The sequence below is a fragment of the Aedes albopictus genome, chromosome 3 (genome assembly GCF_035046485.1).
Source record: "Aedes albopictus strain Foshan chromosome 3, AalbF5, whole genome shotgun sequence".
Lineage (NCBI taxonomy): Eukaryota > Metazoa > Arthropoda > Insecta > Diptera > Culicidae > Aedes > Aedes albopictus.
The window spans coordinates 428,594,895-428,666,983 of record NC_085138.1 but is presented as its reverse complement, the minus strand read 5'-3'; the positions used below and the strand labels follow the sequence as shown (position 1 = coordinate 428,666,983).

General features: G+C 40.7%; 3 protein-coding genes across 4 annotated transcripts in view; 2 read left to right on the top strand and 1 right to left on the bottom strand.

The window, feature by feature from the left end:
* Positions 1-40,419: 40,419 nt before the first annotated feature.
* On the top strand, positions 40,420-41,032 carry LOC109407693 (TCF3 fusion partner homolog). The gene is made up of 2 exons (XM_019680841.3): positions 40,420-40,718; positions 40,775-41,032. Exons 1-2 carry the CDS (start codon positions 40,552-40,554, stop codon positions 40,917-40,919), a joined length of 312 nt encoding a protein of 103 aa, XP_019536386.1. The 5' UTR covers positions 40,420-40,551; the 3' UTR covers positions 40,920-41,032.
* Positions 41,033-51,097: 10,065 nt separating this feature from the next.
* On the bottom strand, positions 51,098-52,770 carry LOC109407646 (ragulator complex protein LAMTOR1). Of its 2 annotated transcripts, XM_019680799.4 has the most exons (6): positions 52,676-52,770; positions 52,394-52,574; positions 52,164-52,327; positions 51,950-52,086; positions 51,767-51,840; positions 51,098-51,693 (listed from the first exon to the last, which is right to left on the bottom strand). In XM_019680799.4, the coding sequence occupies exons 2-6, from the start codon at positions 52,466-52,468 to the stop codon at positions 51,601-51,603; spliced, it is 543 nt and encodes a 180-aa protein (XP_019536344.2). In that variant the 5' UTR covers positions 52,469-52,574; positions 52,676-52,770; the 3' UTR covers positions 51,098-51,600. The 2 variants fall into 2 exon arrangements, with proteins under 2 accessions (XP_019536344.2, XP_019536343.2); XM_019680798.4 differs by lacking the exon at positions 52,676-52,770 and having other exon boundaries at positions 52,394-52,663.
* An 11,644-nt stretch (positions 52,771-64,414) lies between these two features.
* The window catches only part of LOC109407648 (GDP-Man:Man(3)GlcNAc(2)-PP-Dol alpha-1,2-mannosyltransferase), a 9,681-nt gene continuing 2,006 nt past the window's right edge, over positions 64,415-72,089 (top strand). The window contains exons 1-2 of the mRNA XM_019680801.4: positions 64,415-64,640; positions 64,712-65,905. Of these exons, the coding sequence (XP_019536346.1) occupies positions 64,621-64,640; positions 64,712-65,905 (1,214 nt within the window). The 5' untranslated portion in view covers positions 64,415-64,620. The remainder of the gene's footprint in view (positions 64,641-64,711; positions 65,906-72,089) is intronic.

Below are 72,089 nucleotides of genomic sequence, written 5' to 3'. Positions count from 1 at the left end.
TTCCAGAAAGAAAACCACAATACCTCAAACGATGCCGTCCATGATGACGGTGTTGCGGCGAGCCAATCCCAAATTATGGAATCAAGTCGGTCCACAGGTAGACCGATAATAATGATGTAATCCATGGCATTAACCAAGAGTTTGGCGAGCAAAACTCCAGGCATGGAATTAACTTTGTGTCGATTAATGCCACCTTCGACTTTGACATGAGCAGCCGAAAAATGCGCGATCCAGCGGAAGAGATGGTAGGGAGAAACCGGACGCACTCTAGGCGTCCTCCGAGACGTCAAACTCCCAGACTTCCAAACGTGCGTAACCGTGGCTGAGGACGTACGGGGATTCCGCTGGTTCTGAAGACCGGTGAATTACTGCTTCTCACTGACGACTGCCGAAGGCCGAAGGAACTGATGAGTCCCAGTCGAGGTGGAGCTTTCGCAAGCCTTGGAGAAGTACATTCGCTTCCGAGGTGGTCGAATAAAGCCAAGAGGATCGCAGACTGCCGATCTTCGTGAGTGTGGAACATTTTTTTTTTTTTTTATTTCGTCAACCGTTTGTAGACTACATACATACATAATTTGTTCTATATTCTATTGTATCGTACAGAGTTGAAATATTGTTTTAAGTTTACGCGAGACATGGTCAAGTCGATAGATTCGTAATGCTTATTGTAAATTAACATCATTCTATTGATTGGGCTGAATTTCGCATAATTTGTACGATGATGACTGACCGCAAATATGTTTCGATTTCTTAATTGTCGAGTCGGAGTATACAAATTTAAACAGAATAGCAGATTGCTGCAATCTACACGTTGCGAAACAATGACATTTACAAATTTTATCATAGCATATTCACGACGTTCCTTTAAAGTTTGTATGTTTATTAGCATACAACGTGATTCATAAGAAGGCCCATATAGCCGAGGCGGTAAACGCACGGGTATTCAGCATGACCATGCTGAGGGTGACGGGTTCGATTCCCGGTCGGTCCAGGATCTTTTCGAAAAGGAAATTTCCTTGACTTCCTTGAGCATAGAGTATCTTCGTGCCTGCCACACGATATACACATGCAAAATGGTCATTGGCAGAGGAAGCTCTCAGTTAATAACTGTGGAAGTGCTCATAGAACACTAAGCTGAGAAGCAGGCTTTGTCCCAGTGAGGACGTTACGCCAAGAAGAAGAAGAAGAAGTAGTGATTCATAAGAAGGAAGTGGAAAAGTTGTCCATCTCAGTTTACGTAGAGCAAATAGCAAAAATTTCTTCTGCACCGATTCTATGCGTTCTTCATGAGTTTTCATAAATGGGGACCAAACAATACTACAATATTCAAGAATCGATCTCACATAAGAAATGTACAATGTTTTGATAGTGTATGGATCGTTAAAGTTGATACTAAATCGCTTTATGAACCCCAGCATGTTGATAGCTTTATGAATTAATGAATTGTAATGATCGATAAAACTCATTTTAGTATCTAAGATCACACCTAAGTCTCTAAGGGCCAATTTCTTCACTCTGGCTTAAGCGTTAAACCAGGTTTAACTATATGGGTAAGCCTGGCTTACTGGTTAAGCCGAGGTGAAGAAATCGACCCGAACTCTTTCACATCGTTCAACGATTTGATCCCTTAAGGTCACACTAGTTATATGCTGGTTCCTTTTTCTACTAAAGGCGATAGAATTACATTTTTTGACGTTTAACTGAAGCAAACTTTTATTACACCATAAGTAAAACAAAGGTATTTCGTTTAGATATATACCAGTGTCCTCTTCACTTTTGATTTCCATGAAAATCTTCATATCATCTGCATAAATTAATATCTTTGAATGCTTGAATATATAATATGCGTCGTTCACATATAAAATGAAAAGAAGAGGACCTAAATGTGAACCCTGGGGGACACCAGACGTTACATTAACGGGTTGAGATTTGCTACCTTCGAAACGTACTGTTTGTTGTCTATTTGTTAAATATGATTGAATCCATGAAAGCAGTTTATCATCAATTCCTATTTTCGAGAGTTTGAACAGCAATAAAGGGATATCTATGCGGTCAAAAGCTTTACTAAAATCAGTGCAACTTAATTTCTACAATTCAACAAATCTCCTTCCATCTGGCTGCAACCATTGTTTTGTTAGTCAGCCAATTTCCTTCCAGATCATTGCACATGGCAGGCACAGGTGCAGTCTTGTACCGCCCATCATTGACAGTTGCATAAAACCTCCGCATATCGTTTCTGGTCATGCTCCAGAGGAAGCACTTCAGTTAGCTCTCCCTCTTCGTGCTTCCGTTGCTTACTGCGGTGGGCTCGTTTCTCTTCTGCTCTTGCCACCTTGTACCGCTCCCTGTTGAGCCGAATACCGGCCACTAGCATTCGTCTCATGGCGGGTTTTTTTCTCGCCTGTCATTCTTTGGCATTCCTCGTCAAACTGCAATGGTTGATTGACGTCACTGAGCGGCACCTATCACCTCTTCCGCCGTTCTAGTCACTACTCCACGAATAAACTTTCATAAACTCGTCAAATCCGTGGGCCTCTCTTATTCTACCGTCTGTTGTAATGATAGGTACCTACTATGAACCCAACCCGTCTGACAAGCGTTGGATATTCAAACGTATGGTTCTGTTGCTTCTCAACTTGTGACGCAGGATAATTACGCCAATATTTGAGCAACTACAAGTTAATATTCGAAACTTTGTAGGATCTAACAAGTAGGTATGATGTTCGGAAGCTGTCGCCCATTGATCAAAACGTGGTCTATCTAGAAGCATGTAAAAGACGCGGACACGTTCAATGCTTCCAGTGAGCTTTTCGCTCTTTTAAGGAAGCACGACACTAGACAACGGACTAGCATGCAACGCCCAGTGGCACAGCCGAAAACTTTTCCTGACAGCTGCAGCGGGAATCGAACCCGCGCTCCTCAGCACGATGCGACTAAGAGCTTGGTGACCCTAGCCGCACGACCACGGAGTCGCACCTTGTACCTTGGTACATATCACATCTCGGATGGCTCAGATGTGTTTTCGGATACTCTTACGTTCGAAGAAAAGATACTAAATAATAGCAATTGTACCAATAATACCAAATAATAGAAATTGCTGAATAACAGTTGCTTAAGCTAAAGTTTGCCTAAGAATAGTTTATTGAACTCTTTTACAGCAAAAATTGGGATGTCCTGTCAGCAGCGAATGTAACAAGCCGCTGGCTGTTATCGTTGGTAACGGAAGGAAAGGTTTCTTAAGACATGTCATACCAATGACATGTCTTTAAATCCTTTCTCGGTCTGCGTCTCTGATGACTATATTAATTTCTTGGTACACTCCGTAGACCTTAACTAGCCTTTCGTAGAACTCATACTTCAAGCTATCAGACTTATAGTTTTGCTACATTACAGATTCACCTACGGTAAGAAAATATGGTTAAGATTTGTGTTCAATGTTAACAAAGGCATAACATCGACAAATAAATCCTTCATTCCAAACACAATTAATTCACGCATTCACCCAAATACATCATTTCAACACATCCATGATAGTCTACTTCCAGAAATCTTCTTCCATTGAGCTCTTAATCCGATGGTTGAAATGGTATTTTCAATCGTACCGACAACCGTACCTGTACAACTTTCCCTCTAATCCTCAACCAGACCCATTTCCTGGCCGTTGTCACCACGCGACACTTATCTGTAGACCACCGAGAAGTTTTACTACTCGAACTAGGTACTACTACACAGCTAACTTCTGCATAAGGCAAACCATTATTCCAAACTTTATACACCCACCTGCCTACAAATTTCTCACTTTCAATTTGTGGAAAGCCCCAACCTGTTCGTACTTTCATTGGTTCGCATCTGTCGGATTAAACCGGAGAACATTTTTCCTACTACTGCTGGTACATAACTTCACGTGGAAGAGTATTAGGTGCATATGTTCCGATTTTTTTTATCTTATTCCATTCGACATGCAGACTTGGGGGACCACTTGCCCTTCCGAAGTCAAAGTTTCCCTGGGTTGAACAAGTTGAAAGTTTCACATCACACCGACCGAGGGAAAGTCGAGCAAACCGAAAGTTGTATACCTACAATGAACACACACCACACCGCCCACATTGGAGTAAATCACATCAAAACCTGATCATAAGTGGAAAAACTCAAAATGAAGTAATTGGGTTTTCCGTTGTGTTTTTGCCAAGTGTAGTTATCGTGTAATCGTTTGACAGCTAAGCAGTATACACATGTTTTGTTTACGCTTATCAGAAGAGGTTAAGTGAAGCTGAAGTTTAGCCGTTTTCTTTGATGTAACTCACAGCGCGTGCTAGTTTTGACCGTACAAAGTGAATGAAATTGATAGTCAATCAATTCAACAATGCAGTTTGTTAAAGAAGGTTAATGTTGTTATTCTGTTAATTTGAAACCCAAACAAATTGACGTTGAATTTACATACAATATATGAAAATATTGAAAAAAATATTTGATGGAATCCTTTACCGTACATTCAAAATGAAATAAGTTGATTTTCCGGCTGTTTCCGGAAAATCTGCGTTTAGTGTATGATAAAACTATTGTTCCTCTTTCAAATGCAGAAAGAAAACCTTCCGGATGTTTCCGACTTCAAAAGTTGCAACACTTCGAAAAATCGTGACAATTATATTATTATATGATATTATTTGCCTTAAAACACTATTTGGCCCTCTGAACGTATTTTTGCTGAAAACTAGAACTCAACAGCTTTCAAGCAAAAAAAAGAAGTTTAAAATCGGTCAACTGGTTCAAAAGTTGTGATTTTTTGAACAATTTTTGTTTCGAAAAATCTTGACTTTTACAATCATAAAATTGGTCACCCTAATGATGAAATAAAAAAATACGAAAACTATGAAATACGTTTCATTACTAATTTGGGTTGCATTTGGGTTGTGAAAATGTGTCAAAATAATTTTGATCAGTTTTGATGTACTAGGTGCTCCACTGTGCGCCCGCCAGCTCTGACTGGAAGGTGAAAAGATGCCAATTTGGGGATGCTGACTTTGCCGAGCCAGAAGAGCTGATTTCTCGCTTTCAACTTTATCTATTGCTCCGGCGGGAGTTCACCTCCCTTGCTTGAGTTGTGGTAGATTCTGGGAGAAAAAAACGCATTCTGTTACAAAACGTTGAAGTGGTGGTAAACATCTTAATTTGGTGTTCCATGCAAGGGACGGGGATCATATAAAAGGTAGCTTCGATTATAGCAACGGAGAGCAATAAAAAGAACAATCAAAATGCATGTCAAGATATGAAGAAAGTTGTACGGTAAGCGATATTTGAGCAGCTTTCAATAAGTCGAGCTGAGCAGATGAATAGCCGTTGATTATCATTTAATTAATATTTGGCAATTAAATTCGTTATTCCACTTCTCACAATCATTTCTTCTAGGTCAAATGCTGAATGTTCATAGATAGGGTCTGGAACCATTTGTGCAGGGGGACCTATTTTGGGCACTTGCTGCTGTAACTCAGTCAGTTTACAGAAAACAGACATCCAAGTCCAGTTCCGAAACTGTGTAGGGGATTTAACGGTCATTTGTAATGGCAACACAAGTGGCAATTTCGTGGCGGCGCTGCTATCGCAAAGTTCCTATGTCGGTGTCAGTGGTGAATATGAAACTTATCGAGATATGCATACCCACCACTGATTGTGGCAAATTGCTGTATGGTGGCGCTAGTGCTGTCTACACTAAAAATATTTGAGTTCTTACACAGCTTTCGAGAGAAAATTTCTTCTAGCTTGGATGTCTGTTCTCTGTGGTCAGTTTTTAACCGATTAGCATAACTTTTGGGACACGGGGAGATACATACAGTATCTACCCATGAACAAAAATTGAAGTGAATTGGATAAAAATTGACTGAGTTATAGCAGCAAGTGTCCAAAATAGGTTCCCCTGCCCAAATGGTCCCAGACCCTACATTTTTTTTTTTTCAATTTCTACTATAACATTCATATCTCTAGTTGGTATAAGACTATTAAGTCTGTCCGTCAATATTATTATCATATCTTTGTTATACAGATTTTCTGCCCAAGATTGGTCCATCTCTTGACTGCCAATGTTTTTGCAAAAGCACGGAATCATCTAAGCGCCAAATAACATCAAATCTAACTACCAGGAATTTTGCATAACAGAACGTGCACACTTAATCGTTCCAGCAGTTGGAGTATCGTTTACATTTTGCTCCAGGTGCTAAAACTTTATTCTGCTCTGCTTTCGTTCCTTACAGTATAGCAAGGATGGAGAGGTAAAACGTTCTCCCATAGCAAAAGCTGGGTGCAAGGAACGGTTCGCTTTGGTTCGAGTATTGCCGGTTATTGAGTGGGTTGTATTGATAGATTGTTCACTATTATGAAGTTCCGGCATAAGTTCAGCTTTGAATAGTACTACTGCCGTTAGCAGCATAGTTATCCCATATTAAGGCGAAACTGGAAGCATTTCCTCACTTTTTGGTTTTTGATTTTTTATAAAATAACGAAGCCATATTTTCAAAATCGGTTTTCGTACACATGTAGAGTATAGATCAAGGTATCTCCTGATTTTTTTTCGTGGTGGAAAATGTTTTTCGTTTTTGCAGAAACCATTTTTGAATAAAATTTCACAAAAAAATGGTTTCTGCAAAAATGGAAAACTTTTTCCACCACAAAAAAAATCAGAAGATGCCTTGATCCATTCCCGACATGTGTACGAAAACCGATTTTGAAAATATTGCTTCGTTATTTAATTAAAAATCAAAAACCGAAAAAATGAGGAAATGCTTCCAGTTTCGCCTTAATAGGGATTCCCATAGAATATGGGTCAACATGCTGCACGCGACGGTACAGTGTCTTAAAGATTGTTTACCAAAATTCTCAAAAATGGATGAACGATGAAAATGATAGTTGTACAGTCGTATAAAGTTCAAAATGTCGCAGTAGATTTTTTTTAATATTAATGCATTATTGTTGTACATTTTACCCCTCATTGCACTGGAATTCCCTGTTCCAGCCAGACAACTAATGCTCCATAACTTGTATTGCTTATCCCCGACCAAATATAAAAGGCGTTCATTTATTAATGCTCGGCTACTCCAACTCCGCTCGTATAGCAGTGCGTTTAATTTCTGATAAGCACCATCCCGCGGGAAACCATCGTCGGAAAAACCCTCTACTCGCCTACCAGCACAGTCCACAGTCCAGCTCCAGCAGCATGTCCAACTCTTTTTCTTTTCAATTTGTCGCATTTCTGCTTCTGTCCGATCGCAGGGCTACGTGCTCCACCTCCGGTAAGCGTGCAAAAGATGTGCACGTTTTTGGTACAATTAATTTCTTTTAAAATGACCACGATTATTCCCTGGCTGGCAAACACAGCTACAGCCGCGTCGTCGTCGTTGTCGTCTTCGTCGGCTGCCACTTCCGCTAACTATATCCACACTCTCAGCACCGAAGAATAAACAATCTTCCTTTACGATATGTACTTACCTACCGCGGGCACGTTTCATCCGAACGAAACTTTAACCTAGCGAACGGCGGCCACGACGACGACGAATAAGTAAACTCTCGTTATCTGATGTAAATTAAAGCCCATTCAATTTGAATCTTGCGATCTTGGGAGACGGAAGTGCCTAAAGGTGGCGACCAGAGGCGAGGCGCCTGGCTGTTTGGCGCTGGTGGCCAAACAAATATTTGACTTTTGGATGGTTGCCTAAGCAAATATGTATAGCTAGAGATCCGCAGATATAGGGAATGAAACTGTGGTTTTTAAGTAATGCAATGAAAATATTGATTTAGATAATTGGTACGAATGCGTTTTTGCACTGAATCGAGGTCCAATAGCGCTGTTTATACGCATACATTTAACTTATTCTGACTTCTACTTTCTAGTTCGTGCATTTTGGCTTTTACCTTCTGCTGGTCTGTGTCCTCTGGTCTCTATCTTCGGGCTTCTGATATCTGCTTCTGCCTTTATGATTTCAGGCTGCTGAATTCTTGCTACTGCATTCTGAGATTTAGCTTCTGACTTCTAACTCCCCCCTTATGTCATGTGGCATAAGCTTCTTCTGCTTCATCATTCTGACATCTGCTGTCTAATGATGCCTTCTGATTGTTCTGACTGAGTACTGCCTGTTGGCTCTACAATCTGGCTTTTGCTGTTTGCCTTCTGCCTTCTACTGTGATCCTTTTTGATTGTTGAATTCTGGCTGAAGAAATCTGACTGCTGCCTTCTAGCGTCTGCCTTCTGGTTTCTAACTCTGACATCTTCTGCATTCTTTTTTCGGCTTCTAGTTTCTACCTTGTGGCTTCTTTTGTCTACTTCTGTCTGCAAGCGCCTGTTTTTTTCTGCTGAATTTTGACTTCTTAATTCTGGTGTCAACCTTCTACTGTATACCTCTTCCTTCAGGCTTTTTGCTGTCTGCTTATGTTTTTGCAGCCTTCTAGTTTCTGGCATCGGCCTTTTGCTTCTGCCTTCTGGCTTCTGCTATCTGCTTCTGTTTTCGCAGCTAGATTCAAACTTTTGCCTTCTAGTTTCTGTCTTCTGGCATCTGTCTTCTTTGATTGGTTTCTAGTTTCTACCTTCTGGCTTCTACTGTTTACTTCTGCCTTTTTTCTTCTGAATTCTGGTTTCTGCTTTTTAGCTTCTGCCTTGTGACTTCTCTCTCTATCTCTCTCTCTCTCCTTTTGATTTTTGACATCTACCTTCTGTCCACTTTTTTCTCGGATTTCGGAGCCATCGGCTTCTTTGGAATTTCGGATTTTTGTTTTTTTTTTCTTTGTTTCATTTCAAGGATCATCGCATTTACTGCCTTCTGACTTCAGTTCTGTGACTTCTGTGTTCTGGCTTTTTCTTTCTCGGATTCTTAGATTTTCAGATGTTCGAACCATCACGGATTGTTATGCCGTTTTTCTTTTTTAACCTGGGTTGGAACTGGCGGAAAATGTGTATACAAACAACATCAAACAAACTTTAGTACAAGTGAAACCGAAGTCGGGCTTGGGTTGAAACTGTGATCTCATCCAGTTCCAACCCAGGTTGGAACTGGATCAAAAAGAAAAACGGCATTAAAGACTGAACCACAGCTGAGCGTCGCGTCGCGCCAACGTTGCGTTGAAGCGATGTTTTGAAACAGTGGAAGGTTTTGTACATTGTATGAACCAAAACAAAAACGCATCGCGTGTATCCCTTTCGTGACAATTGTGCTGCTGAGCAACAATTGTTTTGCATATTTTTTATATCTGTTTAATCATTGATTTATGTGATGTAAATTGTTTTAATATATGAGTCATTACATGGATGTATATGTGTGCAAACAAACTTTTGTTTATTTTGCATGTGAGATTTGTCTCAACAATGTAAACAAAAAGTAAACAAAATCCATGAAACATGAAAATGTTTTATCTGTCGCAAATTTTTTACACCTGATTTTTCTAGATTGGCAAAGCTAGGAATCGCAATATAAAAAGTAGAGTTCTTCCAAAAGGGGAAGCAAAAGTGTTGCTTAGTTAGAAATTCTAAGAGTTCTGGAGAGCTGAAGTTTATCAATTTCTATAGAAAATTCACTTTTTTGTGCTCCGTCCCGAAAGGGGTATACTGTATCGGCGTCATTGTACTAAAGCACTAAAAATGTTCTAAATCGATCGGGTATCCCGCACCGAACGCGTTGTTCTTGAAAATATTTTAAATCTGCGCCTCGGGCTGGTCGTCCATTGGCCGGTCGGTGACAATTCTAAAGGAGTTTTTGGAAGCATACCTCCAACATTTCATTTTAAGGAATTCGTTATTATTAAAGCTTTATTATAGAGACTTCCAGCCCGAGGATTGTTCGTCTCTAAGGAATTCGTTGGGAATTCTTCCAATTACATCACTGGTGAGTGGTGATTCTCAGAAACCGTGAAAAAGAATTTTTAAAATATTCCTCAATGAGTTCTTTTGAAGATTACTTAAGGAATATCCATACACCGAGAAAATTTTTTACTCAGTGACTGAGTTGGTCTTACTCAGAAATCGAAAATGTATTCTTCCTCAGTTTCCGTTAAAAGTGAGTCAACCCACTCCAAAAATTATTCAAAGGATTCCTTCACAAACTCTTCCAATGATTCCTCCAGGAGGATTACTTCAGAACTTTTTTCAAGTATTTTTCCAAGGATTCTTCCAAAGACTCCTCCAGGAGTTGTTCCAAAGATTTCTTCAAAAATTCTTCCAATAATTCCTCAATAAATTCTACCAAAGTTTTCCATGAATTCTTCTAAGGATTTTCAGGCATTCGTTTGTAAAAAAAAATATTTCATGTATTTCTCTGGGCTGCAAAACGGTGAGTCGATAAGGAGAGCGTCCAACATAGCTCTGGTACTCACTAGTTCCTACCTCATGCTTCCACGGGTCAAACGATGACAAAGACCGCCAGCTAAGAGTTGTGTGCTTAGCTGGTAGTGCAGCCTGGGCACTGTTGTCCTTCTGACTTCAGCTAGATTGAGGAGGTACGACCCGAGCGTCTGTTCACCAAGGAGATGCGGCTCAAACAGCGTCTGTTCTGGCATCCAGCGGCTGAGTAAGAAACGCTGCACCACGCCCAGCTAGGTCCAAGGTGATAGCCCCATCAGTGTGGTCGTCCCAGTGTTGGTTGGGACGTTAAACAGAACTGGCACGATGGCCCTCCGGCGAGACAGGAGTGTTGGCATAGGCCCAATAAGCCACCCATAAAAATCCCCATTGCGAATAACATAGGAGAAAATACGACTCGATACAATCGGCAAAGACCCACGCGACGAAATAAGGACTACGATTAGAAACTTGGAACATGGAATTGCAAGTCACTAGGTTTCGTAGGATGTGCCAGAATAATCTACGACGAACTACATTTCCGCAACTTCAACATCGTGACGTTGCAGGAACTTTGTTGGACTGGACAGAAAGTGTGGAAAAGCGGGCATCGAGCGGCTACCTTCTACCAAAGCTGTGACACCACCAATGAACTGGGAACAGGATTTATTGTGTTGGGCAAGATGCGACAACGTGTGATCGGGTGGCAGCCGATCAACGCAAGGATGTGCATGTTGAGAGTTAAAGGCCGTTTCTTCAACTACAGCATCATCAACGTCCACTGCCCACACGAAGTTAGAAAGAAGCGTTCTACGCGCAGTTAGAGCAAACAGACGATGGTTGCTTGCCGCGTGACGTAAAAATCGTTGTCGGCGACTTGAATGCGCAGGTTGGAAGGGAGGAAATGTACAGACCGGTAATCGGGCGAAACAGCCTGCACGCCGTATCGAATGATAACGGCCAGCGATGCGTAAACTTTGCAGCCTCCCGTGGTATGGTAGTCCGAAGCACCTTCTTCCCCCGCAAAGATATCCACAAAGCCACCTGGAGATCACCCGACCATCAAACAGAAAACCAAATCGACCACGTTCTAATCGACGGTAAATTCTTCTCAGATATAACCAACGTCCGCACATACCGCAGTGCGAATATAGATTCGGATCACTACTTAGTCGCTGTATGCATGCGCTCAAAACTTTCGACAGTTATCACCACGCGTCGAAGTCGAACGCCACGGCTCAACATCGAGCAACTTCGTAACGTAGAAGTGGCTCAAGACTACGCGCAGCAGTTAGCGGTGGCCCTACCTCGACTACAGCACTAGGCTTCGCGACTCCGAATCACAGAAACGACTGGTACGACGGCCAATGTGAACAGTTGAAAAACGAGAAGAATGCAGCATGGGCGAGAATGCTGCAACACCGTACGAGAGCGAATGAGGCACGTTACAAACAGGCGCGGAACAGGCAGAACTCAGTCTTCCGGATGAAGAAGCGCCAGCAGGAAGAACGAGATCGCGAAGCGATGGAAGAGCTGTACCGTGCTAAGGACACACGAAAGTTCTACGAGAAGCTGAACCGCTCGCACAGAGGCTTTGTGCCACAAGCCGACATGTGCCGAGATAATCACGGGAATATTCTCACGAGCGAGCGTGAGGTGGTCGATAGGTGGCGGCAGCATTACGATGAGCATCTTAATGGCGACGTTGCAAGTACCGAAGGTGGCGTGGTAACAGATCTAGGAGTATGTGCACAGGACGAAAGACTTCCGGCCCCTGACCTTCAAGCAGGCTTCAAGTGCATGAGCTGCTCATTGTGAGACACATAGAAAATCATCGCTCGCACACCATTGCGGTAAGTACGTGCGACGAAACTGTCTGTTGCTCACGTTATGTTTGTTTGTCGCATCGCACATATTCTTGATTATGATGTGCCGTGCGACATCACCTCGCAACGCATTTCCCAACGCATGCGTTTCATGTGTATTAGTGGATATGCTACAGTTCATGATATATGGCTCATGAGCTTGTCTCATGTGCATCTCGCATGTATCGTCCAAAACATCAGCTTGAATATTTACATCAAGTAAGCTTTCGCCTGTTTGATCCTAAAATTCCATTTCGGTCGCGCTGTAGTACGACAGGTTTCTGGTAGTGTTGTACATTTTACAACGGCGCGCGTCCTGAAGGGTCAATAATATTGGCAGCTAAGATTGGCAGTAATATCGATATGCATATAATAATTCAGCATTATCGATGATGCGCATCAAGGTGTCTATGTTTTTTTATATACAAAGACAACTGACATAACTGAGATGCGCAAATGATTCGTCGTTTGGTACCGTTTGGAAAATTTAAACTTTCGCAGTGGAACGATGGTCTTCTACGCAGAGCTGCCACATTACAGGGTTGTATACGAAAAAAAATTGGCACCCCTCGTTTATTTTTGAACCACAAGGCAATGAAACAAGTTTGTCAACTCAAAAAGTAGTATATTTTTGATACTATTTTTTATGCTACAGCCCTGGTAAAAAAAACTTTGAGATAATAAAATAAACGAGGGGTTGCTAACTTTTTTCGTGTACGGAATACAGATAAGGCTGACACAAATTTCGATTTTCTCTAATGTCACCCCCCCCTCGGAAAATTTTGGTCGGAATTCGACATTTTGAGGGGGGACACAAATTAATTATTCAAAAATTTAAAAATTTTGAACTGAAATAAGAGTTGTCGAGAAAATTTCTTAACAAATCCGATGAGTTTTACGATTTTGCCTAATTGTTTGAGTAATTTTTCATCAAATACATTTATTATTTATTATCCCCCCCCTTGACGAGTCAACGAGCAAAGTGACAAAAGAAGAAAATGAGATTTGTTCCGGCCTAATATGACAGCTTTGCTTCTACGCTACGCGAAATTCCTCATCAACAGACAGCGATTGTTTCGATTTCGAACGCGCTATAGAAAGACTTGCATAGGGCCGTCTATAAACTTCGTTTACTCTAAGGAGGTGGGTGTATGGCCGCTATACATTAGGTATACACGGACAGAAATGTTCTCTGATTGACATAACCTTTTCCATAGTTCCCTCAAGCTTCCAATAGATGCTAGGCATAATTGCTTCAAATGGTTGATTCACAATGATTTGATGTCAAAAGCATATGTTTCATTTAAATGAACATCACTGAATACCAACCATCAAATGCTTAAATCAAGCATAATATGTCATTACTTGAAACCCAAGCAACACACATGTTATAATAAAGTTACGACAGCGCAAGTTTTGGTTGTATAGAAGTTTATTTTACGTAATTCTAACATTGTGTTGAAATAACGTAAAATAAACTTCTATACAACCAAAACTTGCGCTGTCGTAACTTTTATATAACATGTGTGTTACTTGGGAACCGTGTTGAGCAAGCCTCCTGACTGCTGTACTCAGGCATTATTCATCATGGCGGCGGCAGCGGTGATAGAAAAGTGACGACGGCGATATTGTCGTCTTGTCTTCATTTGGCACAAAAACCGGAGAGACAGCCATCGGAATCAACGCAATCGAAACACAGCTTCCGCTGGTAAACAAGAAATTTGGTTTCGCTGGCGCTAGGCGCCCAGCTCAAGAAGGTGCCGAAAGAGGGCAAGTTGGCGATGGTGGAAGACATAATCGACTCCAATCTGGACAAACCGGAGTGCAGACATGGATTCTTCGTGAGCGGTTTCCTTTGGCCTGTTGTGGAAACCGAAAAACTGGACGGCCTGCTGGAAAAGCTCTAGGCCGGACTGGATGCCCAACTGGAGTTCAGATGCGATGACAGTTGCTGGTGTGTCGTACGATATCACAAAGAGTTCACTTTACAGAAGGCAGGACCGAAGGTCCCTATGACGGGCGACGTGACCGGGGAGCTCTTGATGGGCCGAAGAGACGTAATTACCTAAACATTTAGGAAAATAAAGAATTTTTGTTTTGCAACTTGAACGTTCCTGTAATGGTGGATTCAGTGCAATATATTACATTTTGAACATATTGCACTTAAATACGACCATTACAGAAATGTTCATTTTAAATTGAAAAGCTTTCGATGATTCTAGGAATGCAACATAACCTGAACCGAACGATTTTTTGAACATGCTCAAAGCAACCATCTGATATAGTTAGTTAGGCCCTCAAGTGATGGGTTAAGTTGAACATGAACATGCTTGAATCTATCATGCAATAAATGAGCTGTCAAACCATCAACAGTAAATATTGTTGAGGCATGCATAATATGATTGAGTCAAGCATATGTCTTGCTCCATTCAGTTCAACAATTCCAATCATTTCAAGCTTCTGGTATGCTTCGATCTATGGTATTATGGGTAATACAATCTCAAAAAGGGCTTATATAAAAGTCAGTGCACAAATATGCTTGTTTGCGACCGTAATATGATTGATATGACATTATTTTTTTCTCCGTGTATACTATACTATACAGCAGCGCCAAGTTTCATGAGTATTTCCTTTTCCCCCTCCAGTTAGAACTCAATCTAACGCCACGTCCATTCTAAGGCCTGAAGTATACAGGGTAAAATATTTGACAAGGAAACAACCCAAGAAACAATTTTTGCTTTAAGAATTTGAATTTGAATAGTTTTGAAATAAAACTGTTCTTCAACTCTTGTTCGCCCAAAAATGAGAATCTATTCAACATCAACCGTTCTACAAGTACGATGAAATGAATGTTTATCGAATGATCGTACATCAATTGTGAAACTTTTGTTCAACGTTAGAGCCATCAGCAATTTACACAAAAGTCATAAACCTTTCTTCAACGTTTATTAAACAATGTTGCATGACGCTATTTCTTTAACCATTTAGGAATGATTTTAGAAACCATTATTATGCACTAGCAGCATAGTGCATAATAACAAGCTTTCTTCGATATTCATTCCACCATAATACAATCAAAACATGCTGGAGCTGTGATACAACTTACGAAATTTATTCTATTTATAGATATGGTTTGATAAATGCTACAAAAATGATTCTTAAACGTTTCTTTAATATCACTGTAACAATAAAATAAAAAAATGATTTAACTTTCTACATTTCTGCATTTGTGTCTGGAATATCTCTCTCTGATTATGTATCCCAACATCTTTATTTTATTACATTTAAAAAAAATCCATGTATAACTCCTGAAGAAACTGCTGAAGGGATACCTGGACGAATCCCTAACAAAATAATGCACAACTTCTTGGAGAAATTTCTAGAAACATTTCTGGTGAAATCTCCACACCAAACTGGTTAAATTTCTGAAAGAATCCTTGGGTAAGTCCTAAACAATCGTTACTGAAGAGAAGAACCCTCGAAGCAAGAAGAGAAGAACCCTTGGGGAATTTTCGAAGGGTTTTCCCTTGACAAAATTTTGGAGGAATCTCTAAAGGACTTTATAAAAGAACACCCTTAAAACATCCCTGGAAAAACTCCTAGAGGAATGTGTGGAGGAGCTCTTGTAATAATCAATGGATAACTTCTTGAAGGATCTCTTGGAGAAAGAAAAAAGCTAAAAATATATTCCTGAAAGAATCGCAGGACAAATTTCTGAAGGAATTTCTTCACAGCTGCAGAGGTATTTTTGAAGGAATGGATGGTTTCATGAACAAATCCGCGGATAAACTTCTTGAAGATTTCTTGGAGATACTTGTGGAAAAATTCCTGTATGACTTCTTGGAGAATTGGCTTCTTTAGGGGTATCCAGATTATTCCATAATCGGATTCTCCGTCCAAAAATTAGTCGAAATCCAAAATTTCATCATTTTTAATGCCCGGGAACTATTTTTTAAATGCATTTATAGTTTGTATGGGGATTGTTTTTGTTCGGGAAGAACAGTCATTTTATCGATTGAACTGTCATTTTATCCACAAAAATAAAAACTGTTTTGTTTATTTAACCATCAAAACAATGTATTGGAAGGCAATAAAATCATGTTAAACTCAGAAAAATGAGCTCTTTCTATTAGGGTATAGAAAATAGCAATATTTTGTTCACTAAACAACCCAATTTCCTGATTCCTGTATGGAACCCACTAAAACTATCTTAAAGAATTACGAAACAAATCGCTGGTGGAATTCATCTAGAAATCCTTAAAGTAATTAAAAAAATCTTCAGGCAATCCTGGAGAAACTCTTAGGTGCACCTCTGGAAAAGACGATGAAAGGATTGATGAAGTTTCTAAAGGAACTCCTGAATATTTTTTTCAAGATTGCGGAAGGAATTTTTGAAAAAAATCACTAGAGGGATTCCTTTTGAAATACCATAGTAGACTATTCGCAGCAATCCCTGGAGGAGTTCATGGAAAAATATCAGTATCACTAAGGAAATAAAATAAATCCTGAATAAATCCCTGCAGGAATTCCTGAAGGAATTCCTAGAGCTAACTCCTAATGGAAGACGTGATGCAATTGATAGAGAAATCTCTGGAGAAATTCTTGAAGGAATGCCTAAAGGAGTTCTTGAAGAAATTCCTGGAGGATATTCTGGAGGAATCCGTGGAGAAATCTCTGGAGGAAATCCTGGAGGAATGTCTGGAGGAATAATTGCAAGAACTTCTGAACAAATTCCTGGCGGAATCTGCAGAGGAAACCCTGGAGGAATTTCTGAAAGGATAGTTGAAACAATTCCTGGAGGAATCCCTGGATAAATTCTTGGAGGAACTTGTAAACGAATTGTAGGTGGAATCTTTGGAGAAATTTCCGGAAAAAAACTCATGAAATTCCAGGAATAATTCCTATAGGAATTTCTGAAAAAGTTCCTGGATGAATGTTTGGTAGAATTTCAGAAGGAATTCCTGGAGGAACCCTTGGATGAAATTCTGGAAGAAGCCCTGGAGAAATTGATGGAGAATTCCCTGCAGAAATTTCTGGAGGAATCTTTGGAAGAACCCCTGTAGGAATTACTGGATAAATTCCTGCGAGAATTTCTAGGGGGATTCCTTGTACAATTCTTGGAAGAATCCCTAAAGAAATGCATGAAACAATTTCTGGTGGAATTCCTTGATGGTAACCTGGAGGAATCCCTGAAAAAAAAATAAAGGAATTTCAGCTGGAATTCTCAGAGAATTCCCTGGAAGAACTCCTGGAGGAATCCCTGAAGGAATTTCTGAAGGAATTCTAGTGAAAATTCCAGAAAGTTCTTAAGAAATCGCAGAAAAAAATCATAGAGATTTCTGAAGCAATCCTGTGAAGAGGAATTGAAAAAGGTTGCGTCTACGCGATTCAATCGTTGATCTGGAATTGCTCTGTGTGTACCTTCGAAAAATTTACTCAATGGTCCACATACAGCTGTTTTTGATCATTTTAGTGAACCGTTGCATTCACTTGATGCTTATGTAAAATAAAATATATAGTATCCCGGATAGAGGAAATACAGCTCGATAATAGTATATTTTGATTTGGACATCAAGAAAAGTACTTGCACAGTTTTTTACTGAGAGTATACATACAATTAATTATTTTGCATTCGCATATCATTTGGAAGGTACGATAAAACTCTATAGAGCATATATGCTGAAGAAAGTAATAAATAATTCGATTACGAAAATATCTTGCATTCCCCCAGAATATGACTCGTAACGCTCGACCAAACGTTCGGCATTGTATTTCTGAATATTCAGGAATCACCTATTTTTTGAAGCCAAATTGAGAGCATCGAATTGTGGGTTTTCTCAAACAAAATGTGTGAGTTGTTTTCACTTTCTACCCTATCGATGCTGTCAAAAAAAAAACAAACAAACAAAGATACACCGACCCAACGGGTGTCCTTGTGCCCCTGCCTAATGAGCCAGTTTTTTTTAACGTAGTATTATTCGTTCAAATACCGTGCAGAAATTTAATTTCATAATTTCCTACCTACTCCGTTGCAAAAACGGCACTCGATGTTAGAACGCATGAGGCGTTTCATTGCGCAGTCTCATGCGCCGTTCTCATGTGCAGTGTCACACAGCCATGTATCATTATATCAAATCGCATGTGTACATTGAGACAGTTTTGCGATGTACTCCTAAATAGTGAGACGCACTGGAAATGTATGTGAATGTATCATGTCGCACGCATAAGAGTGGTGTCGTGTGTACTTCTAGCGTGTGACATCCGAAAAAGAGAGAGAAATGTGACGGGTTGTCTCACAGCGCGTCGTCTCATTGATGTGCGCGTGAAATTTCTTGAAACCTGCCTTCAAGAGATTGAGGAGGAGGTTGGCCGGTTGAAAAACAACAAAGCCGCTGGAGCAGATCAACTACCAAGCGAGCTTCTAAAATACGGTGGAGAAGCACTGGTGAGAGCACTACACTGGGTCATTACCAAGATTTGGGAGGAGGGAGTATTACCGGAGGAATGGATGGAAGGTATCGTGTGTCCCATCTACAAAAAGGGCGACAAGTTGGATTGCGGGAACTACCGCGCAATCACACTACTGAGCGCTGCCTACAAGATACTCTCTCAAATTTTATGCCGCCTTCTATCACCGATTGCAAGAGAGTTCGTGGGGCAATAGCAGGCTGGATTTATGGGTGAACGCGCTACAACGGACCAGATGTTCGCCATCCGCCAGGTGTTGCAGAAATGCCGCGAATACAACGTGCCTACACATCACTTGTTCATCGATTTCAAATCAGCGTATGATACAATCGATCGAGAACAGCTATGGCAGATTATGCACGAATACGGATTCCCGGATAAACTGATACGGTTGATCAAGGCGACGATGGATCGAGTGATGTGCGTAGTTCGAGTATCAGGGACACTCTCGAGTCCCTTCGAATCTCGCAGAGGGTTACGGCAAGGTGATGGTCTTTCGTGCTTGCTGTTCAACATTGCTTTGGAGGGTGTAATAAGAAGAGCGGGAATAAACACGAGTGGGACGATTTTCACGAAGTCCGTTCAGCTGCTTGGTTTCGCCGATGATATTGATATTATTGCTCGTAAATTTGAGACGATGGCGGAAACGTACATCCGACTAAAGAGTGAAGCCAGGCGAATCGGATTAGTCATTAATGTGTCGAAGACAAAGTATATGATGGCAAAGGGCTCCAGGGAGGAATCACCGCGCCCGCCACCCCGAATTCATATCGACGGTGATGAAATCGAGGCGATTGAAGAATTCGTGTACTTGGGCTCATTGGTGACCGCCGACAACGACACCAGCAGAGAAATTCAGAGGCGCATTGTGGAAATCGTTCTTACTTTGGACTCCGCAGAACTCTACGATCGAATAAAGTTCGCCGTAACACGAAGTTGACCATCTACAAAACGCTGATTAGACCGGTCGTCCTCTATGGGCACGAAACATGGACCCTACGTGCAGAGGACCAACGCGCCCTTGGAGTTTTCGAACGGAAGGTGTTGCGTACCATCTACGGCGGAGTGCAGATGGAAGACGAGACTTGGAGAAGGCGAATGAACCACGAGCTGCATCAGCTGCTGAGAGAATCAACCATCGTCCATACCGCGAAAATCGGGAGGCTACGGTGGGCGGGTCACGTCATCAGGATGTCGGATAGCAACCCGACTAAAATGGTTCTCGAGAGTCATCCGACCGGTACAAGAAGACGTGGAGCGCAGCGAGCTAGGTGGGTCGACCAAGTGGAGGACGATCTGCGAACCCTACGCAGAGTGCGGAACTGGAGACAAACAGCCATGGACCGAGTGGAATGGAGACGGCTACTTGTACAGCAGAGGCCACCCCGGCCTTAGCCTGATCGGTAAGGTGAGTATGTATTTCTCTAGATTTTCTCGAAGAATTCTTCCAAGGTTCTCAACGAAATTCTTCCAAAGACTCTTACCGAAATTCTTCCAAGAGATCTTCTAAGGCATAGTTTCCCAAACTTGGCTCTCGCGACCCCCCAATCTGTCGTCACCCCGCTTTTCGTAGAACAATCTAAGCGCGCCTGCAAGCGGTTGGGGGGTCGCGAAACGAAGTTTGGGAAGCTATGCTCTAAGGAATTATTCCATGGGATTATCAATAAAATCTTCCACAGATTGCTCCACAAACTCTTCCAAAAACTTCTCCGGGAGTTCTTGCAAGGATTACTTAAAAACTTTTTTCAAGCCCTTCTCCAAGAATTCTTCCAAAGACTCCTCCAGGAATTGTTCCAAGGATTCCTCCTGGAATTCATCCAAGGATTGCTCAATACATTCTTCCAAAGATTTCCAGGAACGCCCTCCATTGTGGTATACCATAACTATTGCTTTGAAAGAAGCTTGTCCTCTGCGGTCTGTGCGGACTGCAAGAGGTATTCCTGAATGAAACTCTGATCTCTTCAAGTTCAAAATATCTTCGGATAAACCATTCTTTTGTATAGTTACAAATCTCTAGCTTCCGCTTGAGGATTATAGCTATATAGGGTATAGAGGTAATCACGTTCAAATGTATGCGTGCCTTTTTTGTAGATGTAGTTGTGAAACTGCGAGGAAAATATTTGCACTCTTGCCCCGGACGTTAGTTTTATCATTATTTACCCGTTTTACCCAAATCGATTGGGTAATATTTGCATATGCAATCTGAGTAACCTTTCAATCGACGTGCACTTTTGTGTGAGGAAAAATTTGCGCTAGTGTTCGTGTGTTGAAATGTCACTTATCTCTATTGATTCCCTTATTAGGTATGTGGCTCCCATTTTCATCCCACGAAAAACAAAGCATTGAAGCGCTGTTTGTTTTGTTTCTTATCTTTGTATTTTTTGTTAGAAGTGAGCACCCATGAAAACAAAAAGAACGGAGTCAATCGGTGCTGTAATCGCTTGTTTTCGAATAGGATGAAAATGGGAGCATGAGATTACTGATGGCACACATACCCTAATCGACTTAGTGGACCCTAAAAAGCTTTGCTTAATTCAAATTTCTAGGAGGAAATGAGGTTTTGTCCTATTTTTCTCCAGAGGGATTTGAGTATTTCAAACATGTGTTGAAATCTTGTAGTTTTCTATGGGGTATTTTCATGGCGTGAGATTACTCCACAGTTTTATCCCGAAAGGGGGCGTGCGTTGTATAAAGATGGAATGAGTTTCAGATTTATCTGGTTACCTCGTTCTTTCTGAAATGCTTGAGACGCATTGTCGATTATCACATCTGTGATGTTCGTCTGGCTGACATACCTATTCATGTGAACTCACATGCCTCCCAATTTGGGATGTCCACAGTGACTCTTTTACACAAAGTTGTATATGTTGTCAAGAAAGTACTCGCTCAAACGTAGGTTTTGCTTGGGTGATTTCTTGAATATTGAGGATGCTTTCGATGCCGTGCCTTTCAATTTCATATTGAAAGTCTCATGACGTCACAAGCTACCTCCAATGAGCTATAGGCTCTCTTTACGCTTATGCGTTTTACAGTGTCCTTTTCAGGGCACTGATTAAACCCGTTGTGGTATGGGCTATGAGCTCTCGTTGCGCTTATGCGTTCATTCCCTTTTCTAGGGTACCCCTTCCTATTTCATCACCTTTCCCTTTCCTAATCCCATTCCATCCATTGTCCCATTCTCCCTCAGGTAAATGATGAAATAGGCTTATATGTATGGCGATGGCACAAATGTCCCAAATGGAGGATAACGTGCCTCTGGAGCCGGCCTTCTGATACCTGAATGTACAGCAGAGAAGAATTCTTCCAAGGATTCTCAACGAAATTCTTCCAAGGGCTCTTACCGAAATTCTTCGAAGGGATCCTCTAAGGAATTATTCCAATAAAATCTTCCACAGATTCCTTCACAAACTCTTCCAAGAACTTCTCCGGGAGTTCTTGCCACTTAAATACTTTTTTTAAGTCCTTCTCCAAGAATTCTTCCAAAGACTCCTCCAGGAATTGTTCCAAGAATTCCTCCTGAAATTCATCCAAGGATTGCTCAATAAATTCTTCCAAAGATTTCCAGGAATTCTTCCAAGAATTTTAAGAAGTTCTTCTCCAAATATTTGTCGAGAAATTCTGTCATAGACTAATCCAGGGACCGATTCTAGGATTTTGGCATTGTACTTAGTAGGATCCGCGTATTCCCTGCCTGATTAAATGGACTTTTAGATTGTATTTTCTTTATTTTGTTTTTAGCTACTTCAGAGCTCCGTAAAGAATGTTTGGGTTGGCATTATGCCGTTTGGTACCTGTAATACGAAGAACAGACTTTTTGGTAAAAATGTGCATAATCGTTGATATGCCAATGGCCGTGAAGAGAAATCGGTCGTAAGAGTGCTAATTCATGCTATTGTTCTAATGTTTTCAAGAAAAACTAAATTGCAAGGGAGTACGGGAACGCCACACAATGTTCTTATTTGTGACCATAGTTTATAGTTACAAAAATGATACATCTTTTTCAAGCTATGTGAAAGTCCAATATTTGGAGTATTCCATTCTCGTAAATTTCAGGTGTATCTTTGCACATCCGTTTATTACAATCTCATGACACATTACTAGCTCTCGTTGTCTCTTCTAGTAACAGCGCTCGAGTCACTTCAACCCAGTAAAACCACCTTCCTCGTTGATCAAACTCGACGAAGAAGATTGAAAAACTTTTCCATTCGTCGCCACTGGTGTTTCCGTATAATAATGTTTGTCGAGCGCTGAATTGATGGAGTGCCAGCAATGTACCGGGGGCACCTTCATCCGTCCGAAGGATGCCAACCCGAGACCAACCCAACCCATCACAACGTGCATAATGCAGAAATGGGTACACCGATGATGACACGGGTGAAAAAAGATATGCTACTTGCAACTGAACCCGAAGTGTGCCGGCGGGCTTCTTGTTGTAGACTATTAAAAAACTTGTTAAAAGTTACTGCAAAATTCATAGCAGTTTGGGTGATTGAATTGCAGCAGCACCGGTTAAATATTTGCTGTGGCTTGTTGTTTCTCCGTTCTGCTATGTCACGGCGGTAGTAAATTGGCGCAACAAGTTTTATTGTCATTCCAATTGCACTTTGTGGAAACTTATTTATCCACGAAATAACTGTCGTTTCAACTTGGCGTTATGGATGTAATTGGCAATTTTCTTCTGTTATAATCTGCAAGAGCAAAATTCATTTTTCCCAAGTGGATCAGATTATTGCATATTTATAGCTCGCTTGTCGTCGGTCCATTAGCAAGCGAATTGTCCATTCCGTCATCGATTGGCAGTTTCACGATGGACATTTGGGTTTCTTTAAACAACCATTACGGTTCATGCTAAAGCACAAAAAAAAGTTATCCAACATCAGTAACAAACATCATCCGCCGGGGGAGTGAAGCTCTTGTCACAAAATCTGGACCATAAAACTTGATATCCTTCGAAGCAAGTCGCACGCGCGATGATAACAGAACGGCAGGGAGAACAGAAAAAAAAATCTCCAGCAAGTGGAATCCGAATCCCCAAATCGCATTTCGGTCGTCACATTAGCAGCAGTGGTTCTCACTTTAATGTTGCTGAGATTACAATGCCCATGATGGGCTGCACAGGGCTGCACTTATTGTTCATATATCGAATTGCTTGATCTTGGTAAGTTAGTAACAATATGTACAAGATATGTCCTTAGCGTGTGACGGTTCGAGTTATCAGATCGTATGGCAAGGAAAGCTCATCTTTCTGGAATATCCAAGTATTTTCATCAATCAAGATTGACAAGAGCAGAAAGAATAAATAGTTATAGATTTTACAGCAACAGATAAAAAAACTACCTGATTGCAGGTAGAGACAGAGACAACGCCAGTACTGTTTGAGCTGCGATAGAACACCTGTAGCTTAAACTCTTGAGAAGTAAAAATACTACAAGTACTTACAAGTAAGCGTCCAAAAAAAATATAATGATGAGAACCACTGCTTTTTGGATGCGATGATCAAGAACCCGAAACACCCGATAGGAAACTTGTTGGGGAAGTGATCCAGCATAAATTCACCCATCTATCTATCCCCTGGAGGAATGTGGTTCTTCTTTCTTTCGGGTCCCAAAGAAAGTGTTGAAGCCTCTTGAATCCATGGGAAAAGATTTGGATAACCCACCATCATCGCCACCGGTCCCGCAAGGAAAGAGAGATGGAGGTGATAAACATAAAAATCATCGTGTGTCCTACGCGCGCGTCCTCGAGGGTTTGCATGCCCAGGCCAGCCCAGCCCAACCCCGCCAGACGACTGATGATGTGCGGGGGCTTTGGCCACAAGAATAAAACCGTTACGGCAAACGATATGACTGGCTTCCTTCATGTGAACGTTAGGGGGCATAAGCATAAGATACCATCATCGTGTCGTCATCATTGTCTCCGCCGGTCGTCGACGTGGTCGTCATCGTTTCCATGTTTGTCCCATATTTATGTGTTCGTCAATGCTGCTGCGCTAGACAAAAAGCAAAGTGACACTTCTTGTCCTGATGCTCATCCTTTTGTTCGTCGGCGGAGAAGGAAATGGGTGGATGCCGGCGGGCAAAAGAGCGTGTTATCTTTCATACATTTGATATCGATTTGTCACGAGAGATATGGGTTAAGACTTTAAGGACTGCTCGGTTGACAGTTATGGTGGGGATAATGGGGGGTGATTGTACGGGATATTGTGAGCAGGTTAGATAAGGGTTAGTAAATATATTCGAAAATCTATTTCAATGAATTTCTAATAAAACGCTTGAAATATTTAGTTGCACCTTGTTATGATGAGACCATGTGGTCATGATTCCAAAAACAAATAATTGAAACGCTGTTTGTTTCTTTCTTTTTATTTTTTTACGTGTATTTTAACGTTTGCTTATTCTATTTTTTGTAATTTCTGCTAGAAGTGAGCACGCATGCATACAAAAAGAACAGAATTATTCGGTATCGTGATATTTTTTATGGCACTCAGACCCTATATAAAACAATTTTCGGCTGTGTGATCGTGGCATAATATTCAATAGATTGAATTAGTATTCATGGCAGTGTCTATACGGAATTAAAAAAAAGTTATAGAAGAAATCAGTGAGAAATTTCTAGTAAAAGTTGTTTTGCAATCGTCAGGTGGCTTTTTGCTGAAACTCCAACGAGAACTACTAGAAGAATCTCTGGAGGAATTGGTGGTCGAATAACATTTGTTTAATGTAAAAATTTAGCAGTTCTTTAGCTGGGAAAGTTTTTGGCTACCTCCCGAAAAAGTTTTCAATAAAACTTCTGGCAAAACACCATGAGACGATGAAAATTCTATCGTTTTTAACAGAAATTTCAAATGAAGTTCTGGAAGAAATTTTAGCGGAAATGAATAGTTTCTCATAAAATTTCTGACCTTATCTTTTTTACAAAGTGCAATTCGGCACCAACATTTCAAAAAGGCGTAACTGCATTTACAACCAATGCCTTCTCACCAGGGCAGTGTTGCGAATACTCACTTGCAAGAGTGATACTCATTTGCTTCTATCTCAGTCCAGAAGCATGCTATCAAAAAATTATGTAAGAAGGGCTTTTAGATTGTAGTTTAATCTAAAAGTTTGCTGAATAAAGTAAAGGTCGCAGACGCATACCAAAGTTGTGAGAGAGCTGTGAGTACGAGGTGAGTAAAATTCGTGTAATTTATACTCACCGTGTACTCACAGCTCTCTCACGGTTTTGGCATGCGTCTGAGACCTTTACTTTATTCGGCAAACTTTTAGATTAAACTACAATCTAAAACCCCTTCAAACATCATTTTTTGATAGCATGCTTCTGGACTGAGATAGAAGCAAGTGAGTATAATTTTTTGCTAGTGAGTATTCGCAACACTGCACCAGGGTTCGTAATTTTCGTTTCAGCGATACGAAATATCACTATTTTGCTTGAGAAACACTTTTCCGCTCCAGCACTTCTTTCGAGAGCAGCGATTCATGATAACCAAAAAACGCAGCAACCTACGGATAATTTCTTTTCGTTCTGTTAAATTTTCACTCACCCAATTCTCACGAAAATCTTTTCAAAGCAGATTAACAAAAATTGTTCCCGCGACGGGATTCGAACCTGGAACATTACCAAAAACAACCGCGTCACGCGTACTCTATCCACACCACCACGCCAACCACACAGAGGAAGTATAAAATTTACTGCATAAAACCAATTATCGTCGGCGTCATAGGAGTCAAGGATAGACAACATGATCAGCCGATGAAGGGTAAACGAAATTCTCGCCGCTTTGGGAGTGAGTGAAAAAATATTTTCACTCTCCTCTTTGTGCGGGAGATTTCTCAAGCCAGATTTTCGCTGAAAATTGGCGTGAGGGAGAATTCTATTTTCGTGAGAATGAGCGAAAATTCCGAACGCTGCTTCTCACAAAGCTGTGGAGCGTATCTCATCCCTCTCGAGCAATCCACTAGCATAAATAGAAAGATAATATCCTCCTCGATTAATGGATGTGAATTGCGTGAGATGAATGAAATACATTCCACAGCTCTGTGAGAAGGCATTGGTTGCAAAAGCAATTACGCCCTTCTGAAATGTTGGTGCCGAATTTCAGCACTTCAAACATATTTGGCATCAATAGTGGTTTCTGCTTTTAATGGTGTTGCGTGTACGCACACGCTGCATACATGAACGCTACCTAAGTTACTGGTAGAAAATAGTAAGCAAAAATCATCTGTTCCCGGCAAAATCAAATGGGAATATTTTCAACCAGTAGATTTGTAATAGTGTTCGTGACACCGCACTGCGAAACCACTATAACGGCGCTAGCCAAGTCTTTACAGTCAGTTGGGAAGGGAAATGAATGTCCGAGTGTGATAGTGGTATAGAGACCGAGACCACTCTGCGTCGCCACAACCATCACGGTCAAAATATTTGTTAGAGGGGAAGATGATTTATAGCCTTGAGATGATAGATAGGGTGTTGATTTATGAAAGTAAAGCGGCATATACGTATGGTTGATTTTCAAACTAAGAATTTACTCATTCTGAACTTAGGGTTTTTTGCCCTATTTCCGGCACAACATGTAAACAAAATTATTTATAACCTAAATTCACAACGAAACGGCTGTTTTTAACCACTTCTTCTGTCTGAATCAGATACCTTATTGATTGAACTTGTTGTTAACAGTGATTGTTGTGAAGATTTTCTGCCGGAAAGTTGTTTTTGAACGAGTTTTCAGCACCTAGTCCAGCACCAATTCTCGGCACCAGTGCCGAACTTCCAGCAAAATCAAATGGGAAATCACTTCGGCACCCATCTTTGTGCTACCGAAGTGCACCTGCCTGCGAGTAATATTTGTTTTGAGCACTTGTGCGGCTTCAGAGTGAAAATGTAGCTCATTGACTGTGGATTCCGTTGCGAAAAGGTTGCGGGAGACGATTACCTACGGAAGGGCGTTTGGAAAATATGCGGCAAGTGATATTTTGATTTGTTTTGCTGTGGGGTGCCGGAAATTGACGCGGGTGCCCAAGTAGTTCGAAACCCTATATGTCTTTGCTCTTACTTAGAGTTTATCGATAAAAACAACCATTTACCATCATTCCATAAACGTGAAAAACATGCATGCTGAATTGTTGCTTTATAATAGTAATGATAGCTGAACTTAAATTATGCTGTACAAATTACTGTAGGAATATTTTTTAATTGAAAAAGCAGCCAACCTTTCGTATCGATATTGACAACGATAATTTAAAATACTTTTTAAAAGGTTTAATAAGATTTTTATTCGGCTTGCAGTTATTCCTTTACAAACTACTTCAACAATACCTATTCTGTTTCTGTTAAGATCATGTAAAATTTAGCACATGTATCTGTATAATGTGTTTTACAAGGCAAATAAGCGCTTTCCTTTCATCATACTTCGACTTAGAGTACGGGATGAAAAACACGTGTTTTTTACTGAATAGGAGTCGAAGTGTGATCATCATTAAACCACGGGAGATTGGTGTTTTGTTTTGAGCACTTCAATTTCAATTTATCATCTCTAGGATGGCGTATATAGGAAGGCATGTGGCTGGCAATCGACGGGTCTCGAGTTCGAATCTTGATTTAGGTAAATTTACGTGTAGTTAATATTTCACAATAATTGTTCACTGCATAAGTGCCACTCATTAACTCTCGTGGAAATTGTAAAATTTTGCTTTTCACTTATTTTTATTCATCTTTTGTAATGCTGAACAACAGCTTTACTATATAGTTGTAAAATGATTTAACAACAAACAGCTCAGTTGGTACAACACACTATGCTTTATAGTTTTTTCCAAATTTGTGTGAACAAAACCCGAACAAAGGTTGTGCCTAAAAATTATTCAAATGTTATAAAGTTTATTGCATTGCTAACTGGACTGCGACAAAGTGCGGAATCTCAAATAAAAGTGCGATATTGCATCAAATCGTTCCGGTTTATTCACCGCACTTATTCATCACGCGCTAATGAATAAGTGCGGTGAAGACACCGGAAGGATCTGACGCAAAGTCACACTTTTATTTGAGATCCCGCACTTCATCGCCGCACTTATAAGCGCGCAATGCGCAATACAGCATCATGCTGAATTAATTCGTTGTTATAGGTGCTTGTAAAATGAGTGATTGTTAGTTGGGATAACTTCAGAATAAGTAAATTCTCAGCTTGAAAGTCAACCATGCATTTTATTGTTTTAAACAAGCTTCATTTTTCTGCGTGTATGACAGATTAACACTGTGCTGTAAAAGTTGAGAGGAAGTGGAATGAATGTTGCTATCCATTTCTGGTTCTACACGGTAAAAAAACTGCACGCTGATATAAACTTATTGACATTTGGATTCACACTAGAGTAAAGTGGGGCAAAAGTTCGACCCTAGTTGAAAATTCATTTTTATTTTCAGAAAATTGAAGCAGATAAAATTAAATGAATACAGTTACGCCAAATGACTTTTCAATTTTGAGTTACTACACTTTTCATACATGTGCGTTTTATTCAAACTTTTGTCCCATAACTGGGGCAAAAGTTCGAATCTAGTGTTTGTGGAATTTCGCTAACCGCAGCGCACTATTTTGACACTTTGGTAATAGGAATACTTGAAACCAATTGATATTTAATGCTGGAACTGGAATACACTTCAAAGTTTGATCTGGATTTTCTCCAAATTAGGTTTAAATTTACTACACAAAAAATAATAGTTTTCCGTCAAATTCAGGTAAAACAACATTCTTTTCAACTTTGATCGAATTTTCTCTCTAATTCCATCATTTCTAGAGAGAATATGTACGTTTTGCAGAATTTTTGGTTTTTACCTAAATTTGTCACATATTTATGTTTTCCACATTATTTAATTGTATTTTTCCACATATTCGTTACACTCTGAGAACACAATAATTATTTCTTTTTTAAGAAAATTTGGAACGACACTTGTCAAAATTATTCGTCTCAAATTCTTGTCTTCTTTTGGCTTTCAATTTGAATAGGTCGTAAGTTGGCTATGGAATATCAGACCTTTCGAACACTCTTCTAAATTCCGATTCAAATTTATCTATTTTTTTTATTTCACGGAAAATTCTCAAAAATATCATCAACAATATCCAGTTGAAATAAACAAGCAAAAACCAACAAAGCAGCTGGTAAGGATGGTATCGCAGCTGAACTCATCAAGATGGGCCCAGAAAAGTTGGCCACCTGTCTGCATCGGCTGATAGTCAGGATCTGGGAAACCGAACAGCTACCGGAGGAGTGGAAGGAAGGGGTAATCTGCCCCATTCACAAGAAAGGCGACCATTTGGAATGTGAGAACTTCAGGGCGATCACTATTTTGAATGCTGCCTACAAAGTGCTATCCCAGATCATCTTCCGTCGTCTGTCACCTAAAACAAATGAGTTCGTGGGAAGTTATCAAGCCGGCTTCATCGACGGCCGGTCGACAACGGACCAGATCTTTACCGTACGGCAAATCCTCCAGAAATGCCGTGAATACCAGGTCCCAACGCACCACCTGTTCATCGACTTCAAAGCGGCATACGATAGTATCGACCGCGCAGAGCTATGGAGAATCATGGACGAAAACGGTTTTCCTGGGAAGCTGACTAGACTGATTAAAGCAACGATGGACGGTGTGCAAAACTGCGTAAGGGTTTCGGGTGAACTATCCAGTTCATTCGTATCTCGCCGGGGACTGCGACAAGGTGACGGACTCTCATGTCTACTCTTCAACATCGCGCTGGAAGGTGTGATGCGATGAGCCGGGCTCAACAGCCGGGGAACGATTTTCACAAAATCCGGTCAATTTGTGTGCTTTGCGGACGACATGGACATTATCGCTAGAACATTTGGAACGGTGGCAGAACTGTACACCCGCCTGAAACGCGAAGCAGCAAAGGTCGGACTGGTGGTGAATGCCTCAAAAACAAAGTACATGCTGGTAGGCGGAACCGAACACGACCGGATCCGTCTGGGTAGTAATGTTACGATAGACGGGGATACTTTCGAGGTGGTGGAGGAATTCGTCTACCTCGGATCCTTACTGACGGCTGACTACAACGTGAGCCGTGAAATTCGGAGGCGCATCATCAGCGGAAGTCGGGCCTACTACGGGCTCCAGAAGAAACTGCGGTCGAAAAAGATTCACCCACGCACCAAATGCACCATGTACAAAACGTTAATAAGACCGGTAATCCTCTACGGGCACGAGACATGGACCATGCTCGAGGAGGACCTACAAGCACTCGGAGTTTTCGAGCGACGGGTGCTAAGAACGATCTTCGGCGGTGTGCAGGAGAACGGTGTGTGGCGGAGAAGGATGAACCACGAGCTCGCTGCACTTTACGGCGAACCCAGCATCCAGAAGGTGGCCAAAGCCGGAAGGATACGGTGGGCAGGGCATGTTGCAAGAATGCCGGACAACAACCCTGCAAAGCTGGTGTTTGCAACGGATCCGGTTGGCACAAGAAGGCGTGGAGCGCAGAGAGCACGATGGGCGGACCAGGTGGAGCGTGACTTGGCGAGCATTGGGCGTGACCGAGGATGGAGACCGGCAGCCACAAACCGAGTATTGTGGCGTACTATTGTTGATTATGTCTTGTCTTAATGATGTGGAACAAATAAATGTATGTAAACAAGCAAAAATATTTCTGCAATATTTTGAAAAATTTCGTTGAGTATTCCCCAAAATATTTTCATAAATTACAGACAGAAATTGAATAAATAGGAGTTTCAGGATGAACATGTTCCCCCTTCTTTCTACAGAGTTTTTAAATATACTCCAATGGTTTTATTCCAAACCTTCCGGATAAGTGAATTGTTAAATTGCACTAGGCTAACTAATAAAAATGATAAAAAATGTTAGCAAGTTTTGGAGAATGTTTGAAATTTCATAGGTAGCTGAACAGATGTAGTCTTTTTTTCTGTTCGGGTGAGCCATTGCGACCAGTATTTAGATCTTTTGTGGCATTAACCGTATCCTTAGTATTTAGTGCATGTCGTACTACTTCATTGTCATTGTAGGGCCCCTATAGCCGAGGCGGTAAACGCACGGGTATTCAGCATGACCATGCTGAGGGTGACGGGTTCGATTCCCGGTCGGTCCAGAATCTTTTCGTAAAGGAAATTTCCTTGACTTCCTTGGGCATAGAGTATCTTCGTGCCTGCCACACGATATACACATGCAAAATGGTCATTGGCAGAGGAAGCTCTCAGTTAATAACTGTGGAAGTGCTCATAGAACACTAAGCTGAGAAGCAGGCTTTGTCCCAGTGAGGACGTTACGCCAAGAAGAGGAGAGGAGGCAATGAAGCATCGATTTCTGTACAGTTCCTGTTTTGTTATCCCAGAGGTGCAAGAAATAGATTGAGATAAAAAGGTCCCGTTATCATAGAGATTTAAATCCCAGCGAAAGAGCGCCCCTAATCAAACACAATCTATTAGAATTCTGAGAAAAACAAAACGGTGGTACTGATATTTATCCATGCATCGGAACTCTAGCCCCATCCATGTCTTGCTTCTAGTTTAGTCCCAGGACAACAAAGAAAACCCCGGGACTTTAGGCTAGTTGCAAAACTCTGTCAAATTAGAGAATGTGTTCTGCAATAAGAATGCACGTGAGTCCTTGAATTACCAGAACTTAACAGTCCTTGATAGGTTAGTACGCAATTAGATACGTAAAGCATGTTTGTTTTCCTAACATGAAGTGTAGTCTCGGGTGGGCAGAATAAATGCAATTTTAGAAACTGTCACCAGTAACAAGGATTTTGTACCATGAATCCTTATTACCAAAACACATTACCCCAACTTGACAAACCGGATGTCACTAGGGTTCGGTTTGGTAGATCTTGAACCGTAACGCAACACATAAAGGCGATCTACTTACGTTACGGGCTCCGTTAAAGATCGAGAATATTTTAAACCCCCTCAACCATTCATCCATCAGCACGGGTCGCCTGACACCTTGGATTGGGGTTCCCTGTTTAGTGGACTTTTACCCCTAGAACAGGTGGTCCGTAGTGTTATTCTTAGCCAATTGAGACAACCGCTACCGACACTACACAGCTATCTAGGCTGATCGGGAAAAGAAGTTAATATGTAGTCTTTACTATTAGAAACTAATATATTACAGACATCTTGTCAGTAGACAGTGATTTGTAGTTCCTATTATAAAAATCAAATCAAGCGAAGTGACAGGTGCAAAAATCAATCTCATTTTTTTGTGAATTCCTCCGAAGATTTCTTTGAAAATTTCTTCAGCACTTCCTTGTGATATTCAAACGAGAGTTTCCAATGGAATTTCTTCGGCAATTTGTTTGGAAATTCTTTGGGCAGTTTCGCTGAATATTAGTGAATCTTTCTGGTAAAGTCTACGGATTTCTTTTACATGTACTAGGTTCGGTTATTAATTTAATCATTTTTTTTTTCACTGCGTCTGAAGTCAGATAAATTTCTTTCAGAAGTTTGTTTGCGAGTTCCTTCGGGTTTTTGCTTCGGTAATGCATCTGGAAATGTTTTCGATAATATATTATAAATTTCTTTATCGATTCCTTTGACAATACCTTCAGGAATGTCTTTGATAATTGCTTTGTGTTTTTTTTTCATCATTTTTTTTAAATCTGTTGTCTAATTTTATTGGGAATTTCTTCGGAAATATATTTCAAAATCGTTTCTACAGTTTCGTTGGTATTTTTGTGGTAATTTCTTTGAATACTGCTTTTTGTCGAAGATTCTTCAGGCAAGTTTCTTTGGATTTTTTACGGCAATTCCAAAACCTACAAAACTTTCTTTTGAAACTCTTCTTCAGTCATTATTTTGGAATTACCTAGATATTTTTTTTTTTTTCGAAATTTAGGAACTCTTAATTAAAAGTGCTGAAAGAATTTGCAATGAAATTGTTATGATGTTCATAAGAATTTATGAAGGAATTGCCGTATCAATTCCCAAAGAGATTGCTAGAGGAAACTCAAAAGAACTTGCCTAATTCTTTCCGAAAGAATTTCCAAAGGAGTTACCAACAAAATTTAAAAAAAAAATCATATAAAGGAGAAAAGGCACTTTCGGTGCATCCCATGTATACTGATGACTCAAACCTTATACCACAGACAAACAGACGTAACACTGGCATTTCCCATCGTACACCGATTTTACGGTCCATTTAAAAATTTGATAGTTGGCCAACTGCCCACCCGTGGCGCTCGCATCGTTTTTGTTCGAGTTTGATGTTTGCCCGCTACCGCCATCTAGTTGATGGTTGGCCAAACTCAGTCCATTTAGTATTGGGTGAACAGGTTTCCGGGACTTTGATTTGAATCGAAAAATGTTCGAAGCGTTACGTCTGTTTGTCTGTGATTTGGGACTGATCTCTGAGTCTTAGGTAAAACTGACGCAATTCTTCATTACACCAACAATGTTAGCCATGAAAATGTTTGACAATTCTCAGATCATTTTGATAAACCACACACATTCACACGACCTTGTTGCCGTCCTTTTCATGCTCATGTTACATCTCAGTTCATCTCAGTTTCATGCTCATGTTGCCGTCAGCCATTTTGAGGTTAGGTTCGTTGGTGTGATGAAGAATCCTTCAATGGTCGAGAACTGTCCTGGCAACGTCCTTGCGATTGCTCAGGAAAGGGAAAGGATGATTAGTTTGACAGCTAAGAAAGATGTAGGCAATTCTACGATCTCTCAGGCCTAGGTGTCACAGGAATTTGAGCGTTGTTAGTGGAAGGGTAAACCCAAAAGGATACGTTCAGGCACACCATTGTTTGACTGCTTCGAATCAGTTATCTGACCAATTTATCGTGGTTTACTCGTCATCTTGAAGGGAAATTGTTGAATTATTGTCGGTTCTTCGATTGAATTTTTTTAATATAAAATATTATTGCCATCGTAAGTCGAATAAGCTATATATTAGTGATACGCTCGCCACAGTTACATATGTTTACAATATTATTTGTATCTGAATTTTGCTCAGATAAAATGTTAATTAGCAGTAACGATAAAACAAAAAGTACTTTGATCTTGGAATATTTTTAAATACGGTAAATATCGAGATTAAAATTTGATTTGGTAGATCTTACACAGCAATTCACCATTTGAAGGTGATCTACCCACGTAACGGGTTTATAAAAACGATAATATCATACAAAATCCCCGTCTTTTACTGTAACTTTTTTCTCCCGCTATATAGAATGTTCATTGTTCACCCCATATGGACATTTTCTTATTTTGCTGTGACCTTTCAGATAAGGTATGAGTCATTAGTGTACTGTAGCACAACTCCATTTTTTCCAATTCCCCATTCTGGAGAAATTGTTTCCAAAAAAGTTTATGAAGAAATTTCCAAGAAATAACCGATACCATTTCCAAATAAATTTCCGGACGAAGGAATTTTCAAGAAATTTCGGAGCGCATTTCCGCATAAATTTTTTCACAAATAAATTTCCGAAAAAAGTTTTCAAAGTATATACCGAGAGAATTTTGGAAGGAATTCTCAAAATATTTGTAGAATGAATACTTCCATATGCTGTATAGTTGTACCATGTTAATAGGAATTTCCATAGGACAACTATGCTGCACACGGCAGAATAGCGAAAGAAATTTCAATGGAAATTTTCAAAGAAATGATCAAAAAAGTTCCCAGAGCGAAAACAAAAGAAGTTTTCTAAGAGTTGGCTGAGAATGTTTCATAGGAATTACCGTATCAATAAAACGAATAACAAAAATAAACCAATAAACCAATAAGATCTGTAACATATTTCTGCATGATTTAGGTAAATTTATCAAAATTTACCTATTTAGCATGGGCGGCTACAATTGAGTAGCCTCTTGAGCAATCTTTCAGCTTTCTTCTATTTTTTTTCTTGAACCGTTATGGAGCTTTTCAATTTCACAACGGAGCATTAGTAGCTTAGCATTCTATCTTGGTGGGACAAATACCAAAGTAACAAACAATGCCAATAAGCGTCAACTTCTTGCTAAAAACAACGCATTCCGATCGCTTCTTTGAATCCGTGCCACTTTTTCCGGTTGCTACGAGAGTGCACTAGCTGATGCTACTGCTGCAGCTCTCGCAAACAACAAACAAACCGCCAGTTCAACCGCAACCAAGTGAAAAAACGGAAATGCATAACAATGAATCACGGTAGGGCTTTGTACGGTTCACGGGTTTCGCCGCGCTACGACGATGAGGACCTGGGTGTGCGTGGCAAGAAAAAAAAATCCTTTTCAAGAACCTGCGAAGAAAACGAACGCCGAAAGGAAGCAAACAGCTGCACAATTGGCAGAGTGAGAAAACTGTTATTTTTATGCCCTCGCGGAGCTTTTACTTTCGCAGCTCAGCCGAACAACAACGGGCTCCTTGAGCCACTTCGGCAGATTTGGTCTTGTTATACCGAGTAGATCCCTACTATGCAATGTGTCCTGGAATGGGGATGGGGGAAGTTAAGGAATGCAACACTGCAGCGCTGCCCGACCCGAGATGCTTGTAATGGCTCAAGGTGATGACACTGTACGAGTCCGCTGGGAAAAGGCACTCAACCAGCAGAGGCTTGGTGAATAAACTTTACTTTTTCCTGGGAACGCTATTTATAGACCTGGAAAATGGATGCATCGCCAGCCAGCAAAGGACTCTTGTCTTGTTGAAAGGAAATGCGACTCGGTTGTCGGTTGATTGGGGTTCATCCTGTCATGTGCGAAGTAGGAAAAAGAGCATTGCCTCTGCATATATCTACACTAAGGTCTTTTTTTACACGGGTAGTTTTTCTGCTTTAACTCGGTCAATTTTGAGCCAATTCACATGAAAATTTGTACACAGGTAGACACGGTTAGTACTACCTGTGTACGGAAAATCAGATAGGTAGGTTCAAAATTGACCGAGTTAAAGCAGAAAAACTACCCGTGTAAAAAAAGACCTTAGTGTATATGGAGAAGAGCATCTTATTCTGCAGCGTTAGCAAACTAGGAACAACAGGGAACAGCTAACTGGAAAAGAGCAACAGCTAGCGAATGTAAAGGTTCAACTGTGCGGTGGTGGAAAGGTCCTAAATCAATAGATTTACTTACCGAGACCAAGTGTACTTACATGAGTTCGACGAAGCTTCCGGATACTACCGCAGTCCTATGTTACAACATCGTCAGGTCATCAGATGAGGATGCAGCAATAAATAGATTGTAACTTACCGAGTGTGGTTTCACACAGGGATCGAGATTTATAGCACTCGATAAGACTGTAGCAAAGGAGGAAGGCATCCGGGTTTAAGACGTATAGTGTTCGTTTTCACTTCGGTGTCTTTGGTTTCTTATGAGGGTTAGCCAACCAATGCGGTTTTCAATCCATCAATAAATATTGGGATAAAAGCAATTTGCATTAAACACCCATTTCGTCACATGGTGTTAGACAAAGGACCACAGAAATATTAGTTGCGGATTCAGTTTGTTATTGGCTAATATCCGTTTTTAGTCAACATGTGGTCTCCCTACAATTACTTACAAGATAGAAGCAATCGTTTTCAAACCACAAACCAGAAAGAGCTAGTTTACAAAACAAAGATTTGGTAACTCATTCTAAATGAAACTTTTCGGTATACATGCTATACTGCCCCCACTCGCATATCAGTCCCATTTGACTTTTCATCACTTTTGAGTTAACGTAAGGAATCATCATCATTTTCAACGTACTTTCAAAACCCTTAATAAAAATTGCGGATTTTTATGTCAACGTGCGAAAAAAATACCAAATCATGAGCGTCCCATATTGAAAGTACCCGCATAACAGTCCCATCATGGATTTTTGTATCATGTAACACAAAACTGAACAATTTTTTAGTGATCCTAATATTTTTCACAGTTATGTATTCAGGTGCAAAGCAATCTGTGAAAGTTTCGAGATGATCCAAATATTTTTCAAGTTATGACGATTTTTAAAAGTTTTGTATGGGAACGAGTCATCAAACTTCAAACGCTGTTTTCTCAATTCCTACTTTTTGCAAATGGGACTGTTATGCGAGTGGGGGCAGTATAGCTCGTAACAATATCGTACACATTTCAAACTTAATTGTGTATTTTTGTTATTATTGAAGATCTATCTGTATGTTATTGTTGAAAGCCTGAAAGTGCGTGTTACGACAGAAATATTTATATAGACATTTCTGTCGAAATACGCACTTTCAGGCTTTCAACAATAACATGCAGATAGATCTTCAATGATAACAGAAGTACACAATACTAAGTTTGAAATGTGCACGATTTTGTTACGAGTGTAGATATGAAGGCCTTAGCCCCAATTGGTATCCACAGATATCCCTGATGTTCTAGAAATTCGTCTTACATACCCTGCTTGTATAAATCAGACGGGACATAATCTGTATGCACTTCTATTGATAGATCATTACACATTTAAATATATCTAAACTTCAGCATGGTTTGGATGATCCAGGATAGCGCTGGGATGCATAAGCATCATATGATTCAACTGATCATGTACTAAAGTGCACTATACATACTAAGTTCCAACACAGAGAACAGACATCCAAGTCCAATTCCGAAACTGTGTAAGGCATTTAATGGTAATTTAAAATGGCAACACAAGTGGCAATAATTCCGTGGAATTATTCCGTGGCATCACTGCTATCGCAGAGTTCCTATGCCGTTGTCAGTGGTGAATATGAAACTTATCTAAATATGTATACTCACTACTGATTGTGGCAACTTGCTGTATGTTGGCGCTGGTGTTGTCAACGCTAAAAATATGTGTGTTCTAACACAGCTTTCGAGAGAAAATTTCTTCTAGCTTGGATGTCTGTTCTCTGTGGTTCCAAGTGTACCTGATGCTACAAATGTTACGAGTATGTGTAGCAAGCAATTGAACAGGCTTCATGAAAATCGTAAATATCACTCGTGTTTAACACCACTCTCCTTATAACACCCACAGATAATAGGCATGGAAGCTAGAAAAAACAAATCACTCAAAAGCTGTGGATGAATTCGATTGCTTTTAGCGTTGACAACACTAGCGCCTCCATACAGCAAGTTGCCACAATCTGTGATGATTATACATATCTAGATAAGTTTCATATTCACCACTGCCAACAGCATGGGAACTTTGTGATAGCAGCGCCACCACGGTGTTGCTACTTGTGTTGCCATTTCAAATGTCCGTTAAATTCTTCGCACAGTTTGAAACTGAAATTGGATGATATTACAAGTTTTATTTTTGTGTTAAATGTACTATTTTAAATTGTAAGCATTTTCTGCAAGCTGCTTAAGAGGCTAACAATGAGCCTTGCCGGAACTTGGGACCGTAGTTCCAGTAAGGCTCATAGTTAGTTAGCCTTTTAAGCAGCCAGAAAGCTCCACTCGTCCATGGTCAAATATTTGACAAGAACAGAACTCATGAAACAACAAGAAACAACATCAGGTGAGTGAGATTGAGTTTAAATAAGGGCGAAAGTATTGTACGTGCAGTTGAAACCCGGAATTTTCGACTAGCGAAGTTGGATTTTTCTCCAAATCCGTGCGTCGGACCTAACTTCGGAAGTGGTGCGCTGTATAGCCACAGAGAACAGACATCCAAGTCCAGTTCCGAAACTGTGTAAGGAATTTAACGGCCATTTGAAATCGGCAACACAAGTGGCAATAGCGTGGCGCTGCAATCGGTTAATTTCCCATACTAATTTAATTCACCACTTGAAATGTTTCAATTCACCACTGACTGTGGCAATATGGTGTTTGGTGGCGTTAGTGCTGACATCGTGTATTGGTTTGCAACCTGACTCGAGTAAAGATTCAAATCCTTACACAACTTTCCAAATTAAATTTGTTCTAGCCTGGATGTCTGTTCTCTGTGGTATAGCGGACCAGGTTTGCTATACAGCGCACCACTTTCGAAGTTAGGTCCGACGCACGGATTTGGAGAAAAATCCAACTTCGCTAGTCGAAAACTCCGATTGTCAACTAAATTGAGATTAACATGATCGATTTCTCTTCATCGACCCTCTCTTCTTCAAATTAAACTGGCAAGATGCAAGTTTGATTAAACTTTTTGGCCATAAAACGCTAGGTTGGGATGCGATCTTGCGCCCAAACGTAAAAAAGTTTAATCAAACTTGTATCTTGTCAGTTTAATTTGAAGAAGAGAAAGTCGATGAAGAGAAGTCGATCATGTTAGTTTCGCCCTTATTTAAACTCAATCTAGCTGTTGGATATTACGACAATGATTTTTCATAAGGGCCTAACTGACTTGATCGGTTTCTCTTAGTCGACTCTCTCTCTTTCGCTAATAACTTGATCAAAACAAACAAAATCATTATTCTTTTTGTTTCTATAGCAACATGTAGTCGTCTTCTTCACATTTCAACCAAAAAATCTTTGGAAAACTCAATACACATTCTTTGATAACACAAAGAGAGGATCGATTAAGAGAGCTCGAAAATGTCAGTTAGGCCCAAATGAAAAATCAGTGTCGATTAAGCAAAATGTGCCCTTGTGTGTACACCACGCCAAGAAGAAGAAATCACCGGAAACAAAGTTTGAAAGATGCCATGGCACTGCAAAACGAAACTTCCAAATCGATTTCGCTATCTTTACTATTTTGGCGCCATAAGAGAAGCACGTGTCCGTCTGATGCAAGGGGCCCTGTTTTCGCATGTTTTCAGCATTGTATTCTACGCGTTCTCCATTTGGCATACTGGACTGATGGCGGTTGCGGCCGAAAGAGAGAGAAAATGCGTCGCGACTCTGAGAGATGGGCGTCTCTCCCCGGTAACGTCAAACTCAGCTGATTGCGAAAGGAGGTGAACAACATAAACAAAACTTTTACGTGCTTACCTGCCTGTGTTGTGCTATGTTTCGTTTCTTTAAATATTAATCGCCAATAAGTAGGTGAAATCCGATCCGACCTCCAGCGATGACCAGTGGGAAACCCTCGAAACCGAACGTGAGTCATCCGCACGGCGAAAATGGCCACCAGCTGTTCAACGAAACGGACAAAAACGAACAGTACCGGCGGAGTGTGAAAATGCTGCAGGAACGGTGCAAAGCCATTCAAAAGAACAACGAGCGGATTGTGCATCGGTAAGTACCTAACTGTTAATATGCACCGATGAAGGTAAACATGGAAATTTGTATAGGTTACACATGGTCAAAAAGCTAACCAAAAAGCGGAACCGCGAGGTGGAGATACTAAAGAATCGACTCGATAGACACAACGACGGATGGAGGACGGCGCCCCAGCCAGTGGCGGTCAAGCTGGAAGAGAGTAAGGCTTCGGAATGAACGGTGTGCACTAGGCAAGGTATAGATAAACGTAAGTTTCATTTTTATTAATTATTCATACAGCGTAAGCGATTTAACAAGAATAGATGTACCTTAGAGTTGATTGATTTTTATGCAAACAGACAACTTATTTATTATCACAGCCAAAGAAGGATAGGCAATTTATAGGCATTGTATAGTAAGAATGTTTAATTATTTCTTTAGTCTTTTTGAGAACTTGGACGGGTAGTTAAAATCCTGGGTTCAATTCCTGGCCCGTATCTTTCCTCCTACTTTGTATCTTTCTATAAACCCACTCATGCATATTGGCTGTGAAAGCCGTTTCCCTTCCTTTCAAGCTTTTACATCTCAGTATCAAGGGGTGATACACAAATTATGTCACGCAAAAATCGACCATTTTTAACCCCCCCCCCCTCCCCCCTATGTCACACTTTTTGTATAGGACTCAATATTTTTTGTAAAGGTCGTCCCGATCTGCAACCCCCCCTCCCCCCTAAAAGCGTGACGTAATTTGTGTATGACCCCCAATCTATCAGATTACGCCTATGAGTTTTGCAATCAAGTGAACTGTGCCGCACATCTTCCGAATAATAAAACACACAATTCTATCACCTTACGCCTGGCATCCACGCACCAATGTGAACCCTCTGCCAACCATCATCCGTATGATGAATTTGTGCAGACGCAAAGGTATAATCGGTCTGCTGTGGATGCAATGCACACGATTACAATCATCACTTTTTTCCCCTTCTCCACATTGATCTGCAACCTGACGTGGCAGGCGCCATTGTCGCCTAAAAATAGAAGATCATCAACCTTCACACGCTGAAGATACCTGCTTAGACCCCGACAGATATCTCATTGGTTCCTTGTGTGAGTGTAGCTGGTGTGGCGATATTGGAGTAGCATCTGCGAGCGGCCAATCAAGCTCAAGCTCAAGTTTTTTGGATTTTTTTTTTAGCTTTTGTACTCTGAGCCAAGAAAGCTCTAGGCTTAAACTATGGAACACACTTAAAATAAAGTACCGTATTCAGCTGTTCTATTTTCGGTAAAAGTTCAGATTACCGAATGTTCAGCAACATATTACCGAAGTTCGTCAAAAAATTACCGAACGTTCGGTAAACTCTACTGAATCATCGGTAATGTTTACCGAACGTTCGGTAAAGATTAGCCGAACTTCGGTAAAACTGTGCTGAACTTCGGTAATCCGAACTTTTACCGAAAATAGAACAGCCGAACAAGTGACTCTGAAATAAGTGTGAAGTGATCGTAAAACGCTCTTGTTATTCATTTTAACTTATACAAGTCGTGCATTTCACCCACGATTTGACCTCAGCATTCCACACACACTTCCATGTTATAATCATGTATTCGTGGTAATCACGTTCGAATATATGCGTGCCTATTTTGTAGATGTAGCTTTGAAACTGCGAGGAAAACATTTGCACTCTTACCCCGGACGTTAGTTTTATAATTATTATGGCCTTCGAATTGGCGTGCATTTTTGTGTAAGGAAAAGTTCGCGCTAGTGTTCGTGTGTTGAAATGTCACTTATCTCCATAGGCAGAGAAGGGCAGAGATCACCACATTGCGGACCAAGATTGGTCGATTAACACAGTACAAACGATCAACGAGGCTAGTTCGTTCTGTTGCTGAAATTGTGATGCCCGCAGAACTCCGAGATCTCACAGAAGTCAACATTACGGAGATGCTCGACACCCATGTATAGCGGTTGAGTGCTCTTGCGAAACTATTGCGGCGTTATGGAGAATGTTCGAAGCGCAAAGAACAAAACCGGATGTTCAACATTAACGAAAAGGAGTTCTACAACTGCATCCGAAGCGAAGCTTGTGATTATGGACCAGGCTTTCGGCTATATATATAAAAATGAGTTTGCAGCCCCTTTGAGGCAACAAAACTCACGAATGGCTGAACCGATCAGCATGACCCTTGCACGTTTCGATTCGTATTCATGGTGGCTGTGTTTATATGTATAAAAAGTTACGAAAATCAAGTTCAAAAGTTAGAAAATTGATAAAGTACTGATGTTTATGAACTGGGAAGAAAATCAATATGATCGAAATCAAACCAATCTAGAGTGCGGTGCTTAAATTAGCTTAAAAGCTGTCAAACCACCACAAGATTGGCAAGACAGAGTTTGCCGGGACAGCTAGTTAAATATGAAATCTACCTAAGTGAAAAATCCGTTGAACGGATGCGAACAAAGTCATCGATAAATTGCTGTAAACGGCTATTGCAAACAAAGACGCAAATAAAACATCAAAGCATGCCTTTGTACTTCCCGGTCAGAAATTCCTCTCGTTCGTGTCCTTCGCATTGTTTTAAGCTTACAATGTATATCCCTTTCCTTGTTGCATAAATACCGGGCATCGGAAAATGGCCATATGGAGTGAGAAAGCAAAACAGGGAAATGGGTACAGATGGAGGATGGACTGTGTAAGGAAATATGATGGAAATTCACAAAAAAGTACAATGGTATATCCGCTGTCAAGTGATGAGCAAAGGTATATTGTAAGGGTTACTGCACCCTCAATATACGTTTTTTTAGTGTTTGCTCACACATTTGTAATATATCTAACAGTTAATATTTTCGCCTTTGCTGTCAATGACCCAAAGAAGTTTAAGAAATTTCTTAGTCTAAATTACATTGTTTTAAACAGGAATGAAAAAGTAGTAATCTCAGTTCCTATACACTGAAGTTTTTTTACGCGGTCCGTCCTAAAAAACCGCGTTATTTCAAAAACCGTCGTAAAAAAATCCGCGTTTTTTTTTTAAACACGCGTAAAATAGTCAGGACCACATCTAACGTGACTTGACTTTTTTTAAGTAACGCGGTTTTTTTACGACGAGTTTTGAAATAACGCGATTTTTTACGCGGTTTTACGCGGGACCATTACCGTCGTAAAGAAAACTTCATTGTATATTCGTACTAGTATTACCTATATGCAATATACTAAGACTATTGCAAAATATATAAAGCCATTAACGCAGAAGTACTCAGAAAAGGCCCAAAAGTAATGTAAATACAGTCAGGTTTTTTTTACGCGGGGATTACGTACCGCGTAAAAAAAAACTCAGTCCAACTTCAAAAAACCGCGTAAAAAACTCACCATTTCTCGACGAATCATGCAAAAATAAGACGATATTTTTTTTTTGTATGGAGTTTTCATTTACGCGGCCGCGTAAACTGTAATATCGCTTTGCCCCTCCCTTCGTGAAATCAAACGATACTAGTGGCATATATCACCGAACAAAGATTACTATATGAACCAATAGCTATCCCAACAATACGACTTCCAAATATTTAAAACCATAGTAAAAGAGGACCGAAAAGGACAAAGTCTGTCTCCCATGTTTGTTGCATACACACACCTAAATACCGGAACGATACGCGATCATCACCGTTGTTGTTGTCGCCGGACGGGGTGAATGTCGTAGCATAGCTGCGAGATATTTATAACTACACATAGTTTATAGGTCACTATGCTACTGCACATTCCTGTTTGCCGTTGGCAAATTTATGATATGATGGCACATGGAAATAGAGCAGCAGTAGAAGATGGTTGTCCGCTTCAACAACTAAACTGTTAAACAAGCGGCGGAGCGAACATATACGCCTTGACACAGTTCCAAGCAGTGAGAAATGAAAGCGCCTTCCGGTTGTTTGGGAAAATGTATTTCTTTATCCTGGCGGGTTTTTTTTTTCTGCTGGAGCTGCCAACTTCCTATAGTACGAAGCTGTTTTTATGGTTTGATCTGTAATAATTGTGTATTGTTCCGGACGAGCTGTTATGTCTTACTATTTTAGGATTTTGCAAATCCAAAAACTACATATCAGGGACCTATGGAATGCCTTATGGTGAATTTTTTTTCTATTTCCTCACAACACAAGTTTACAAAATAAAATCAAAGTCGTGAACTTCTATCAACGACCATAATTTTTGATGCGTAATTACGTGCTGATTTCAAAATCCGGCTCAAAAAATTTCAAGAAGAACAGTTTTTCAGTTTTAATCTAAAATTGAGTTTTACAGTTTTTGAAAATATGGAATTTGCCAAAATTTTAATATTTTGCATTACAGTTAATCAATTTTCTATCTTTCTGCGTTAAGCTGATTATAATATGTTTCGATATCTGAACACATTTTTGGTGTCAGTTTAGTAGAAGTCGAGAAATTGGTGAGTGTAAGGGACGATCTCCTTAAATTTTAGCGAAATTAAAAATAATAGTGAAGATTAGTATACTTTTCAATCAAAAAAATATATATTAAAAATTATTTCTCAACGTATATTTGAAACATAAAAATTTCAGCTCAATCGGAGCATTAATTACAGAGAACAAGATGTATGAAGGGAGCTACTTTGCTTAAATGTAGAACAAAAATCGATTCAAAATTGTCAGCTTGTATTTTTTTTTCTTCACGTTTTCGAACAGGGCATGATTCTACACTAAAAATGATCAGCGGCTTACCGGATTCAAAAATGATGTAAACTGGTGTAACTATTAACAGATAGCTTTCATAGCCTATTGATCAGTTTAAATATATGCCATGAATTATGCCGAAATTATGTACTCTATAACCAAAAGAATGTCAAGACAATTGCTTATGCGAAAAGTTCTTGCACCGATTCGAAATCGAGCACAAATATCCGCAACATATAGTCTTACTGAATATCCACGGGTTTGCTGCTTCTCCTATATAGTCTCCCATCCAAGTATCATAATTGGAATTCCACTAAAAATTCATCCAAACATTCTGGTCGTCATGACGCAAAAGCCGAGCATTCCTCAAATTTTATTTCAAGGATTGTTGCCAATATTTTAATAAATACATATTGGATTTTCCCCCGAGAGAGCACTCTTTTTTATCTCTATTTTTTTTTCAAGAAAATCATAATATTTGGTATACAGGTATACCTCGATTTAGTGGACCCTCGATTATATAGACGATTTTATGTACTTCGATTTTATGTACATTTTTTTTCAATGGTAAAAGTTTTAACATTCAATCAGTTTGAAACTTGCAGTTTGTATCATGATGACTTATAATGCAGGGGTTTCCAGCCTTCACGCGGAGCACTTCATATCAATAAATTGTTTAGTGGAGTCCCCATAATAGCGCCAAAGCATACCTCATGACATACTTAGTTCTATATATTTACCTTAATCTCATACTTCCCTTTCTGACTTCATTTTTTTTATATAAATATCTCTGGTGAGTGGAGTATATGGGGTGATTTTCTGGCGATATTTTTTTACAGATGCAACAATGACAAATTTTTTACGCAAACTGCCATTCGCCAGACTTTTTCTCAAACTTTTCAAACAAACTTTTTTCAACATTTCTTATGACTTTTTCACCGAGAATTGTATTATATTTCTAATAATACAATAAGTCGAGTCAAGTACAAGACACTGAAGACGACCTTACAGTTGAGGTCGAAATACGTATCTGTCAAAGGATGCAAATTCTTAGTGGAATTCAAAGGAACCGTACTTAACCCGATTTTCTTTTATTTACAGATATTCCCCTAACAAGCCCAGGTTAATCATCATTATATTTCTGATATTTTTGGCAGATGTCTGCTGATTGAATTCCAAAATTTGTAGCAAATTGTAAAGGTCATTATAATGCTTCGGCAGATTACTGACCAAATGTGACATTAACTATTTCTAGTGCTGTCATGGTAGAATCCGAACTAGTTAGTCGAGGTTCCCCGATTTCAGCGTCCTTTCGCGTGTACATTTCCAAAAATGAATTCCTGGAGGAATCTTTGAAAGAACCGCTTGAGCAATTCCTGAAGGATTTGCTGGGACAACTTCTGAAAGAATCCGTGGAACAGCTTTTGAAGTTGTCGAAATTTCTGAAATAATTCTAGTAATATTGAAGAAGTATCTAAAGAAATTTCCGAAAGAATTGCTGTAGAAATTTCAGATGGAATTAAAAACAAACTGAAGAAAATTCTAAATAAATTCCTGCAAAAAATTCTGAATAAAAGGTATATTTTTAGAATCTATAGATGGATTTTCTGAAGAAACTCTGGAAGGAATACCTTCTAGTGGAATACCTAACAAAACTTCTTGAGATATTAAAAAATCCTGGAGAAATCCCCCAATAAAAATCCTAAACAATTTTTCAATGAATTCCTGGAGAAATCCATAGAGAAATTCTTAGAGGTACGCTTGGAAGAAATCCTGGAGAAATTTCTGAGAAAATACATGCAAAATACATGCAATTCCGATGCACTCTCTGTGTCAATTTTTCCATAGCAATCCTTTCCATAGCAATCCTTTGCAGAAGTCTGCAGAATCTGTAGAAACATTTATGAAGTAATCTTTGGAGGATTTCCTAAGCAATTTATGGAAGACAAATGTCTTGAAGGAATACCTAAAGGAATGTAAAGAAATTTTGGGATATTCCTTTATAATCTCTTGCAGAATTTCTAAGGCAATAGTTCTTTAGAAAGCTTCTGAGACAATTTTGAAAGGAGTTTTGAGTGTCTGATTCTCAATGTATTCGTGAATCATATTCTAAAAAACTTCATGGAGTATTTTTGAGAAAGTTCATGAGAGGTTTTCTCGATGAATGCTTTGAAAAATATCTGCAGGAATCTCTATAAAAGAAATCTGAAGATATTCGTAGTTTAATTTCTGGAACAATCTATGCAAGGTTTTTTGAATCCATGCAACATTTTTGAAAGTTATCCGTGCAAGACTTTTTTAAGTAGTTCTTGGAGAAATTTCTAAATGACATTCTAAAGTCTAAAGTCCCTAGAAAATCCCTGTGAAAAAAATCTAACTGAACTTCTTCAGGATATCCTGGATGATTTTTTGATGTAAATCTATGAGCAGTTTCCAAAGAATTTCTTTAAGAATCCCAAGAAGATTTTTTCAGGAATTAGTAAAAGATATTTTAAATAATTGCTAGGATGGATTTCAGCCAGGGTCCATGAAAGAATTATTAAAAAATATGTGGAAGTTTATCCAAAATTATCTGTAAATATTTGTAAAGAAATCTTTGGAGGAAAATATGGAGATATTTTTGAAGAAATTATTAGTCGAATTTATTATAAAAGCCATGAGAGATTTTCAGTAAGAACCCCTCGAAAAATGTGTGATGGAACCCCCGGAGTAGTTTCTGCAAAAAAAAAAAAAATCCAGAATGAATCTCACATTAAAAAAAAGAGTCCCTGGAGGAATTTCTAGAGAAATCCCAGGAGGTTTTTCTGATATAAATTTAGAAACAAAAAAATCGCTGGAGAAATTTCTAAAGCAAAATCCGGAGAAAGTTTTGGAATAATCTTGGGGAGATCGTTTGAGAGAATGCTTAAAGCGGTTTCCGAATGATTTTTCGAAATCTAAAAGAGTCTCGAAAAAAAGGTAAAATCTCGAAGGATTTTCTGAAGAAATCCCTGGAGGAATTTCTACAAAAAATCATATACAACTCTCTCTTTGAAACTTTTGGAGAAATCCCTAATGGAATTTCTCTAGAAATTGGAAGTTGCTGTGGGATGTTTTGGTGAAATCCTTGGAAGAATTTATAAAGTAACCACAGTTCAAATTCTTGAAGGAAGCTTTGAAACATTTTTTTAATGTTTTCTGAAGGCATCGCTGAAAGTTTTATTAAAGGAATCTCTGGAGCAATTTCTGAATAATTGTCTAAAGAAATATCTGAAGGAATCTCTGAACGAATTTTTGTAAGAGTTTCTTCAGGAATGTCTGCTCAATTTCATGGATATTTTTTTTGGAAAAAAGTGGAGGATTTTCTGAAGGAAATCTGAAGAAAATTTCCGAATGAATCAATGGAAGATTTTTTGAAAGAATCCGTGAAGGGTTTCTTGGCCGACAAATTTTCGTAAACAAAAACAGAAAGATGTTTTAGAAGAATTTCTGAAAAAAAATTGGTAGATTTATTAAAGAAACCTCCTAAAGATTCTCCAAACAAATGCCCAGAGAAATTAATGAACAAATAACTAGGGAAAGTTCTGAAGTAATCCCTGGGCGAGTTTCTCAAACAATCTTTGAAATGATTTGTGAAAAATCATGAAGGAATCGGTTCAGCAATTCTTGTCAAATTTCGTTAAATATTTTTTGTGATTCTTCTGGAAGAACACATGAAAGAATTTCTGAAATATTCTGTAACATGATGATTTGATGTGGGAAGTTTTATTCGGAGAACGTCGTAATAAAGTTGAAAATTTTTCGTTTACTTTATTTTATTCAACACCTCAGAATTGCAACAAAAGGCGATCGAGCAGTGGCACAAAGTATTACTACTCATACAGAAAGATCGTTCGGCAAATACCACGCTTTATCAAGTGCTTGTCACGAATCTCCAAATTTCCGAGCTTCTGGAGGAATTTCAGATGGGATCCCAGGAGGAATTTATGAAGTAATTCATAAAGAAATTCCAGGGTACATAAATCCTCGGAGACATTTTCAAATGAATTCCTCAATGAATTTCTGAACTTTTTCAATTTTTTGAGACATTTATACAAACAACGTTATTGTGTATGTCCATTGCCCAAAATATTGGCTTTTGAATCAACCATGCATAGTTTTAGAGACAAAAGATTTTGATGGTAACAAAATATCGAGATAGTAGTTTATTCATTATTTGGCGGGAATAACTAGTATACATATAACAAAAACTCCGAATCTTAAAAACTCAATTTTCATGCAATTTTTATATGTTTTGGTACATTTTGGTATAAAATTTCAATAAAAATCAAATAAAATTTTTGCTTCGTAAAATTCGATTTTATAGACATTTCAAAAATTGAAATGTCCACTAAATCGAGGTATACCTGTAGAAGGTAGCGCCACATAAATCGATGCGACGAGTAGGAAAAAATCCTAAGCTTTTCATTCATGCATTCCTACCTTCAGAAAATTCTCCAAGACTGCTTTTAAAAATTTCTCTAAGGTTTACTTCAGGTATTCTTCCAACGAATCATTTACTAATTGCTCCAAAAATTTCTTCAGAAATTCTTCCATGATGTTTTTTCAGAATTTTTTCCAGGGGTTACTTCACGTTGAACCAATCGTCATTGAAATCATCGTCATCATCGAACATTTGAAAGCAGTGTTTTCGTTCAAATCAAACATTTTTGCAACGAAAATGGATTCACTGTGTTCTACATGAGAAATAGAATACAGTGAATACATTTTCGTGGTTATTGTTTTGATTTATAGTGAAAAAACTGCTTTTCTATTTCCGAAAAATGATGACGGAGTCGAGTCAAGTACAAGACACTGAAGACGACCTTACAGTTGAGGTCGAAATACGTATCTGTCAAAGGATGCAAATTCTTAGTGGAATTCAAAAGAACAGTACTTAACGCGATTTTCTTTTTATTTACAGATATTCCCCTAACAAGCCCAGGTTAATCATCATCGATGACGGATGCTTGAGCCTTCAGGAACTCCTGCGCGAATTCTATCGAGAATTACACCAAAGACTCATTTTGGAATTCCTTGAAAAAATTTTACAAGGATTTCTTCAGTTATTTTCTTTAAGAATTTCTTCAAAAATTGCTCTAACAATTTTCTCAGAAATTTCTTAAATTTTTCTCACAGAAATTCCTCCCATGATTCGTTTAGTTCATCATTTAAAGATTCCGTGAAGATTTTTTTTTTAATCTTTTAAGGAATGTTTAGTAAATTTCTCAAATCATTCTTTTGCGAATTTCACAAATTCTGACTTGAGGAATTCCTCCAAGAACTTCTTAATATTTTTTCCACGATTTCCTTCGGGGATTTATTTGAAGATTTCTCTAAAAATTTATTGCGAAATTCTTTCTAGGATTGCTCTAGGAGTTTCTCCAAAGACATTTTTTAAGAATTTCTGAGACTCTTATAGTAAGAGACTCTTATAGTGATTCCTTCAAGTAGTTCTTTAAGAATTCGCCTCCGAACAATTATGTAAACGTTCCTGCAGAACTTCCTTCAAGAACTCCTTCGAGATTTTCTCCAAACCTTATTTCGGGGTTATTTACAAGGATTCTAAAGCTCGTGCAAGGATCCCATCAAAAATTCAAGAAATTATTCATATTTTTCAGGTTAGCTGGGAAACAACTTTGTTGAAAACATTTAGGGTGCAGTTTCGGATATCTTCATTCTTTCTATTATCAACAAGATAAGAGCCAAACAAACATTCACTTTCATACAAAGCTGTATATACTTATAAGAATATTTATTCCTTAAATTACAGGCCAGCACTTTAGTTCGTTCAAGTGAGTTTGATTTCTGGGAAGCTAGGGGACTTGATAGGATCTCTAATGTACGACACATAAATTTCGGACCCGCGAAGAACTTTAAATAATTTGCCTGAAGGAGAAAGCTTTATGAAACATTTTTTACACTATTGCTTCTTGATCTATCTACTACACCAACGCGTAGTTTGGTAACCTAACAGAAAGGAAAAATGGAAAACGTAATTAAACTTTCGACACTGATAAAATGTGGAGTAAACATAACATCAAACCCTTCCAATGCTCATCGTTGCCGACAGGACAGAGCCGAAATGAGGACACAAATTAGAAAAGAAACAAAGCTTGCTGCAGCATCCCACCCCGTGTATTGCGCGCGGGTGTTGTACCTTGCTTATTTGCCTTCCGTTTTTTATTACTTTTACAGATGCCGCCGGATGGCGTGATATTATGGAATCCTAAAAGGCACCACCAGATTTTCGGTGTGCTTAACCTTGATCTCGCCAACGGCAACGTTCGCCTTCTGGACCATGTCACGGATCTGCGAGGTGATGTAATAAGAAAGCGCACGTTACTTTGGGTTAATAGAACAAATTTAATGCCCAGTTACTTACCATGCTCAAATCGGCGGGCGCAATAGCCGCTGATGCTAACACTGACTCAGGGTTCGCAATGTCTTTCAGGAGGCCTAGAAAGATAAAAATGGAAGAGTTTAGTTTTTTTTTCTGTAGTTTAGGTAGGTTTCTATGTATTATGCGCCGAGCTTGGTTTGTCGGAACATAGTAAAAGACACTCACCAACATGGTGCACATGATTCGGATGCTGTACCGTGTTCCACTGTTGTGCCAGTCGTTGGGAGTAGATTTTCACCCGATCGTTGTATTCGTGTGGCTCGATGTTGTGAATGTCCATGGCTGCAACATCGATCACATTCCTAGAAACAAATTCAACCCATTATCATCACTCCAAACAAACTGAACAGTTACTTGCTGAACAGCTAAATAAACTTACGCCGCCGTGTCCTGGATGATTTTGTTCAGCGCCGAAACGTCGTCCTTCTTCGGTACCGAGTTGGGGTACTCCTGCGTGAGGTCTTCGCTGTCCGACCTCCGGACGGCTGGGCTATTGCTTACCGGATTGTCCAGCAGATGTGTTCGCTCGTTCGGTTCGTTGCCCTAAATCAGAAATCATTGTCAGCTTATAGAATAATCACCAAACGACGAGCTATAGTATTATTTTACCTGTGCGGAAGAATCTTCATGGCAGCTGAAGCATCTGGTAGCGTAATCTACCAGCGTACGAAAACAATCGTTCATGGCCGAGACGTTGAAGAGCTCTGCTGCCTCCTGCGTTGATTATCAATCAGTTTCTCCTTTTTTACTGATCTGCACGGGTTGACTCACTATCAGGGGGTGTTTCGGCCTGAATTTTTGTACCGTGATTTAATCAGTTTGAAAGGAACGGAGAAAATAATTATTATTCTTTCTTCTAGATTCGTTTATGGAACAAAAATAAATACCTACCTACGATTAGCGATAACAAACTGACTAGCAGACAAAAAAGAAATACTACAAAAGGGAGATGATGATAATTTGACGTTTGAAGATAAAAGATCCGAAAGAAGGTATGCCCTACACGGAGAAACTACCCGCATAGAAAAATACTATTCATGATATCGTTCATATCATACGATATCTATTGGAGCAATGATAACAATACAAGCAGTAATCGTTTTATGATAAAATGATTGAGATTTAAAAATTTCAATTGTTTAGAATTGTTCAAGTATCATTGAGCATATAATAATGATACCTTGAATAATGATTAAATAATTTTGAATAATATGGCTTAGCAGAATTGCAGCGACAAAAATAATGCTTCCGATTATTTTTTTCGCTATATTTGGTATTTAATGGATGAATTAAGACGTCGTCATGCTATTATTCATTGTTAATTTATTTTCAATGCCGATATTTGGCATTTTTGACACAAAAATGGGTTAATCACTTCTCATCCACCACAATAACGTGCACTTCTCCGACCGCGAACGGAGCTTTATAATAAACACCCGTGGCTGTCGCAGGTTCTAGTCACCTTGCTAGTCACTACTGTAGGAATCAATGCCACTTGCAGATTAGTCTGAAGACCTGGGGTCATCAATAAATAGAATAAAATACCGAAAGTATACGTTGCTCTTCTGGTACAAGGAACGAAATTTGGCACAAAAATATAACTGTAGTGCTGACAGTTTCAGACTATAGTTAGGACGACTGATAACTGCTGCCATTAATGGTTCCAGCGAGCAGTTGTAACATGTTGTAATTTGCTAATCACTGTAGGTCACTTAAAAACTTACCCGGGTAATCCGGTCAATACAGGCACGCTAACTCGGTCAATGCAGGCAGCAACTCATCTGGAAAGAATCTTCCCTCTTGTCCTACCATCCACGTACAAGTGCACAAATTCGACATGATTTTCGCTTTTAAATCCTGTACCACTTTAACACACTCGCGACCACCAATTCAATTTGGTCTAGTGCGTAGACAGCAGGGCACCGCGCGAGGAGCAAACATCAACAACACGGTTCGATTCTCGATCTAGCAAACTGTCGTGAAAAAACACCACGAATGTAAACAATGATTCATGTAATGATACAAAAAATTGTCAGTGCCCGGTAAGTGCTCGCAGGGGTGTATTTTTTTTCTTTATTCGATAAAGCAGAATTCATGAAATATTTCCGTTCTGTTTTTATCATTCACTGTATTGTAAAATATATGATAAAGTGATTATAAAACGAATAATATCGTGAAATTTTTGTTCGAGAAAAAAGGCATTTTTGAATGGTAACGATACTTAACAACCCATTCAGTCTATCATCAAAACGCTATAAATGATAACTGCTATCATGAATATGATTCACTGTACCATCGATGTATAATCCGGTTTATGATAACACGAATAATAAGAGAATGATAACTTGTATAACTATTGTATGATTATGTTTTATGCGGGTAAAAAACTCAAAATTAGGTACTTTTAATCTCAATTTTGAGTTCTTTTTCATCTTCCTTTTGGGTTCATTCAAATATTACGTAACGCAAAATTTGACAATTTTAGACCCCCTCCTTCCCCAACGTAACAACTTTTGAATGGGAAATTTTGTATGAAGTGTAACACAACGCTAGATCCTCTTCCTCCCCCTAAGCGTTACGTAATATTTGACCGAACCCTTTCCTCTCTTTCTATTGTTGTCAGAGGGAGAAGAGAAAAACAGCCCAACTTTTGGGGCTGTTCATAAACCACATAGACTTTTGCGGGGAGTGGGGGGGGACGGTTGGTCTACCCGCGTAAAACAGAATCATACAATAGTTATACAAGTTATCATTCTCTTATTATTCGTGTTATCATAAACCGGATTATACATCGATGGTACAGTGAATCATATTCATGATAGCAGTTATCATTTATAGCGTTTTGATGATAGACTGAATGGGTTGTTAAGTATCGTTACCATTCAAAAATGCCTTTTTTCTCGAACAAAAATTTCACGATATTATTCGTTTTATAATCACTTTATCATATATTTTACAATACAGTGAATGATAAAAACAGAACGGAAATATTTCATGAATTCTGCTTTATCGAATAAAGAAAAAAAATACACCCCTGCGAGCACTTACCGGGCACTGACAATTTTTTGTATCATTACATGAATCATTATTTACATTCGTGGTGTTTTTTCACGACAGTTTGCTAGATCGAGAATCGAACCGTGTTGTTGATGTTTGCTCCTCGCGCGGTGCCCTGCTGTCTACGCACTAGACCAAATTGAATTGGTGGTCGCGAGTGTGTTAAAGTGGTACAGGATTTAAAAGCGAAAATCATGTCGAATTTGTGCACTTGTACGTGCATGGTAGGACAAGAGGGAAGATTCTTTCCAGATGAGTTGCTGCCTGCATTGACCGAGTTAGCGTGCCTGTATTGACCGGATTACCCGGGTAAGTTTTTAAGTGACCTACAGTGATTAGCAAATTACAACATGTTACAACTGCTCGCTGGAACCATTAATGGCAGCAGTTATCAGTCGTCCTAACTATAGTCTGAAACTGTCAGCACTACAGTTGTATTTTTGTGCCAAATTTCGTTCCTTGTACCAGAAGAGCAACGTATACTTTCGGTATTTTATTCTATTTATTGATGACCCCAGGTCTTCAGACTAATCTGCAAGTGGCATTGATTCCTACAGTAGTGACTAGCAAGGTGACTAGAACCTGCGACAGCCACGGGTGTTTATTATAAAGCTCCGCTCGCGGTCGGAGAAGTGCACGTTATTGTGGTGGATGAGAAGTGATTAACCCATTTTTGTGTCAAAAATGCCAAATATCGGCATTGAAAATAAATTAACAATGAATAATAGCATGACGACGTCTTAATTCATCCATTAAATACCAAATATAGCGAAAAAAATAATCGGAAGCATTATTTTTGTCGCTGCAATTCTGCTAAGCCATATTATTCAAAATTATTTAATCATTATTCAAGGTATCATTATTATATGCTCAATGATACTTGAACAATTCTAAACAATTGAAATTTTTCAATCTCAATCATTTTATCATAAAACGATTACTGCTTGTATTGTTATCATTGCTCCAATGGATATCGTATGATATGTACGATATCATGAATAGTATTTTTCTATGCGGGATAGCCAACCCGCATAATCACAAACTGTAAATGCAACGTTTCTCATACTGTAGATGACCATTAGCAATTGTCATTTAACAATATCTCAGACTATCGGAGATAACAGTAAGCTCACCATTCCATGTACATATTTGCCAGTTTGACAAACCCGCCAATTTACAGTATGTGGAATATGATGGCGCAGGTGGACAAACGGCAGCAGAGAACAGCGTGCGGGAATCGGGATAGGAAGCGCGAAATGAAAAACACCCGCGAGAATACTTTCGATAGAAACTTTATTTAAGCGAATGAAAACACGTTTAGACGCGACGATAGTCAACTTGGGTATGATGAAAAATAACGGTACACAGACTCGCTGTCGATGTCGGCGGCGTCGGCGTCGGCTCGATGGGGTCTGCAGTCGGGTGGAGATAAATTCTCTGTGTGGCGCACCGAGGGGCGCGCTGATGTGGAGCAGTACAACAGTACACTCTCAACACTCCTCCTTACTGTGGAAATGCTTCACTGGGGGTCTCCCAATCGCAGCAGCTCGCAACACCTCTTATACTTCAATGGACCCAGCGGCTTTGTGAACACGTCCGCCAGCATCTCCTTAGTTGGGCAGTACTGTAGGGCTATCTCCTTCGCAACGCACAGCTCGTACACGAACCGCTGCTTTGTGTCAAGATGCTTTGAACGACGGCTCTGCCTCTCGCTTTCCACGAAGGTTAGACAGGACTGGTTGTCTTCCATAATCGTTGTTGGATTCACTTGTCCCTCTCCGAACTCACGAAGCAGCTGCCTCAGCCAGATGGCCTCTTGGCAGGCCTCGCTGAGAGTCACATATTCGGCCTCCATGGTCGACAGGGTGACGCTGGATTGCCTTCGGCTCGCCCAAGAAATGGTTCCACCGGCGAACAGGAACACGAACCTCGAAGTCGATCTTCTGGTGCCAGTATCTCCTGCCCAATCGGAATCGGAGTAACCGATCAGGCTCTCCTTCGAATCTCCTCCTAACTGTACGCTGTAGTCTCGAGTCCCCTTCAGGTAACGCAACAATCGCTTTGCTGCGCTCCAGTCTTTCTCAGTGGGCGAAAAGAACTTCCGCCCCAGAATCGCCGTACTCGCCACGATATCCGGTCTAGCCACAACACCTAGGTAGAGAAGCGCTCCTACTAGACTCCGGTATTTCGTCACATCCTCCAAAGGCTGGCTCGTATCCTCGGCCTTCAGGTAGCCGACGTCCATCGGGGATCTTGCTATCTTCGCATCTGCCATGCCGTGCTTCTTGATCAGGTTGTCGATATTGGTTCCGAGACGTATCGTGTACCGACCACCGTCGTACTCTAATTCCAGGCCAAGGAAATGGCGTACTTGACCCAGGCGAGTCATCTGGAACTCCTGTTGCAGACTCTGGAACAGCTTCGCAATCTCTTCTTCTTTCGATGATGCGATGAGCAGGTCATCAACGTAGACCAACAGGTAGATCGTAGCCGTTGCTGTTTGCTTGATGTAGAGGCACGTGTCTGATTCTGCCGGCTTGAATCCGTACTTCGTCAGGGTTTCCTTCAACTTACGGTGCCAGCATCTTGCCGACTGTCGCAGGCCGTATATGCTGCGCCTGAGCCGGCACACCAGCTCCTCCTTTCCCTTTGCTTCGTATCCAACAGGCTGGCGCATGTATACTTCCTCTTCAAGCGATCCGTAGAGATAAGCGGTTTTAACGTCGAAGTGCTGGACGATCAACCCTCTCTTGGCCGCTAGAGTCAGGAACGTACGCAGGGTAGCATGGCACGTAACCGGAGCAAACGTCTGCTCAAAGTCAACGCCAGGACGTTGGGAGAACCCCTGGGCGACTATTCGTGCCTTATGTTTCACCACCTCACTATGCTTGTTCCGCTTCAGACGATAAACCCACTTCGAACCTACCGTCTTTCTCCCAGGTGGCAAAGGGACGAGCTCCCAGGTTCCGCACTGCTCATGGGATTCCATTTCATCGTTCATTGCTCGCCGCCATTGCGGGCTCTGCACAGCCTCACGGAATGTCGTCGGCTCTTCCATGGCACAAGCAGCTATTCCAGCGTCGTAATCCAGCACATAATCATCGAAGCGTCGCGGGGCCTTACCGCGCGTTTCCCGACGGGATCGTCGGACGTCCTCCACAGCTTCATCATTCGCAGATTCGAAAGAGTCGTTGGCCTCCGAGTTGTCACTGGCCAGATGCTCCTTCACCTCCTCCTTGAAGGGTATCAGCTTGATTTCGCTGTCTGCCGCCGGTCGCTTGCCAGGATCCGACGGAACAATCGGTATCTCGACGAAAGACGTACCATTTCCGAGTTCCAAGAACTTTGCGTCTCGGCTAATGGTGATGAGGTGCGTTTCCGGGTCTAGAAAACGGTAACCCTTGTGCTCGACCGAATAACCGACGAACACCAGCTTCGTTGCTTTTCCGTCCATTTTGCTTCGCTTGACATCCGGAACATGCACGTAGGCGTGGGAACCGAACACCCGAAGATGACTCAAATCCGGCTTGCGGCCCCACCAAAGCTCGTGCGGTGTCTTGGGTACAGACCTGGAGGGCAAACGGTTCTGGAGATAGGTCGCTGTCAATACCGCTTCGCCCCAATAACGCTTGTCGAGCTCGGCGTCCAGCAGCATGCAGGTGGCCATTTCGGTAATGGAACGGTTCTTCCGTTCGGCCACTCCGTTCCGCTGGGGCGTGTAGGGCGTGGTGAATTGCGGTTTGATGCCTTCCTTCTTGTAGAATCTACGAAGTTCGCCGTTGTCAAATTCGCCGCCGCCGTCCGAACGGATGACCTTCGGTTTGCGGCCAAAAATGTTCTCGGTCCAGCGAACATAGTCCTTCAGGTTCTGCGCAGCATCGCTCTTGTTTCGTAGCAGATACGTCACGGTGAATCTGCTGTAGTCGTCCACAATGTGCATCACGTACCGATTGCCGCTCGGCGTCGTGTGCTTCATCGGGCCACACAAGTCTGTGTGCACGATATCCAGGACGGCTGAAGACTTCCGGTCAGTTACCGGAGGAAAGGGACTACGGGCAGACTTGCCCTCCAAGCAGCACTCACATACTAGTTTGAGATTACAGTCACTCACCTTTACGCCGCTTGCCAGTTGCTCTTTGTTGAGTCTCTCGATGGCCGCCCAGTCGCGGTGGCCCAGCCGGCGATGCCACTGATGTTGGCAGTTTACCAGATGGCCCTCACTCACCTTCAACGAAGACTCACCGCATCGTAGGTAGTACAGGCTGCCACACCGACCGCCCATGGCAACAACATCACCGGTAGCATCAACCACCCGGCAACACGTTTCGTCGAAACACACCGTCAGCTGCTTCTGTGCCAGCTTGCCGACGGATATCAGGCTGGTGGACAGCCCTGGCACGTACTTGACGTCCCCCATGGTGATCCGCACCGTCTTGTTGTCGGCATCGACGCCCATCAACACTCCGCTTCCTTCACCTTGGATTTGTACCTTCTTGCCGTCCGCTACTGTTATCCAGCCGCCAGGAAATTCCCGCAGCTTCTCGAAAAATGACTTATCGCCGGTCATGTGGGCACTCGCCCCGCTGTCGATGACCCACGACGAATACCTCTCTCCGACAGTGAACGCTACGCTGCGGCTGTCGCTGTGAGCGGCTTTGGCCCCTTCGTTTTTCGGCGCATTCCTGGAGTTACCTTCACCTCCCGCCTTGGAGGCAAGCAGTTTCCGACAATTCCGGCGGAGATGGCCGGGCTTCTTACAGTGGTGGCATACACGCGTCTCCTTACCACTGTTTGGCTTGGTTTCCGTTGACCGCATCGCTTTCTCCGGCTTGACCTTCACATCCCCTCGCTCGAGCCGACGATGGCCATCCATCAGCTTCGCCTTCACAACGTCCAGGGAGATGTCGTCGTCCGATCGGGAATTGAGCGCTGAAACGATGCTGTCAAACGACGGGGGCAAACTGCGGAGCGGCATGCAAATTTGCGTGTCCTTTTCCAGGTCCGTTCCTGCAGCGGTGAGACGATCGAGGGTTTCGTCAATCGTCATCAGATGCTGCTCGAGATCACCATTCTCCGGGAGATTGGTCGAGCAAAGCTTCTTCAGCAAACTCACACGGACCGAGCGGGAAGTTTTCTGGTGAAAATTCCGAAGCGCCTCGAATACACCCCTGGCGGTTGACTTGCCTTTCACCAGCGCTAGCTGGCTGTCCTCCAGCAGGAGCACCAGCGTGGCCCGCGCCTTCCAATCGGCGGCCTTCCACTCGGCGAATTCGTCCTCATGCACTTCGTCGGCCTCCGGGGCGTCGTCCTCGATGACACGCCACAGGTCCTCACGGCAGAGGAGCATTTCCACCCGAACACACCACGTTTGCCAATTTGTCCCATTCAATTTTGGGATCTGGAACTTGGCATCACTTATTGTTTTTGTTTTTAATCGTCCACTTTTCAGAAAAACACTTTTCTTCTTCTTCGCTCTTTCGCGGTTTAGTCCTCGCTCCAACCACAAAATGTTCACCGGGAGCGGATAATCACTGGCTTACGCCCTTCGGCTCTCTTGGCCGGAACACTTCACTTTTCGCACTTTCTATTCCGTTCCACAGCCGGGACCATAACCTGATGGCGCAGGTGGACAAATGGCAGCAGAGAACAGCGTGCGGGAATCGGGATAGGAAGCGCGAAATGAAAAACACCCGCGAGAATACTTTCGATAGAAACTTTATTTAAGCGAATGAAAACACGTTTAGACGCGACGATAGTCAACTTGGGTATGATGAAAAATAACGGTACACAGACTCGCTGTCGATGTCGGCGGCGTCGGCGTCGGCTCGATGGGGTCTGCAGTCGGGTGGAGATGAATTCTCTGTGTGGCGCACCGAGGGGCGCGCTGATGTGGAGCAGTGCAACAGTACACTCTCAACAGAATAGGCGTTTAAGATAGGTTACCATAAAAAATCGGTCTTTTTCCCGAACAAATTTTTCGCAATACAGTAAAGAATATGGTCAATTTACTATCCAGATTTTCGAACAATTCACTGCATAGCAAATGGTTAGAGAACAATTTGACCATAAATTTGGAAGGAAAACGAGTAATGTATGTATGACTGGTAATTTATTGTTCTTCATAGTAGAACTATCACCGACGAACCGACGTGACAGCTGGAACAAATAAATTCAAATTTGTTGTCCCCGACGCCATGATGAAAAATAGCCGAACACAACCGCCACCTCTATAACGGTTCGCGTTGTTTTGATAGCTTGACACCAAACCCCCGTGTGTTCGTATAGGAAAAGCTTCGTGTCTACGCTGATTTGACAGAAGCGTTCGCTCGCTTCGCTGGCCGACCGTTAAATTTAGGGGGGACACTTTTGAAACACCACTGTCACGTCGGTTCGTCGGTGGAACTACTGTATACCGTATTGTATTTATATAGCTTTTGAACCATAAAAGAAAAACAAAAAAAGAGAACAAATTAAACTATAATCATTAAAACAATTACTTTTATTAACCGTGATAGACTCCATCATCCCTTATGCCAAAATTGAATGTGTCCTAGGACCAACTCCTTTGTCGTTTGTTTCCCGCTCCAGCTTGCATACCGGGTCGCCATGGATGTTTGCTGGATGTCCGGATGTTGTGCAAATGAAGAGGACGTTGGTCTCGGGTAAGTATGCTGCCGATTAGTGCCTCCGGGTAGAAACCGTTTCTGACTATGAGAGAAGATTTACTGTGAGTTGGATGTATGCAACTTTTCTGTCATATTAAGTACTTACCGCTAACAGCACGTTAGCTGCTGCTCCTGGTGCAATGCCCCGATTTACTACGGCAGATATTTGTTTCAATCTGGGCTCTGAAATGGCTCTGAAACAAAATTGTTCTTTCGGTTGGCTGCTTCCAATTTTTTTTCTTTGTTTTGAATGTTGTTAACACAAGCATCAGTTGATTTTCATTAATTCACGAATACAGATGTGTACAACTGTTTGTCACATTGTTCAACTTCAGTGGCATATAGTGAAACGCATGCGTGTAGGTGTGTTGCACAGAATATGCACAAACAGTTTGTCATAAGGGGCCGTTCATAAACCACGTAGACTTTCTGGGGGGAGGGGGGGGGGTGTCTGACCAAAGTCTACGCTCCATACAAATTTCAAATTTTCTGTATGGACCAAAGTCTACGAGGGGGGAGGGGGGGGGTCTAAGATGGCCAAATTTTTGTCTACGTGGAAACGCGTTTGATACTTTGTACCTCACGCTGCCGTTACCATCGGAAAGCACTTGCAAACTTACCTTCCTTAACCCTTAGAAGCTGGATTGTTTGGCCGCTGGTGTCGCAACATCGCTGGTGTCGAACACGTTTATTATGTCCGATTTCATTGCCGGGGTCATATTGACCCCTCCGGTTCCAAAGGATTGACTTCAATTCACCATGCATCCAGTGTTGGGAATACTCACTTGTGAAAAGTCATACTCACTTACTTCTATCTCAGTACAGAAGCATGCTATCAAATAATGATGTTTGAAGGGCTTTTAGATTGTAGTTTAATCTAAAAGTTTGCCGAATAAAGTAAGTGTCGCAGACGCATACCAAAACCGTGAGATAGCTGTGAGTACAAGGTGAGTATAAATTACACGAATTTTACTCACCTCGTACTCACAGCTCTCTCACAACTTTGGTATGCGTCTGCGATCTTTACTTTGTTCGGCAAACTTTTAGATTAAACTACAATCTAAAAGCCCTTCAAACATCGTTTTTTGATAGCATGCTTCTGAACTGAGATAGAAGCAAGTGAGTATCACTGTTGCAAGTGAGTATTCTCAACACTGCATGCATCCTTGAAAATTGTATCTCCGGATTTCTCCTTTCAGTTAAAATATCCGACAGATCAGCCACTTCGCATATCACTGGGTTCTAGACAACCGCGAGCACTCATCGGCTTTGGCCCAGTTTACAGCATACCCGCGGAACTACGTCGGAACATCAACAACCACTGTTCAAATCCTGAATACACAATAAATTACAAAAAAAAACTGAAAGTAAACAATCACTCACTGAATGGTAGACCAATTTGACAGAACACGCCGAGAGACCGCAGGGGTGTACACATTTTTTGAGGTCGGTAAAACAGATTTCATGAAATATTTCCTCTTTATTTTTATGATTCACTGTATCGTCAATTTTATCATAAACTGATTATTTCATGTATGATTTCTCAAAATTTTTGTTCGAGAAAAAGTGCATTTTTGAATGGTAACGATACTTAACAACCCATTCGGCCTATCATTGGAACTTCGAATATGATTACTGTAATCTTTGATATGATTCTTGGTATCATCGATTTATAATCCAGTTTATGATAGCATGAATCATCTGAAAATGATATCCTGTATAATAGTCATATAATACCGTTTTATTCGGATGATTTTCACGGGTTTGGACGCTACCTCCTGTGAAAATTTCATTCATAAAAACGGCTCGTAAAATGGACTATTAGGGTTCTTTCAAATATTACGTAACGCTAAGGGGGAGGGAGGGGTCTATCGCTGTGCTACGCTTCGTACAAAATTTCGAAATAACCCATACAAAAATTGTTACGTGAGGGAGGGGGGGAGTGTCGACAAAAGTCAAATTTTGCGTTACGTAATATTTGAATGAACCCTTACATCCACCGTCCCTCCCCAATCTGTTAAGCCTGGAACACATAGCGTCCGTTCCGTCGAGGTTTGCGTTTTTTTTACAGTTTTCCCATGGGAAATGTGTCAAACTGCTGTCACGCACACGCAAACGTATGCATTGTGTGGGGCACTTTACGCAATTTTCCTACACGCAGAAAAATGACACTTCAGGCCAAACATTTCAATAGGTCCTATCTGCATTTGAGAGGCTCTCTTTGTTCACTTTCTCTTTCAATTATTGCAATGTAATGGTACACTTTTCAACTACTTTTGCAGTACAAATCAAAAGACGATTGTTTTGACCATCGTTCAATGCAAGGAGACAATCATAATACAAATAAACAGCTGAGATATTACCGAAAAAGAGGGAAATCAAAGAGAGCCTTTTTTTGCAGATAGGACCTTTAGACATGTTTGGCCTGACTTCGTTTATGTGGTGAAAGGTGTGAAGGCAAAAACGGACGATTTTTGGAAGTGTTCGAGTTGTTATTATTGTTTTAATCGCCGCGATTTGATGTGCTGGTAGTTCATCGATTGGTTTTTCGGCGAAAATCAATCGATGAACTATCAACACACGGAAGTGTTCGAGGCACGAACGTTCCGAACCGTACCCGCACAATATTTCAACCAAAAAATCTTTGGAAAACTCAATACACATTCTGTAATATTTAACACAAAGAGAGGATCGATGAAGAGAAATCGACAATGTTAGTTAGGCCCTGCATGGAAGAACCGATGAGAAAAGAAACTTATTTATTGAGTTGAAATTTTCTGTGTGTGTTAAAAAGAAGGTATGCTTGTATGCCAAGTTCCATTATCCGACGTAAACTTTCAAGTCGTTTGTTTTGTTCCGCTGTTTCGCATTCCACGTCAAAATCCAACATCTGTCACGGATTGCATCGCATCATAATCACAGTGCGGCAGTCAGCGGCAAAGTATAAACAATCCATCCTTCCACCGTCGTCGTCGGTCTTTTCAGAACGAAAATTTTCTCCTAGCCCCAGCGACGTAGGACATCCGGAGGAAGTTAGGAAAAATCAATAGTTACGTTACGTGAAAGTGCGATGTTTAGTGATTGATGGGCGACGTATAAAAGGAATATTTCGCAATGTTTTGCATGTGCAGTTTGTAAGTTATATTTAGAAATAATTTTCTTCCAGATATGGAAAACAATGGGATTGATTGTTTTCGAATTGCAGGATCTACGTGGCGTTGTTCATCGGTTCGTTCTTGCTGATTGGGCTGCTGACGGTGTTCCTGTTGCTTCGTCAGTTGATTAAAAGTCAGAAGAACAAGCGCCGGTCCAATAACGATAATGACAAGTATGTGGCCCTGTTTCATCCGTACTGCAATGCCGGGGGCGGCGGAGAACGAGTGTTGTGGTGCGCCGTGAAAGCCCTGCAGAATAAGTACGATGGGATCAAGCTGTTTGTTTACACTGGGGACTTGGAGGCAACGCCAAAGGAGATTTTGGACAAAGCAGAGAGGACTTTCAATATCAACTTGGACCGGAAGAGAGTCCAGTTTGTGTACTTGAAGAAGCGCAACTGGGTTGAAGCAAATCGATACCCGTACTTTACCTTGTTGGGTCAAAGTCTGGGATCGATGGTTCTGGCAATGGAAGCACTGTTGAATTTGCAACCGGACATCTTCATTGATACGATGGGGTACGCTTTCACGTATCCGATATTCTCGTACATCGGGGGATGCAAAATCGGTTGCTACACGCATTATCCAACGATCAGCACCGACATGCTGAGAAGGGTGCAAAACCACGTCAACACTTTCAACAACCGAGGGTACGTGGCCAAGAATCCGTTTGCGACGTGGATCAAAATTGTCTACTACAGGATTTTCTCAAAAATCTACGGAATGGTTGGACGGTGTGCCGATACGGTCATGGTAAATTCTAGTTGGACAGAGAACCACATTATTTCCCTTTGGGACGTACCGTACAAGACCCATCGGGTATACCCTCCGTGTGAGGTCTCCCATCTGAAGAAACTCCAATCGTTGGCCAGTGCCCACGACAAAATCATCATCCTATCAGTCGGACAGTTCCGTCCGGAAAAAGATCATCCCTTGCAACTGCAGGCCATGTATGAGTTGAGAACACTGCTCAATAAGGACGAAGCGTTGTGGAATCGGCTGCGTTTGGTCATCGTCGGATCGTGTCGTGGCGAAGAGGACCGAGAACGGGTGAAGAATATGCAGGACTTTGCCAAGCACCTGTCGCTGGAGAACTCGGTGGAATTCAGGGTGAACGTTTCGTATCAGGAGTTGATTCAGTGCTACCAGGTGGCTACTATTGGACTGCATGCCATGTGGAATGAACACTTTGGAATTAGTGTGGTCGATTGTATGGCAGCAGGGTTGATCATGGTGGCGAACAGGTGAGTGAAACCAATGAAAAGATAACTCAAAATTCCAAGCAAGTTATCCCAGAAATATTTTTATTGATTATTGATTTTTGTTTAGACTTAGACACTATTATTTGGCCTAAATCTTCTCTAATTAATGATCAGTCTTTTATGGGAAATATCTTTGGCGGCCGTCGGTATCGTATGCTGTTAACCCTCTACTTCCCATAGTTGCTCTATAGCACCATCGATTTTCGACGAACTCGAGACAAACGAAATCAGATGAATATGATGCAATAGTTTTTAGAATGTGATTGTAATCCATGTTGTAATCTCATTAGGTAAATCCAACTCCCAACTACTTGTTTCAATAGTGGAACTATTGATAAACAATCAAAATACTATTGATTTACAACTATTTTTTGTTTTTCGATGATTTCCAAAAATTTGGCCAATTTGCATTAACTTTTGTTCAAGCACTTTCTTGGGAAACGATTTCTTGGCATAGAAAAAGTCGTACAAAGTCGTGGAAAGGAAAGGGTTAATTACGGAAAATTTTTGGCGCATTTTTACCATCACCAGGTAGTGATCAGAGTCGTTAGTCCCATGATAGGTCCTGACTTCGATAATGTCGGAGAAGTGCCGTCCGTCAATCAGAACGTGGTCGATTTGGAATTCTGACTACTGTGGTGATCTCCAGGTGTATAGGGAAGCCTGTGTTGGAGAAAGATGCTAGGTATGGCCATGTTTTTCGAGGCGCCGAAATCGATGAGTCGTAGCCGTAGGTGCTGAAGCTAAAGCACTGGTCCTTGATTCTTATGGCCGGAAGGGACGGTGGTTGAATCGTCTGCCATTACTCTGTTAGTAAGATGCAAATCTCAACTTCTACTTCATATTATTGGCTAGAAATTTGATCGTTCATTTGCTCACTTGCGGTGCACAATCGACTAAAGTTTCAGCTACGTCAGTGCAGTGGAAATTGATATTTACATCTTCAAAATCGTGTGGAAAATTGTTAGAAAGAGATGAAAGATAGGAAACATTACACGCCGTCTGTGCGGCCTTAATTTACACATTCTTTCGTTGATCGGGTGCTAACCGATCACGAACCTTTGCATATCGGCCATCACTATAAAAGCTGTTCCCAGTTCGCGTGTGTTTCTGCAGCTCTGGTAGATAGTATGATTATCGGTATGATATTAAGATTCAGTACATTGGCAAGTATGCGGGTACTCCTGATGAAGTTGAGAAATCTGCAGTTCCACGTGCAGAGTTTCCGCTTTTTTATATACTAGTGTTTGATTTAATAAAGTACAAGTTTGTAAAAATTACAATTCCAGCTTAAAATTATTTACATTATTATTCTCTGTTGAAGTATTAGATATGAAATAAACAAATTTAGCAAATAGTTCTTTGATTTTGAGTGTATCGCTGGATGGTATGCCTCTTAATTCAGGGGAAAGAAAGTAGTTATGATTTTTATTTAGAAGAGATGGTTTTAACGTTGCAATAATTGACTTTAGAAAAATCCAAACTGGTTTTGATAAACAACACGAAAAGAGTTTGTGTTCAATTGTTTCAACAACTCCTGTACAATGTTCACAAAGAGGGGAGTTGCAACGTCTTTGTTTAAAGGACAATTCGTTATGGCTTATCTTCCCGTGGATCGCCGTGTACCTACGAATGCGAGTCAATACGGTGATCTGCTATGTTCTTGAAGATTAGCTTCCATCGGCAATTTTGATTTACACTCAGTACAGCAGGATCGTTTTCCGCTAATAGTTCAGAGTATATTCTCGATGAGCTGTGGTGTTACAGAGCCTCATTGCTTAATCCATTATTATCTGTACTACACGTTGTAATGTTCCCATATCAGGAACGAAGATGCTGATGTCGTCTGCGTACACGTTCAGCCCATTGCCAGCACATCCAGAGTCCACAATTTTGTCTATCAGAGGTTGCATGAGGGGCCCATATAGCCAAGGCGGTAAACGCACGGGTATTCAGCATGACCATGCTGAGGGTGACGGGTTCGATTCCCGGTTGGTCCAGGATCTTTTCGTAAAGGAAATTTCCTTGACTTCCTTGAGCATAGAGTATCTTCGTGCCTGCCACACGATATACACATGCAAAATGGTCATTGGCAGAGGAAGCTCTCAGTTAATAACTGTGGAAGTGTTCATAGAACACTAAGCTGAGAAGCAGGCTTTGTCCCAGTGAGGACGTTACGCCAAGAAGAGAGGAGAGGAGGTTGCATGTATACAGAGGAACATACTGAGTGAATCTCATTGTCTTACCGAACAGTTGATTTTGAATGCCCTTGACAGTTTACCGTTGATAAGCACTCTTGAGGAAGAGTTGCTCATAACTCTTCGGAGAAGTTCTATGAATTGTTCATTGAACTTCATACGATACATGGTTTGTAGAAGAAAACTTGGCTTCACCCTGTCAAATGCATGATTGAGGTCGAAAGACACTAACAGCGAGGATTTCTTTGAATGCTTGAGAGAGGAGATTGTGTCTAGTATTTTGCTCTAGTAGCTTCGAAGATATTTCGCTTTCCGTTTGAACATTTTTGGAGTTTGGATAGAACAAATTGCAAAAGCGGGGCCATTCTATGTTTCAAAACTCTAGTCAGAACCTTGTAGTCGAAGTTTAGGAGCGTGATTGGACGATAAGCACTGATTGTTTTAGAAGTACCTTTCTTCTTAGCCAGAATGACAATTTCGTTCATCATTCAGGAATCAATATTTGGATCGCGAATCATTTCGTTCAAGACAAACATGACCTCACGACCAATAATGTCCCAATATTTCATGTAGAATTCCTTTCGGAGTCCATCCTCTCCTGGCAATTTCCTAATAGCTGGATTTGTTGCAACGGCGAATTTCGTCGGCTTCAAGTGGATCTATCAGCTTTTTGTTTGCTGCATTATTATTAGGTATGCACGATGACGGGAGGAAGGTGCATGTTGTCGCCTGATGCTGCATGTTTTCTTGAAACTGTTATATTCTATAAAACGATAGCAATAATGGAGTTTCTTCTATTAAGATATCCACAGAGATGGTAATAATACGATCGTTCGTGTGCGCGGTCTAAAACATACTCTTTTATTCTTTTCTTCAGATTACATCAGATCTCTTAAACTTAGAACTCACTTAGGTACTCCATTGAGTACCCAGCCTGAGGGTATCATCAGATTATCCGAAAGCAGGATTTAAACATCTGTCACTACAGAAACAGATCTTGGAAGTATGTGACCACGCATTGCTCTATCAGATTGCTATCGTTGATGGTATTCCCTCCATCATCTATTTCGGATTTTAAGGTCTTGGAACGGTTTTGATTCTTGTCATAAAGGTGAAACAGAGAAGTTGGTTCTCCTGCCAGGTATGTTTCCTTTAGTTGCCGCCAATTGCTAGAAGACTCACGTTATTTCAGAAGCATAATGCTGTTGATCCGGTTGATTCGTGTCAGTTGCGTTGGGTTGTTACCATTCAGGTCATATGTTCATGTAAGTTCGCCATGCAAATGGTTCATAGTAATCTGGAAGTCTCGAAGCTGGAGAGAATTACGCCATCGCAGAAAGGAAGCCACTTTAGGTTTTGTAACATCCAACCACCTTACCGACCAGGAACGAAAATGTGGTCTCTGCCGTACTAGGTAATTCCATCTGTCTCGAAACCGATAGAGTGTATCCTCGTCATCCAAAACATGGGGATTAAGCCTCCAGAGACCCCTCACGATAAGAGGGCCAGTAATGGGTAGAACTATTTGCATTATTACTGCTTTATTATCGGTAAAGCAGGTAACTGAATGACTAATTGTCCTCTGCCAAGCTGCTGAGGATTTCGAGATATAAGAAAACGGTCTAACCTGGAGCAAGACCCAGCACGCATAAAAGTGAAAACCGTGTCATAACGGCGAAGAAACAATGAGTTCATGATCCTTGACGTCATATGACTCCGCGGGGTAGCTTCAGTTGCGTCTTTGGGATTTACCACAGAATCAAAATCACCCACTATAATGATAGGTCCTGTACAGTTGCGGAGGTAGTATGCACATGTTAAATTGAAGAAGTCTTCTCGAGATGTTCTATTTTGAGTTCCTGTCGGTGCATAAATATTGCACAGTGTGACCCCATTGTTCAATGTTATCGTTATCCGTCTACCATCCAAAGATTTCTGACATGACATGTATTCGACAATAGGCTTATAAGCAATTGCGACGCCCCTATAGTCCATTTTACGAGCCGTTTTTATGAATGAATTTTGACAGGATATAGCGTCCAATAACCCGTGAAAAGCAATATCATCATCATCACTTCGTAAAATGGCTCATTCCTATTGTCAATGTTGAACTCTATATTGTAATAAGGTGCCGGCCAGAGTGGGTGCGTCACGCGGCGCGGCGCGGAAATTTGCACGCAAAGGAATAACAATCAATAACACTAGTTTACAGCATTGTTGAACTCGGTAAGCTGATGATCATTTTTGGTGTAGGATCATGCCCTGAGTTCGAAAACGCGAATGAAAAAAAGTTACAGTAGAGCGGAAATTTTTTCGACTTTCCATACAAGGTTGATGATTTGAAATCGATTTTTGTTCTATTTTTAAGCAAAGTCGCTCACTTCAAACATCTCATTCTCCGTAATCAATGCTCCGATTGAAATTTCTACTGTAACTCGCACACATATGATATGTCAAATAAACGTCGAGAAAGAATTTTTATGTTGGTTTTCTCTTATTGAAAAAAAAATACAATTCTTCCAAAATTTTTGGGTATTTTGCTAAAATTTAAGAAGATCGTCCCTAAAACTCGCCAATATCTTGAATTTCATTAATCTGACGCAAAACCTGTATTCAGATGATCGAATGGTATTGTATTCAGCTTTTAATTTATGGAAAAAGATTTAAAATTGGTTGAACAAAACGCAATATATTTGAATTTTAGTAAATTACATATTTTGAAAAGTTGCAAAACTCGATATTGAGCTAAAACTCAAAAACTGTTTAACCTACAAAAATTTTGGTCGTTGACAGAAGTTCACGACTTTCGTTTTATTTTGTAAACTTGTGTAGTAAGGAGCTGTCAAATCGTATGGGAAATTCGCGTCGCGTCGCGTGACGCATCCACTCTGGCCGTGCCCTAACCTGCCAATTGTACGGATGAATTTCTCTTGCAGATAAACTGCGTCAATTTCGTTTATACGTTATTTTTTTAGCGCATCAATCTTAGTTTGATTGTAGATGTTAGAAATATTTATGGTTGCGAAATTGTAGCTCAAATAATCTATTTCTATATTTTAAAAGAGGGGCGAGCTAATAGAGTTAAGAAACTATAGAGGACGAATGTCGCTGCTGTTCCCTTTGTTCTCGTTCGGAAACATGTCGGGTATCTATCTGTCAAACTGCATACTTTTTCGCTTTGACATTTATAGCCCGGCCTATCTTCGCCAGCAAGAGATGTTTCGGTAGCGACGTCAGCGACATTCGTCCTCTATAGTTTATTAACTCTATTGGCGAGCTTTACCGACTTTACCCTAGCAGAGAGTTGAGCCACATGCGCCACCAGTTCGACCTTTGCCATTCCGCGTATTAGGTGGGTGTGTAGCTCTGGCTCTGCCATCGTTCCAAATATTTTATCAATAATATCCATGTCGTTTTCTAAGCCCTGGGCTTGGATTATATCTTCCAGAAAGCTTTGATTTCAGGCATGTGGTCGATGTGCTTTACAGTAATGATTGGAATAGCTGAATGTAATCAATGGCAAACAATTCTGTAAAAATCAGATCTTCAAGTCATCTGATATTGTTTTACTGATCATGATGCTGCATAGTATATCGAACATTTGTCGAAGTCATTTATGTGCCGGGAAAATATAATTCCAAGTTGGTGAGAATATTACAAACTGAGGGAGGGTAATAGGCCCAGTCAGACACCTGAATGGGCAATGTGGGTTAGTGTGTGGGAATGCTATTGAAGGTTTGTAATATTCTCCGAGGCTTTCGAAATCCAACAGGGCGCGTCCCAGGGTTGCGGATAGGGGGAAAAGGGAGATTTTTCGCATGTACTGTAATCAGCCAATGTGATATTATCTCCTATGGTGTTGTAGTGCGAATGAATGATCTCATTCTATGGGAATTCGAACCTTGTAATGTATTGTTTATTAACTCCAATTTTCTAAGCTTGACAAGGTTTTGAAGACAAACATGTGA

Excerpts from the sequence above, each read along its gene's own strand:
- LOC109407693 (XM_019680841.3), top strand. The coding sequence starts at position 40,552 with ATGACCAGTGGGAAACCCTCGAAACCGAACGTGAGTCATCCGCACGGC. Across the intron at positions 40,719-40,774 it reads AACGAGCGGATTGTGCATCG|GTTACACATGGTCAAAAAGC; the intron begins GTAAGTACCTAA and ends AAATTTGTATAG.
- LOC109407646 (XM_019680799.4), bottom strand. The coding sequence starts at position 52,468 with ATGAACGATTGTTTTCGTACGCTGGTAGATTACGCTACCAGATGCTTC. Across the intron at positions 52,328-52,393 it reads ATGAAGATTCTTCCGCACAG|GGCAACGAACCGAACGAGCG; the intron begins GTAAAATAATAC and ends TTTCTGATTTAG. Across the intron at positions 51,841-51,949 it reads GAATCATGTGCACCATGTTG|GCCTCCTGAAAGACATTGCG; the intron begins GTGAGTGTCTTT and ends TTATCTTTCTAG.